The sequence below is a fragment of the Megalops cyprinoides genome, chromosome 18 (genome assembly GCF_013368585.1).
Source record: "Megalops cyprinoides isolate fMegCyp1 chromosome 18, fMegCyp1.pri, whole genome shotgun sequence".
In the NCBI taxonomy this organism is placed as follows: domain Eukaryota; kingdom Metazoa; phylum Chordata; class Actinopteri; order Elopiformes; family Megalopidae; genus Megalops; species Megalops cyprinoides.
Window position 1 is genome coordinate 27,349,136 of NC_050600.1, and position 72,089 is coordinate 27,421,224.

The 72,089-nt window shown below is 44.6% G+C and overlaps 2 protein-coding genes across 2 annotated transcripts; one reads left to right on the forward strand and one right to left on the reverse strand.

The window, feature by feature from the left end:
- The first annotated feature begins 3,933 nt into the window (after positions 1 to 3,933).
- LOC118793043 (putative nuclease HARBI1) lies at positions 3,934 to 5,197 on the forward strand. Its single transcript, XM_036550990.1, has 4 exons — positions 3,934 to 4,360; positions 4,434 to 4,558; positions 4,653 to 4,741; positions 4,786 to 5,197. Exons 1-4 carry the CDS (start codon positions 3,934 to 3,936, stop codon positions 5,195 to 5,197), a joined length of 1,053 nt encoding a protein of 350 aa, XP_036406883.1.
- Positions 5,198 to 12,200: 7,003 nt separating this feature from the next.
- On the reverse strand, positions 12,201 to 59,812 carry zgc:154054 (uncharacterized protein LOC777616 homolog). The gene is made up of 14 exons (XM_036550991.1): positions 59,638 to 59,812; positions 58,134 to 58,268; positions 57,389 to 57,522; positions 37,451 to 37,497; positions 34,117 to 34,230; positions 32,299 to 32,374; positions 30,004 to 30,118; positions 26,060 to 26,190; positions 14,653 to 14,760; positions 14,147 to 14,340; positions 13,821 to 13,899; positions 13,217 to 13,292; positions 12,800 to 12,912; positions 12,201 to 12,218 (listed from the first exon to the last, which is right to left on the reverse strand). The coding sequence occupies exons 1-14, from the start codon at positions 59,810 to 59,812 to the stop codon at positions 12,201 to 12,203; spliced, it is 1,515 nt and encodes a 504-aa protein (XP_036406884.1).
- Positions 59,813 to 72,089: the final 12,277 nt, after the last annotated feature.

The following is a 72,089-nucleotide window of genomic DNA, read 5'->3' on the forward strand; positions in this document are numbered from 1 at the left end:
TGTTCACACTGCTTCAAATGTGGGCAGGAGGGCCACTTCTCTCGTGGATGCAGAGCCCAGAGCAGCCAGTCGGGAAATGGGCAGGGACTGCTGAGGCGGGACCCTCAGTAGTCTACCAGAAAGTGTCCCAACCCCAGCGGCAGTTATCCAGTGATGACAGGACAGACGTGAGTGGGAGGGAGCACAGCTCAAACGATCTGTTTACCCAGCTAACTCCAGTGACTGAAGAGATAGCAGCAGATGTTTCAGCGAGCATGAACTCTGTTCAGTACTTACCCCCTCAGCACAAGGCATGGCTACTTGACCTTGTAGGGAAAAGATGTATGGTCAGCTGTTACCTCGACAATTGTCCTGTAGCTGTATTGTGGGACACGGAGGCACAGTCCAGCATAGTAAATGACCCCTGGCGACGGAAGCACCTCCCTCACACAGTCATCCGACCCATTGGAGAGATCCTGGGAGAAGAATCTCTGACAGTTTTGGCTGCAAATGACACACCCATACCCTTCATTGGTTGGATCGAGGTGAGCTTCAGGTTAGACAACGACTCTCAGAGAACAACTGAGCTGCGTGTGCCAATGCTAGTGTCCAGTGTCCCAGCTGTTGCTGCCAATCCTATAATAGGTTACAACGTCATTGAAGCAGTCATAAACAGGTCTGAGGGCAGAACCAGAGAGTGGAGGAAGCGACTGGCATACAAAGTGAGCAAAGCCTTGGCCATAACAGTTGAAACTGCTCAGACAGTGATGAGGCTGGTGCAAAACACAGATCCTGACCAGGAGACTGGTGTAGTCAGAACAGGATGGAAGAGCGTGCCCTTACCAGCTAAGCAAGTCACTACAGTACACATCAGGGCACATGTTGCTTCACAGTTGAGGGGCCAAGACATGCTCTTCTCACCAGATGTGCTACAGGTCTCGTCCTTAATGAAGTGTTGGTGCGTATCCCCGAAAGGAAGGTGATGTATGTGCCCATCCCCATAACAAACACCACTGACCACAACATTTACCTGGAACGGAGCAGTGTTGTTGGCCACCTAGAGTCAGCGAAAGCTGTGTACTCAGCAGCTGTCCGGACTGTAGAGAACAAGCCAGCACCTGATGCAGTAGTGAGCAGTGAGCCAAAGCCCGGAGAGACACCACCACTCTGTAAGAATGACAGAAAGCCACAAGTGTGGGACCCACCTGTGAATCTAGATCACCTCACAGAGGTCCAACAGGGAGCCGTAAGGAAAGTCCTGAGAGAAGAGTACCAGGCCTTTGCATTTGTTGACAATGATGTGGGCTGCATCCCATCCCTCAAGATGCACATAACACTTCATGATAAAAGTCCAGTGCAAAAGACTTACATGTCGGTGCCAAAGCCTCTCCACAAGGAGGTGAAGGAGTACTTACAAGATCTGTTGAATAGGGGGTGGGTAACACCGTCTTGTTCACCATACTCCTCACCAGTTGTCTGCGTTCGTAAGAAGGATGGAAGCTTACACCTGTGCTGTGACTACCGAGAGCTGAATCGGAAGTCAGTCCCTGACCGCCACCCCATACCAAGAATACAGGACATGCTGGATGCAGTGGGAGGGAGCTCCTGGTTCTCCATGTTAGATCAAGGTAAGGCGTACCACCAGGGTTTTCACCTGCAGAATTCCAACGGAGCATGGAGCACTACCTAGCGGGCTTGAGGGACTTTATCTGCTTGCCATACTTAGATGACAACTTGGTACACAGTGGCAGCTTTGAGGACCACCTGGAACATGTCTGTGCAGTGCTCCAGCAGTACAAGGAACATGGAGTGAAGCTCACCCCAAAGAAATGTGAGCTGTTCAAGCGCCAGGTGAGGTTCCTTGGCAAGATGGTGTCCGGGGAAGGGTACACTGTGGACCCAGCAGAGATTGCTCCTGTGAAGGCCTTAAAAGACAGAACACCAGTAACAGTCGGTGACCTGCACCAGATGTTAGGATTCCTCTCATACTACTGGTCTTTCATCCCCAATTTCTCCCGAGTGGCTCATCCACTGTACGAGCTACTGACCCTCCCTCTCGGTGACACTACCACACCAAAAGTGAACACTAGAAGGTAAAAAAATACTGGAGAAGCAAAGGGGCACCTATCATCACGCAATCCCATACAGTGGACCACCTCACACCAAGAAATGTTCAATCAGCTCATTGACGCCCTCATGAAGCCACCAGTCCTGGGCTACCCCGACTTCACACAGCCATTTGTGTTAAACTGTGATGCATCCCAGGAAGGACTAGGGGCAGTGCTGTATCAGCCTCAAGAAGGTAAAATGAGAGTGATAGCATATGGCTCCCGCACCTTGAGTCAGTCAGAGAAGAATTACCATCTTCACTCTGGGAAGCTGGAGTTTTTAGCATTGAAATGGGCCATCTGTGAGCGCTTCCGCGACTACTTATACCACGCTCATTCCTTTGTAGTGCACACTGGTAACAACCCGTTGACGTACATGCTCACCACGGCAAAGCTCAATGCTACGGGACACAGATGGGTAGCGGAGTTAGCTGATTACAACTTCACCATATGCTATCGTCCTGGAAGGAACAATGCTGATGCTGATGGTCTCTCTAGGATGCCCCTGGACAAGGAGAGCTACATGCAGAACTGCACTGAAAAGGTGTGTCAGGAAGTCATAAGTGCATCTATGCAAGGTGTGATTGTGGAGAGGAAAAGCCCACGCCAAGGAGCAGGAGTTGTCCACATCGACGCCCTAAGTTTAGTCAAAGTCCGTGTCAGTGGTAACTCTGGCCAGCCCTTCACCCCAGTACAGATCTGTAAAGCTCAGGAGGAAGATGAGACCCTTGCCAGAGTCTTGTGGTACAAGCGACAGAACAAGAGACCAAACAGAACAGAGCTCAAAGCAGAGCACCCTGCAGTAGCTGCATTGTTGAAACAGTGGTTGAAAATTCACATTGACGAAGATGGTGTCTTGCGTCGCAGAACCTTCAGACGAGAGCAGCTGATCATCCCCAGAGCTTACCACTCCCTGGTCTTCAAAGAGCTGCACCAAGACATGGGGCACCTGGGGGTTGAAAGAATGCTCAGTCTCATTCGAGATCGGTTCTACTGGCCGCAAATGTACAAAGAGGTGATTGAACTAAATGTTATCACCTGTTCTGAAGCCGAAAACTCTGAGTTTGACAGCTCAGGATTAGTCAACCCAGAGTTCAGGTTTGAACTCAGAGTTTGTTAAACCTGCTTTCTGAAATACCCCCCTGTTCTCTTGTTTTTGTTGTTTATAGAGTTGTTTTCTCGGACATAACCGCCGTCCATAGCAATCGCGACAAGCAGCACGAATGCATTGGATCAGTCGTGTTTGGATGCCAATGCAGGCTTGCAAAGCCAGTTGTAAAAGAGACGATGTAGTCCGCCATTGTTGTTGTTGTGCTTGGCGCTAGTGGGAGCGGAAACGTATACAGTGACGCAATAATGTGGCAGTGTAACTGACTCCGAGTTTGGCTGAACTGGCTTTGTGAAACCGAAAAACCAGAGTTTCCTTCAACTCTGAGTCAACTAACTCTTGAGCTTTCACTAACCCCGCTTTCTGATACACTCCCCAGGGGTGTATTCCAGAAAGCGGGTTTTGTTGAAAACTCAGTGTTTTTTAACCCCAGAAAAGGGAAACTCTGGGTTTTCGATTCCAATAAAAGACAAAACTAAACCTCTGGGTAAGTTACCATAGTAACTCACTCTGTGAACATAACCTACTCTCTAGCAGGTTTTGTTGAAACAAACCCAGAGTTTCTGCGTATCTCCTCCCTCCTGCTGACCAGCTATTGGACATGAGCTGTGATGTCGTGGCCTTCCAGTTGCTGTTAAAACCAAGTTAATTTGTATTAGGCCATGTAGGAAGAAGAAGCTGGTTCGAGTTTCTGCAAAGTCCTCACAGACTTTTTCGTAGGCTACTTAATTTAAGAACATGGGCTGTCCTTTCATGAGAAATCCCATTGATATCGAGGCAGAGCTGATTCATGCAGCTTTACGTCAGGAGAGGGTTTTGCGACCCCGTGTAGACATACTGTCATTCCCAGATGAATACCTAATAGAAAGATATCGGTTTTCTTCACAGTCACTTACATACCTCAACAATATCCTATGGCCTTTCATCGGCAATATCACTCACCGTGAGCATGCGCTGAAATCAGAACAAATTTTGTGCATTGCTCTACGCTTTTTTGCCAGTGGAAGTTTCCTATACAACATCAGTGATGCAGAAAACATAGGCAAAGCAACAGTTTGCAGAGCCGTTAGGAAAGTGTGTCTTGCATTTAAACGTCTGCACAATTTTGTAGTTTTCCCCGGGCACAAACCTGTCAATGTCAGGTGCCTGACAGAGTTTGTCATCCATTCAATTAATATTAATTTTATCAACTGTATTACTCATTCTGCTGCAACCTCTGCATGGATTTAACTCATGACGCTATTTTGCAGGGTTTCCTAATGTAATTGGCTGCATTGATGGAACCCAGATTCCCATCACAGCTCCTTCAGTAATTGAAGGAGACTATGTGAATAGGAAGTCTTTTCATAGCATTAGTGTGCAGGTATATTGCATGTTGTGTTACAGTAGCATACTATATCAGGCTACATCACAGTACACTAACTCATAGGCCATCTCTCATTGTCTGCACTGTGAAGATCATATGTGATGCTGCACATTTGATAACAAATGTAGAAGCAAAATGGCCCGGATCTGTTCATGACTCCAGAATTTTCGGGAGTCCACTGTGAGCACCAGACTAGGAAATGGTAAAAAAGGCTTTGGATAAAGAATTTTGCTCTCTGTCTCTTCTGGCTCTCAAAATATGTTCACTGTCAATTCAGGAGAGTGTGTAGGCCACCTATCCTTATATCCTTGTCTACCTCTTCTGATGACCCCTTACCCAGACCCAGAACAAGGCCCACAACAACGCTTCAACATAACCCACAGCAGGACCAGAGCACGGGTTGAAATGACAATTGGCGTGCTCAAAGCAACGTTTCACTGCCTGCGTAAACTCAGAGTAACCCCTGAAAGAGCATGCAACATCATTGTGGCATGTGTTGTTCTTCACAATATTGCTACAATTAGAGGAGAGCAGCGCCCTCCCATACTAATTGAAAATGATGACCCCATCCCTCCGGCAGATGTCCTGGATGGCAGGGCTGTCCGGGACACCATTTGCAGAAATCATTTTGCATAAATCACCCCTGGTCAGAAATAAAGACAAGAAAATTAGCCATCATCTGTTCTTTATTTCCTAAAACAGAAATGGAACATTTATTACATATTGTTCCATCATTTTACACAATTTAACCATGACCATACACCCACCTCTAGTAGCTGAATTTCCAAATCTGTCTTTTTAATAAGCTTTAACAGATGTCTTTTCAATTTCTGTTTTTTCTATCCGCTTCAAAACGTGCACTTTATACAAGTCCTTTACAGGTAACTGCAGAGAAACAGGGATAGTATTAAGTTTACAGTTCCATTGTACTTGCATAACTGGAACCAGGAACATAATTAACATCTCACAGTGTTCATATGTGCTGTGCTCGTTGATGGCTGGTCCTGGCATGCTCTGATAAAAAGAATTTAATACAAATAGCTCTTTAAAATTCACTCACCTTCGTCACATCACTTCTATACATTTCAACCCATCAAATCCTCAGTTATGCAAAATAAATTAGGTTGATGTATACCTCTGTAGGCCTTGCAGAAGGCTCTACCGTGACAGCTCTGGCAGTGTCCACATCAAGATAACCACAACCAGCACCATGGTCATCATCACTACAGTCATCATCACCATGCTGTAGACAACAAGCTGTTAGCAGTACAATTGGGAGTACATTTAGCCAAATGTCTGGAATTCAGATTGCTTACAACTGCAGGGGCTTCTGTTGGGGTTCCTGGAGGCTCTTGAAGGTGGATGACACCATATACAACTATAAAGACAATAGTGAAAAAAGAAAAAAGCCATGGATGTATTTGTGCACCCATCACACCTACACATACTGCACACAGTCTTCTAACACATATACACTGACATTTTATGTAGCCACTTATGTCGTAGGGGGCACTGGGCTCAGAAGAGCTCCCTCCTGGGATGCCTTCGACCATTGGTCGCACCATGTTTTGGCTCAGAGCCAGTTGCTCGGCCTCAGTCAGAGGTGGTGGTGGTGGTCCTCCACCCGTTTTGCGGGCCTCCGCCGTCTTTCTGTTAGCTGGAAAGAAGCAAAATAAAAAAGTTACCTACTATCTCAAGGAACACTTAGGCCTATATGTTAAAACCGACACTTAGCTCTACATACATAGCCTAAATTTCACACTATATACACACACACGATTCAAACCAAAGTTATATGCCTTACCTGTTTGCATGATGTTTTTATATTTCATTTTTAGTTGTTGCCTTGTGCACTTCAAGCCAGTGGAACTGCAGCTATAGATATTTTCCGTAGACAGAAATAACTGCCCTACTGCAGTACTGTGAAACTGCAGTTTTCTGAGTATCAAAACTGCATTGAAACTGCAGTATTTGAAGGATTATTTGCAGTTAATATGCAGGAAATGCAATATATTTATTACATGAAAAAATGTTTTTCAGTCTCATAACTGCAGTTATTTTTGTAAGGGCCAGTTTGATTGATATACTGTGAAGACACTTTTGCAAGTTTCAAAAAGAAAAGTCATGCAGGTTGGTCTAGTTCATGCAAAGCCACTTGCTATTTTATAAGGGTCAAATAACCGAAATAGCATTTAACAACGGTATTCACCAGCCTATTCGAAGGGCCTAATTATTTAATAGGATCATACGCTATTAAGAGACGAGAAAAAGCTTAGCAATCTACACTATCAAAGTTACGTACGCATTGACTCGGGCAGCAATGGACTCCCATGCTGCCTGTCTTGCCTTTGCAGAAGCTGCTGTGTTACCTTTTTTTCTGAAAATGTGTTCGTAGTCGCCGTAAGCTTTTGGGAGTATCTCTAGTTCCAGTGGCATGAAATACGATGAACGCTTACGTTCGCCCGTTGCCATGGTGAATCAATGAATCGGAGCTCTATTGATGACGGTTTTTATAGTTGTCGGGCATGCGCGTAACTCGAGGTAGACCTGCTCACAGTTAATTGCACTAACCTAGAACAGCTGTATTGGAACCGTAAACTCAGAGTTTCCTATCTCGGGGTTTGTTAACCCATAGGTCAGGGTTTATCGAACCTCCTTTCTGGAATACACCCCAGTGCTTTAAAACAAAGTAACTGTTACCAAGGCTACGGTAGCTGGCTAGCTAGTTGTTGGTCAGCTAACATTACCCAAGCAAGCTTGCTTTGGTAATGTTAGCTGACCAACAGCTAGCTAGCTAGCTAGCCATCAATAACGTTGATGTGAGAAATTAGAAGCTATGCTTGCTTGGGTAATGTTAGCTGACCAACAGCTAGCTAGATAGCCATCAATAACATTGTTGCGAGAAATTAGTCGCTCGCTAAACAGCTTGTTGGCCACGATAATACCACCCCCAGCCCCTGACGTAAGCGGTTCTTGGTTCTCGACCAGCAAAGTGCTGGTGCCGCTCTCGAACCAGTTTTCCAGGCAGAGAGCCGGTTCTTTGGCTGTCGAAACGCGAAGGACTGGTTTGAGATTAGGCACCGACTCTGAACCGCCTTGGTGGAAAAGGTGCATGATGAGTGGGAGACAGGCGGAGCAGCACGTTCAGTCCGCACGGCGGCTGACATACACGTAAATGACCTGCGCATGTGCAAACAGTGTTGCCAATCCGTATTGTTTGCTCCTTCTTTGTTTAAATCTAAACAGTTTTGACAGTTATCACCGTCTTATCACCCACGGGGGTTTAGTTCATTCCCGTTTCTGAACGCTCTGAATTCAGATCATTTGTTTAGACAAGTCTGTACATTGTACTTCATTCAAACACATCATAATAAACTTTAAACTTTATTAAACTTATGTACACATAATACAAATATAAATACGAATACACACAGCCTTGGACATTACACACACATTCAAAAAAAAAAAAAAACATGTCACACTAAAATATACTCCCAAAAGTACAGAAAAGAATGGGAGTTAATCCCTGAATTCAAGGGATGGCTGAAGCCCTATGTGGGCAATGACACAAGGGCTTACTGTCTTTACTGCAAGACAGACTTCTGTGCCAAGTTGTCTGACATTAAGAAGCACGTGTCAACTCAGAAGCACACTGAAAAGTCCAAGCCATATAACCAAGCAAAGCAATCTACATTGCCATTTTCTACAAAAAACATTGACACATTGAAACAGGCAGAGGCAACAATGGCAATGGCGATTGCAGAGCATTGTTCCATTCTCTCGTGTGACCACATTAGTGAGGCATGCAAGGCTGCTTTTCTGGATTCTAGTACAGCCAGACATTTTCGGCTACACCGTACAAAGTGTACTTAAATGATCAATGGTGTGTTGGCACCGTATTTTCTTAAAAGATTGATGGCTGACATTAGTGACAGCAAATACAGCCTCCTTCTTGATGAAAGCACAGATGTAAGTGTCTCAAAGTACCTTGGGATCGTAATTCAGTATTTTAGTGATGACAAAGGAGATGTGGTGGCCACTTACCTAGGCCTTCTTGAGCTGGAGGGAGGGGATGCTAGATCAATAGCCAGGGCAGTTCTAGCCTTTCTTGGGAAGTGTGGCCTCAAGAGGGAGAACCTGGTTTGGCATTGGCACAGATAATGCATTTGTGATGACAGGAGTGTACAATGGTGTGCACAAAATTCTGAGGGAGGAGAGTGACTTAAAATGTCCTCATCCGCTGTGTGTGTCACTCACTACAGTTAGCTGTGAGCTCTGCCTCCAAAAACACATTTCCACGTAATGTGGAATTTCTTGTTAGAGAAATTCACCGCTTCAAGCGTAGAGAGGCATACAAGGCTGTCTATGAAACAATAAACTGTGGGGAGAAGCCTTTACTGATAACTAAGGTCTGTGCCATAGAGCCTGCCGTGTCCAGAAACCTGGATCAGTGGGAGGAGTTAAAATTGCATTTCAGTCTCACCATGGCAAATGAACACTGCTACATGGCAGATGTTCTACATTCCATGTACAGAGACCCACAGAATCTCCTGTACCTCATTTTTTTAAAATCTATAATTAGTGAGGTGCAGTCTGCTGTTAAGGCTTTTGAGGGGGAAGAGACAGATCCGCTCAAGCTGCTTGACTGTTTAATGTGGCTTATAAAGTCTGTCTGCAGCAGAGTCATTTGGCAAAAGTTGACGTGCTCAAAGAGCCAATAGAAGGACACATCTCTCCCAAGCCATACCTTGGCTATACATTTGAGTCCAAGGCAGCACAGCTGAACCTCCTTCCTGAGGAGGAGGATTGTGTGCGAAGGAGATGTGTGAGCTACACCATCTCCTTAGCAAATGAACTAAGAGCAAGGCTCCCAGATAATGTGGAGATATTGCAGCACATGTCTTTGTTCAATGTGGAGGAGACACTAAAGCACAACAAGAGCCTGGAAGACATGATAAAACTTACAAGCCTTCTAGGATATTGCCGGGACACAATTGACAAAATTATTAATCAGTGGAGGTCCATTCACCTTCAGAAATGGGAGGAAACAACAAACACCATGGTATTTTGGGCTGAGGTGAAGAAACACAGGGATGCAGCAGGCATAAACCCACATGAAGACTTGGCTTCTGCTGCAGTTTCTGTCCTCTCCGTGTAAAGCACAACGAAGAAATATATTAATAGTTTGCTGGCTGTCCCTCCAGTTTCAGTCATGCTAGCTAATTGGTTGCTAACCTGCATCACCCACTCTGCTTCGTCTTCAACTTCTTCGTTGTACTTTATACATTTGGTAAAACCAAACATGGTTAAGTCAGTTTGCTTTTGTTTTGACATTTTTTTTACTTCCTCTCTCTGTTATTAAGGCCTCTTAAGAAACTGTCGTGTTTACACAAGGCATGCGAATTTTGTGATAATCAATGCTACTATGTATTTTTCTGTGGTAGGCGACAGTCAGTGAATGTCTATTATTTCTGTGCTTAATAATTTTGATGCACAGCACTAATAGTGAAAATGAATGAAATGAAGTAAGAGGTGTGCACAACTTGACTTGTAACTTTTTTTATGCCGCACGGACGTTTCAGGCAGATCCTTTCTTCAGCCTGCTTTTCTGGCTGTCATGTCAACACATTGTTTCCTTTATATTCAGCACTAATAGTGATAGTAATTTTTCTATGCATTTGGTTGGATTTTCTTATCATTTGTGGTTTTGGTGTGTAGCATTTTTGGTCAATAGGCTGACAGTGAGACGTTTATGGCCTATTGCTGTGGGTAATTGTTGCCTCGTGTACAGTATTTGCTCTGACGCGATATCATCTCTCCATTTATGCATCTGGGTGAATTTAGTAATAATTCATGATACCTGTGTGTTATTATGGTGCGTGGCAGAGGTTCATCTATGATGTGGCAGTGCTCATGGCAATGTATACCTAGACTGTATTGTTGCCTGCGTAATTGTTGTGAGGTTACAGAGTATTGTGTACTGAGTGCCATACATAAGGTGCCCCCCCCCCCCCCCCCCCCCCCCCCCCCCCCCCCCCCCCCGGGAGCTGCAGGCTAATTTGAACACTGATTGGAATCATACAGGAATGACATTTATAACACAGATCAGCGGAAAAATCATAATATTTATTTTTTACTTTTCGAAACAGCTATTTTCATTGGAGTATGACAGGTGAGGCTCTGCCTCCTCTGACCGCACGTCCCTGGTTACTATGTCCCCCCTATTACCATACAATACTATACTACAGTGGCGTTGTTAGGTCCAATCATTTGGAGCTATAGCCCCGAATATTTTAAGCCTAGGCCTGAATATTTTCGGAGGTGTTTATAGCAAAACAACAGACAAGCTGTGTAACCAAGCGGAACTTGACTTGCAGCGTCCGAAGGTGTGATCATATTTATTTATTATGAAGTCAGATATAACCTCCCCAACCTACCAATGCCAATCTCCCATCAAAAAAAAGACAAGCCCCAGGCAAACTTGACTTAGCCTCTTATCTTTTCAATAGCTAGAAATGTCCCTGCTATACTATATTTCTATATCCAACAATGCTGTACTCATCTCTCTCAAAAGCTGTTGAATATATTACTCTACTGCACCATCCAACCCAGTCACACCAAGCCACCCAATACTAATTGGTCTTTATTTGAGACACCATCTCACATTATTAAGATGTATTTTTAATTATTCTTATGGGTATTCCTGCCACTTGTCATTTGAGCAGTCTATTTACTTTTTTACTTTCATTGTAAATCCTTTTCATTATTTACACTTGTAAGCTGCCAACTCTCAAAATCCCCCATTTAAATACTCTTAACACCATGGGACTCCCCACTTCGAAAATGAATAGTTCAGACTGATCTTCATACTCTTTTGTTACATTCTTATTTCTGAGCAACAGTGCCCTCCATATTTGGTCATGGCTCTGTGTGTCCTTCTGTGTGTTACCTCATTTTCTACCCTAGGGAAATAGGAAGCCATCCAGTGCCTCTGTATAATTCCAGAAACTTCCACGGAACTTCCAAAAAGCAAAATGTTGTTGTAGATTTGTTTTTGCTGGATTTTACTGAAAATAGTTAAATGTGTGAGTAAACTTGACCCTCATGGTTTTACAATACAACTCAATACTTCACTTATTACTTCAGAAAAATATAAACTTGCACTCTGGAGTGTTATTAAGATTAAAGCATTACAGTTAAATGTAAGAAAAGAAGATTAAATCCTTCATTTTACTGTTATGTCACATTTAATTTAATTAGACATAAATATAGAGGGCACTGTATGACCCACTGAGCCAAAGGTATTGCATCTAAAACCTGGTGTGATATGATCACAAACAAGCATGCATACACATTTTACACTCCAACTTAAATTTCCATTACCTTTACTCAACTACCTTAGTGCTTCAAGGTACAGTGTTTTACAGTTATCTTTTACAAAGTTACTTGTGTAAATGTATAAAACATAAGTAAACATTCATGTTGATCTACAAAATAAGATTTAAAAGGTCCAGGACGCGGTCCTTCATAGGCTTGAATACAGCAAGTGCCCAAGAGATGGCGTCCTCGTTCTAGCTCCTCCTTCTGGACTATCACTGCCAAGGTAGTTCTGGGAAGCCTCTTTTCTCTTGTTCCATCATCAAACCTTGATAAAAATCTGTCACAGAAACCACTAGTCAGTAAACAGCCTTCATTATATCACATCAGCATAGCACCAAGTGATGAGTGTGCTATCACAGAATAAGGCAGACTGGAATATAATTAATTTTCCATTTCATCTGGTTATTTAAGCAAGGGAATCCTTACTAAATCATCAAGACTGTCTGTGAGTTGTTGCAGCAGGTGTTTGATGCAGTATGATCTTACAGTGAAACTTCACATTGAAAGATGGCATTACAGTTCTGATACAGACAACAGCAAAAGCTATGTTTTACCCATTACTACAGCCAAATATTTACTGAAGCTATTTTAATCTGCTTCCATAGGTGCGGCACAACATTACTGTCTTCAGAACTTTACATTGGGAGGATTGCTGGATCATCTTTAATCAGGACTTTGTCACTATGCAGGAGAACTCTCGGGTGAAAAGCTGCACTGCTGACTCCGCCACCACCACACAGTCTCCAGAGATGCAGCAGACCTCCTCTGTGTCAGCAACACCCTCGTGTGGAAAGACCATGATGTTATCCTGCACAGCTCGTGTTCTGCAATGAAGAAGGCCAGTTTGCACACTCTCACCTCGCTCAGCAGCGCCCAGACATCGGAGTCGGCATTAACCACAAGCCGAATGGCCGAGATCTTCTGCAACTCCGGTTCTACAGCGCCCTCTGCCACCCCATTGGCAAAGGCACCTGATCCCCAGCAAGGGAGAGGGGCTCATTTAAACTTTTAAATTTATTTCTTTACACTAAACCCATAATATGAAACTCAACAGCCTATTCAGCCTATTGTGCCTGCTTAGCAGCCAATTCTGTATCGATAAATACGGCTCCAGCAGACCAACCACTGCTGCCCAAATGAAAAAGTCACAATCTGGAGCTGCCTTCTGTCAGGATATGCGCACAGGCTGTATGCGATGTGTGAGTCATATTCACTTATCTTAAGTCACAGACAGAAAATGTACAAACATAAATTTTGTCAATGCGATAAAAATACCTATTACGATAAAGCCATCCTTGGATTGCTTATATTTTGGGATCTTTCCACTTTCCATGCTGTCCAGGAATGAACTCTAGAAAACAGACATAAAAAATTAACTTTCACAACACAGCAAATGGGGTTTACTAGAACCCTAGGAGGACAGGGTTATTCCAGGTTTTATAATTAGCTGTTAGGTTATCAACACTTTCACACCTGCCATTGCAAGTAAAATGAAATTCAAATAACTATTTCAATAAGAAATGACTTAATATCGCTTCACTACAAATCTGATGCGATGTTCTCACTCCACGCATATCCTGTCTGACATCTAAATGATTCTGAGATCTGTACAATAAATATCACTTTAAAATACATTTTTGAGACATGTATAATATCTACCAATTTAAAATATAACTCTGAGATGTAGTTATGGTAGTTATGATAGCTATGAACTACCACTTTAAAAACACATTTCAGAGCCACTTGTCACAGCTGGGTTTGTGCTTTGCAACAGTAATTTTGTTGTAGACCAGACGCAGGTGTGTCATGTGGTGCCACTGTGATTTGGTGCTGTTTGGCATTCTGGGTAACACTTGAATGGTGAGTCCTTGCCACGCACGTTGGTGGGAAGTACTTCCACGGTGGTGTTGTAAAACTTGTCTCCATTCGTCTCAATGTTTCCACTCCTGAAGAGGTACCTAGCAACAGCAGGTGCACACTAGAACCTTATGGGCACTCAAAAACATTCTTCCAATATGCAACTGTTCTACAAATGTGGGGTACTTGAGCAAGAAGTGCAGAGCAAGGGACATTTCAGCATTTTTAGCTCGGCAGCACCACCCATGGGAAGATATAGCAATGGCAGCTGTGTAATCAGTGGAGTGTGTGGCATGAGAGAGTGTTAAGTGAAGTTAATGAAACATTAGGGCCAGGTCACTCACTCACCCCTTCACTGTCTGTTCCTGAAGGAAGCTGATCTGGATGAAGTCCCCAGCTGACGGCGTCAGTGCCCAGAAGAAGTCCTCTCCCTGATAGGCCCGCATGAGTGTGTGGCTCTGATAGGCCGACAGGCTGCTGGTGAGAACTGCTGGGGGGTTGGAGTGTCCCTTGTAGAGGGTCTGGGTCCCAAAGTCCTTGTCCTGGAAAACAAAGGCCAGCCCCAGGAAAATTCAATAACTGTCAGCCCTCCTCACTGACAGTAGTTAAGCATGTGAGCATGTGCCTTTGTGTGCTTGTGAATGTTTGCATCAAAGAAAGACTATGTGTCCGCATCAGTGAATTTGAATGTTTGTGTGTCTCATGTTTACCCAACAGAAAATGTTACAGATTTAATCAAGCAATAGAAAAATGTTCCAAACTGAATGACCAACAATTCAAACATTTGTTATGCTTTTTCTCGTATTCCTTAAAATCTTCATTGTAGATGAGAGAAGGGAAAGGACTGAACTCACTTTCAGATTCTGTATTTTTCCCCGCAGTGAAGAATGGAGCCCCACGTGCTGAAAGAGTGAGGGTTTGTAGCGCCGCTTCAGATTGTCTTTCTGTCTGCTGCAGTGTTTCTGTGTAGGGAAATTAGACTGTGTTCATCATCATCATTCTCACATCAGCTACTCCCCCTGTAGATGCTTCATTTTGGAAGAGAGCAGTGAATAAATGCAATATGTATTGTAGTATGACCCACTGTACAGTGGTAGTACTTTTAACCTACCCCCAACTCTTCTCACACATCTAAAATGACATGTCAGTTTAAAGTGGTAGTAGAAATCAATAAAGATATTATGCTAATTATTAATGCAGTACACTTATACTATATAAAACATTATGCGGAAATAATGCATTACAATGAAAAGTCAGAGATTTGTGTATTTTCTTATTCTAAATTTTTTTGATCTTTTCTTATATTCTGTACATTTTATGTTTATGGAAAATTTGGCATCTCATCACCAGTCTGCACTACATCTTAGTTGACTCTGCACATGTCGAGGCAAATCCTGATGCCACCATCTTTCATGTGCCCCACAGTTAGTGATGAGACCCGTGGGAGAATCCCATCTACCTTCTCAATGGTGAGCCTACCCCAAATCCTCTGACTGCTTCAATCTGGCCTGGCCTGCTTCCCCACAGTAAGCGGCACTCTGCGATTGGAGTGGACTGTGCAATTGGAGTTACACTGTCATCCACATGAAGCTCTAGCCAATAGTCTTTCAGGTCCAAGCATGGCCTATATTTCTTACGCAATGCAGCTTTACACGTTACATTACATTACATTGTTGTTATTTAGCAGACACTCTTATCCAGAGTGACTTACATAGTTTATAATTTTTACATTATCCATCTATACAGCTGGATATTTACTGAGACAATTCTAGGATACCTGCCCTGCCCAAGGGTACAACAGCAGTGCCCCTGCAGATCATCAAACCCCCAACCTTTTGGCTAAGAGCCCAGCTCCTTTCCACTATACTACACTGCTGCCTGTGCATGAATTATCTGCTTCAACTGCACTCACGTGTGTTCCAAAGACCATGTGCAAGATCCATAGCTCAATGCTAATTTTTGTCAATGAGTGATTGAGACCTACTAATAGAGGTAGTGAAAAGGCTCCACACTGCTGCCGGTCTCTCTGAGTCATAAGTGTACAGCCCCTTGGTTGTACGTGTTTGTTGTGTAGCAGGTGGGACTTTAGGACCCAAAGTAGAAGCTTTGCGTGGTGCGTACGGTTGCCTTGATAACCCAGTGCGAGAATCTAGTACAGGATGACAGTTTGCCAAGTATCGTTTGGTGGCTGACAAATTGTTGCGCGGTAGGTTTAAAAACTTTAGTTTCAATACTGATGCTAGTCGCTTGTTGGTAAATGGAATAGATGTTTTAGTATAACGCTAAAATCAGAAGTTTTCTTTTTATAGGTTGCTAACACAAGGCCAGGAAAGCGTTTTTATCTACTGGGAGGCATTGACCAAAATACAAAAGTAAGTGGGAACATTTTGGCATGTATTTCAAGTCTACATATAATTCCGCTTACACTGAAACATCCACAAACAACATTGATTTTAGCTGTATATGTAAGCTGGTCTTATCTCTTAGATATCATTGGTGGAATCCGTCTGGGTCTGGATACTGATCTGTTTCAGCAACAGTAATTGCTAAACAATCTAGTATACACCTGCAGCAAGTGCCTGGGACCTGTGTAGCGCTAGGTCTTCCACCTATGATAGTGGATATGTCAGGGCTCAGGCAGGGACTCAAGCGCAGACAGCGGAATGGGGTGCACAAAGCGATGTTTAATAAAGCCAAAACGGGGAATCCAGAAAACGTAGTCAAAACAGGCGAAGTCGGAAAACCAGAGAAACACGGCTAACAATACCAAAAATCGGATCCAAAAACGTAGTCAAGAAAACGGGCAAGACTTCAGATAAACAGCAAGCAGGCAGGCAGGCAGAACAGGAACAAACGGCTTGTAGCGACACAGACGAACTGAGACGAACTCGCGATGAGACAAGAAACAAACAAGGAATATATAGGGCAAGGCAGATGACAAGATGGGGTTCAGGTGTGCAGGTAGGCGGGTGGAGCCAGTCAGATGACCAGGTGGGCGGAGACAGGGCGGAGAGCAGGGCAGGGCTGGAACACAGGGAAAAACAAAAGCACATGGACAGGGTAAACAACAAAAACAAAAACAAACCCGGCTAGGGAGCCGCAGTCCTGACAGTATCCCCCCCCCCCCCCCCCCTACGGACGCCACCAGGCGTCCCAGCAGGCAGTCCAGGATGACGCCGACGGAAGTCCGCGATGAGGGAAGGGTCGAGGATGTCACGGGCCGGGACCCAGCACCGTTCCTCTGGGCCGTAACCCTCCCAGTCCACCAGGTATTGCAGTCCGCGGTCCCGACGCCGAACTCCCAGCAGGCGACGTACCGTGTACGCCTCGGATCCATCGATCAGGCGGGGAGGTGGAGGAGCCCGCGGAGCCGGGCAAAGAGGGCTGCGGACGACAGGCTTGACCCTGGAGACGTGGAAGGTTGGGTGGATGCGGCGGAGAGAGAGCGGCAGTTTGAGCCGGACTGCGGCGGGGCTGATGATCTTGGCGATGGGGAAGGGACCGATAAAACGCGGAGCCAGCTTGCGAGACTCCACTCGGAGAGGAAGGTCTTGTGTGGAAAGCCATACCCACTGCCCCTGGACGTAGCGGGGAGCCTTGGACCGATGCCGATCAGCTGCCCGCTTGATTCGGGCAGTAGCACGCAGAAGCGCGGTCCGGGCGCGCTTCCAGGTCCGCCGACATCGGCTAACGAATGCCTCCGCTGAAGACACGCCAACCTCTTCCTCCTGAGCCGGGAACAGGGGGGGCTGATAGCCAAGGCAGCACTGGAAAGGGGACATGCCGGTGGAAGAAGATGGCAGGGAGTTGATGGAGTATTCCACCCAGGACAGCAGCCGACTCCAGGAGCTGGGGTCTTGCGAGGCCAGGCAACGCAACACCGTCTCCAATTGCTGGTTAGCCCGCTCGGTCTGGCCGTTGGTCTGTGGGTGGAAGCCTGAGGACAGACTCACAGATGCCCCTAACAGTTTACAGAACGCCCTCCAAAAGTGCGAAGTGAACTGGGACCCCCGGTCTGACACCACATCACTTGGCAGCCCGTGCAGCCTGAACACATGGGTGATCATGAGCTCGGCAGTCTCTTTGGCTGTGGGCAGCTTTGGCAATGCTACGAAGTGCACGGACTTAGAGAATCGATCAACAACCGTGAGTATGACGGTGTTACCGTCTGATGGGGGCAGACCAGTGACGAAGTCCAAGGCGATGTGGGACCAGGGTCTCTTGGGCACCGGCAGCGGACGCAGAAATCCTGCAGGAGGGTGATTGGAGGGCTTGTTCTGGGCACTGACCGAGCAGGCGGAGACAAAGCTGCGTACATCCTCCTCCATAGTCGGCCACCAGAAGCGTTGCGCGATAAGGGCAGCGGTGCGTCTGACCCCTGGGTGACAGGCCAGCCTGGAGGAGTGTCCCCACTGCAGAACCTGCGAACGAACAGACTCGGGAACAAACAGGCGGTTATCAGGACATGCACTGGGACCGGCCTCACCCCGCTGGGCTGAGCGCACCAGGGACTCGATTTCCCATGTTGCCGCGGCTAGCAAGCAACGAGCAGGCAATATGGTGCTGGGTTCAGGTGGCTCCTCAGGTGAAGAGGACTGGCGAGAGAGAGCATCAGGCTTGCCGTTCTTAGAACCTGGGCGGTAGGAAAGGACGAAGTCAAACCTGGCAAAGAACAGAGACCAGCGAGCCTGACGGGGGTTAAGACGCTTAGCAGTACGGAGATACTCCAGGTTCTTATGATCCGTCCACACCAGAAACGGGGTACTAGCGCCCTCCAGCCAGTGCCTCCACTCCTCCAACGCCAGCTTGACCGCCAGCAGCTCTCGATCGCCGATGTCATAGTTGCGCTCGGACGCGGAGAGCCGATGGGAAAAGAAGGCGCAGGGATGAAGCTTGTTATCCTGCGCCGACACCTGAGAGAGTACAGCCCCCACTCCCAACTCAGAGGCGTCCACCTCCACCACGAATTGTCGGGCAGGATCAGGCTGGATGAGCACAGGCGCAGTGGTGAAACGCTTCTTGAGCTCCTGGAATGCTTCAGCAACATCCGGAGTCCAGGAGAAGCGTCTGGCGGGTGAAGTCAGGGAGGTGAGAGGAGCGGCGACGGAGCTGTAATTGCGAATGAACCGCCGATAAAAATTTGCAAACCCCAGGAACTTCTGGAGCTCACGACGGGAGGTCGGCGGTGGCCACTCCTCAACTGCCTGAACCTTGCGATGGTCCATCAGGACCCCTTCCTCAGAGACGACACACCCCAAGAAAGAAACAGAGTTCCGGTGAAACTCACACTTCTCGGCCTTAACGAACAGGTGGTTCTCCAATAGTCTCTGCAGGACTTGGCGGACATGGCGTGAGTGTTCGGCAGGCGACCGGGAGAGGATTAGAATGTCGTCCAAGTAAACAAACATGAACCGCCCAAGCATGTCCCGAAGAACATCGTTAACCAGGGCCTGAAAGACAGATGGGGCATTAGTTAGACCGAAGGGCATGACCAGATATTCGTAGTGCCCCGTCGGAGTGTTGAATGCGGTCTTCCATTCATCCCCCTCTCTGATGCGGACCAGGTGGTAGGCATTGCGGAGGTCGAGCTTCGTGAAAATCCTCGCTCCCTGCAGGGAATCGAATGCAACGGACATCAGAGGAAGGGGGTAACAGTTCTTCACCGTGATGCTGTTTAGCCCTCGATAGTCAATGCAGGGCCGGAGCGAGCCGTCCTTCTTTCCCACGAAGAAGAAACCCGCTCCCGCTGGAGAGGACGAAGGGCGAATAATGCCGGCAGCCAGGGACTCCCGGATATACTTATTCATGGCCTCCGTCTCCGGTGGCGACAGGGAATACAGGCGGCCCCGGGGTGGAGTGGTGCTGGGCAAGAGATCGATGGTGCAGTCATAGGGTCTGTGAGGAGGCAAGGAGGTGGCGCGGGATTTGCTAAACACCCCCTTCAGATCCAGGTACTCGGGGGGCACCCCAGACAGGTCGGGGAACTCCTCTGCAGTGAAGGGAACAGAAGAAACAGGAACTGGGGCATCTTTGAGGCAGTGAGATGCGCAGAAGGAGCTCCACTCCAGCACCTTATTCTCAACCCAGTTTATCCAGGGGTTGTGCTTGCAGAGCCAGGGGTGTCCCAGTACCAGCGGTGCTTGCGGCGTATCAATGATATGAAGTACGATGTCCTCACGGTGGTTGCCGGACAGCAGTAGACTCAGCGGGGAAGTGATGTGGGTGATCCTGCCAAGGGGCCTCCCGGTGATGGCAACGGCTTCAAGGGGAGTCTGGAGCGGGACCTGAGGCAACCCGAGCTGCTGGACAAGGTCAGCATCAATGAAGTTGCCGTCTGCTCCGGAGTCGATAAGAACTGCTACCACCTGAGGTTGACCGTTCACAAGGAGAGAGGCAGACAACAGTGGGCGAGTAACCGGGGAGTCAGACAGAGGGGTTACGCTCACCTGTATCTCCCCGACTACGGGTGAGCGCTGGCTCTTAATCAGGCAGTTGGTGACGAAGTGCCCGGGGTTGCCATAGTACAGGCAGGATCGGGTCCGGATCCGTCTCTGGCGCTCAGCTGGAGACAGGTGCGTGCGGTCGATCGAAATCGGTTCTGTTGACAGACCTTGGGCAGCAGGGACTGAGGGTGTTGCTGCTGAGGGCGCAGGGGTTGTCCGGAACTCCTCCGCTGATCTCCGGGACTCTGCTCGCTCCCTTCGACGTGCGGACAGGCGGTGGTCTACACGGATGGCGAGGTCAACTAAGGCATCGAAATCAGCAGGCAGCTCCCGGGTGACAAGCTCGTCGTTGATCTCCTCAGACAATCCATGGAGGAACGTGTTGTACAGAGCTTCCTGATTCCAGCTACAGGTCGCAGCGAGGGTCCGAAAGTCTATGGCGTAATCGGAGACCGAGTCCCCTCTCTGACAGATCTGTAACATCTCCCGAGCAGCCTCACGACCGTGTTTGGAACGGTCGAACACCCGCCTCATCTCCACACAGAAGGTGGCGTAGGAGGAACACACAGGTGAGCGAGCATCCCAAATTGCCGTTCCCCACTCCCTGGCACGTCCGGTCAACAGGGTGATAATGTAGGCGATCCTTGCCCGATCAGTGGGGAAGGTCGACGGCTGGAGCTCGAACACCAACGAACACTGGGACAAAAAGGAGCGGCAGGTTCCAGGCTCACCGGCATACGGCTCAGGAGGCGGCAGACGGGGCTCCCGTCCAGGCAGGAGGGCAAGAGGCTGTGGAGGAGGTGCAGGGGAATCTGCTGGGGCGTCTTGTGCGAGCTGGAGCTGCTGCAGTTGAGCGGAGAGGTTGTGCAGGCTAACCGCAAAGCTCTCCAGGGTCTTGCCAACCGACTCGAGCTGGTTCTGATGTCGGCCGAGGAGAGCTCCCTGTCGGTCCAGCACCGATCGCAGCTGGTCACTGTCCGCTGAGTCCATACTGGCGAGTTCGTACTGTCAGGGCTCAGGCAGGGACTCAAGCGCAGACAGCGGAATGGGGTGCACAAAGCGATGTTTAATAAAGCCAAAACGGGGAATCCAGAAAACGTAGTCAAAACAGGCGAAGTCGGAAAACCAGAGAAACACGGCTAACAATACCAAAAATCGGATCCAAAAACGTAGTCAAGAAAACGGGCAAGACTTCAGATAAACAGCAAGCAGGCAGGCAGGCAGGCAGAACAGGAACAAACGGCTTGTAGCGACACAGACGAACTGAGACGAACTCGCGATGAGACAAGAAACAAACAAGGAATATATAGGGCAAGGCAGATGACAAGATGGGGTTCAGGTGTGCAGGTAGGCGGGTGGAGCCAGTCAGATGACCAGGTGGGCGGAGACAGGGTGGAGAGCAGGGCAGGGCTGGAACACAGGGAAAAACAAAAGCACATGGACAGGGTAAACAACAAAAACAAAAACAAACCCGGCTAGGGAGCCGCAGTCCTGACAGGATAGCAGAGGGCGACAAGGTAGGAACACTGCTAATAGCGGAGCAAACGTAAGTGAAGCTGAATAGCTGTTGGGTGAATAAAAACTAAAAGCTATTTTTCTTCTTTTTAAGGAATCTGCGGATAGTAGCGCAGCCACTGTTTTTCCCTGGGGTTTTAGATATGTCTTGTGTAATTCCATGTGTGCCACATGCTAAGTGTCATTTTAACTGCAGCTGCTGTTAGAAGTGAGGGGTAGCTTCTCTCTCTCTCTCTCTCTTTTTAAGTATAAGACAGGGGTTGGCAAACCGTGGCTCCAGAGCCGCATGCGGCTCTTTCATCCCTCTGCAGTGGCTCCCTGTAGCTTTGAAAAAAATGAAGGGAATAAATAATGGCTATTTTATTTTATTGTATTTTATTTTATTTTTTCATTGGAATACCTCTTATTTTCCAGACAGAAGTGATTTGTTACATTAAAATAAAAAGTGTTTTAATATTTTGTCGATCAAAATATGCATCATATCCTACATGCGTCACAGGTCACTGCATGCCAGGTGAATAATTTAGATTTTTCGACCCCCGGTAAGCTACCTATGGATAAAACCAAAAACAGAAAAGTCTTGGAAGAAAATAGAATGTTTATTGCTTCGTGGACAGATTCATTTGCCTTCACTGCTGATGATTGCTGGCTTACCTGTATGCTTGATATGTGGCGAGAAATTAGCAAACAACAAAAAATCGAATGTAGAAAGACATTTCCAGAACAAACACACAGCATTTGCTGGAAAGTACAAAGCTGGAGATGAACAAAAAGAGCAATTTCGCAACTGCAGAAGAAAGCTGAGCAGAGCAAACATACTTTCAAGAAGTGCATCAAGTCTACAAACTCAACTACTGTTGCTAGTTTTGTGCCTGCTCAGGACATAGTCAGGCGTGGAAAGCCGTTCACAGACGGAGAATATATCAAAGAATCATTCATTAAAATATCAGAGCATCTATTCTCGGACTTCAAAAACAAATGTGAAATTGTTCAGAAAATTAGAGATATGCCTCTCTCTGCAAAAACTGTCAAGGACAGAATCATAAAGATGGCAGCAAACATCACTAGTCAACAAATTAAGGACATTAATTCGGCTCCAGCGTACTCAATCGCCTGTGATGTGTCAAAAGATGTAAACGATATTGAGTAAATAGCGCTGTTATGCAAATATGTGAACTCTGCTGGGCCACAGGAAGAAATCATTGAGCTGATACTGCTAAAAGGCCAAACACAGGGGGAGGACATTTGTGAGGCTGTGGTGAATTGCTTAAAAGCCAAAGAAATAAACACTACCCACATGGTGTCAGTGGCTACTGATGGGGCATCGAGTATGACAGGAGGACAGAAGGGGTTTGTGACTTTACTTCAGAAGTCACTGGAACGAAAGCTGCTGATGTTTCACTGTATTCTGCATCAAGAAGCACTGTGCGCTCAAACATTTCCTCCAGAATGCACAGAGGTGATGAACCTTGTCATTCAGATAGTGAACAAAATAATGGCAAAAGGGTTAAACCACAGACAGTTCTGTTCATTATTAGAAGAAGTCGAAAGCAAATATTCATTCTCCTGCTGCATAACAAAGTCCGGTGGCTATCCAGGGGAGAGGTGCTGAAACGGTTTGCTGCATGTCTGGAACACATGTAAACTTTTCTGGAAAGTAAAGGACTCACCTATCCCAAACTGGAACAGCCAGATTGGCTGGAAAAGCTGCACTTCATGGTAGATATGACTGCCCACCTTAACACGCTGAACAAAGGTCTTCAGGGAAAAGGAAACACAGCCCCGCAGATGCTGGAGGAGGTTTTGGCATTTGAGCACAAGATGACAGTGTTTGACAGTGATGTACATAGAGGTACACTATCTCACTTCCCCTCTTTGAGAGATTTCAGAGAAGCACACAGTCAGATAAATTATGACTATTTACACCGTGCAATCATTGCAATGCAAACTGCATTTGGGGAAAGATTCTGTGAGTTCAGAGAGGAAAAGAACACATTATCCTTCCCTGTCACTCCCTTGAACATCGATCCATCCCTGTTGAACATGGCTGCATTTACGGGCGTAAGTCAACCTGATCTTGAAATTGAACTGGCCAACATAGCTGATAAACACATATGGGTGTCTAAGTTCAAAAGCCTGACAGCTGATCTTGAAGATGTTGCCCATCGGAAGGCCATTCTTGCTCAGAATCACAAATGGAGTGATAGTGAAAACCTCCCAAAACCCGACAAACTTGTGTTTGAAACATGGAATGCCATTCCCGACACTTATATGAACATGAAAAAGTATGCATTTGGAGTCCTGTCGATCTTTGGATCCACATACTCATGTGAGCAGCTTTTTTCCAGCATGAACTACATAAAAAGCAAACATTGTTCGCACCTCATGGATGACAGCTTGCAATCCTGGGTGAAGATCAAAGTCACGTCTTACAGCCCTGATATAGATAAGCTCTGCAGTGATTTTCAGGAACAGAAATCACATTAAACAGGTGAGAAAGCTATTATTTAATATGCTATTATTTTGCAAATATATATTTCTATATTGGACCCTGAACTGATGTAGTTGTGTTTTATGTTCAGGCTCAACGGTTGATTGCCGTACGTGACTGAGAAAAGAAAAAAGAGGACGACGGCACACTGAAATGAATATCAGTCATAATTAAACATAAACTGGCCGATTTTTATGTTCTAATACACTGCTGCCATATGTTTTATCATTTTTAAAGCGGGCTGCTCTTTATTTTAGGGTATTTATTTTCCACAAATAAGGGAAGGACTCAAACAGCCCTGCATTATGTATTTTGTTTGAAAGTAACCCTACACGTGTCAGTGTTTTCCTTTGACACAAACAGCAATAAAATGTCAATCCTTTTCTTTTTGTAGTTCTATAATTTCATAAATGCAACAAACTATAGTTCTTTTATATATAGCATAACTGGATATAAAACTTTATATGCCGTGTTATCTTCATTTTAGGGGTCAAATAGGTTTTGTGGCTCCACGTGAATTTTATTTGGTGGGAAAGGGGCCAAAATGGCTCTTTTGATGTTGAAGGTTGCAGACCCCTGGTATAGGAACTCCACTGAGTGCATAAAGTAATACCTGTGCAACTGCTTATTGGGCAATGTGCAATCACGGTATCGGTCTGGTGACCTTCAGGGCAGTGTGCAATCATTCCTTTAGTGTTTTATCTGTATACCGGGATCTGTGCAATTATGATATCGGTTTGGTGATCTTCAGGGCAGTGTGCAATTACCCCTTTATTTGTTTATCTGTATGTTGAGATATGTGCAATTATAGTACCTGTTCTATGCTTCTCTGGGCAGTGGTTGTTTAAAGGAGGGAAGGACAAAGTATTAACACTGGCCTCGTTGCTAAGTTGCTAAGAGAGTTTGAGAGACCTCTAATTAGGATTGCTGTGAGTTGAACATATTGAAAATGTGAGTAACTGGCTGAGTGTGGTCCAGTTGCAAGTGTGGGCTTGGTGACACATGGGTTTTCTCTAAAACATGCAATGTCTTGTTATACCTTGGAGTGATAGGTATTATTTAATGGTATCGCTGACCTCCCACAGCATTTAGAGAGCCAGTGTTACACTTAGACCTCCCTCTGTGGTAACAAATCCTGTATTGCATTGAGTTTTGTCTGGTCTCTTAGTTTCCCTGGTAAAGAAATATTGGGTTAGTTGTGGTAAAACTGCCTTGTAATGACCTGCAAGTGCACTGTAACCCAGTGTTTTATTGGCATGGTTGTGATTTATATTTAGCTAGATTTTTTTCTATATACACACACACCTGTTGAACCCGTGCCTAGCGGGAAGTTTCTTTCATAATACATGCTTATAGGGTCTCCCACCCTAATTATTGGGAGTGGCGTAGTCTGATTAACTAGCAATACGAGGGTGAGGCTCGTGAGGAACACCTCATGGAGGCCACAGTTGTATGCTGCATCTGTTTTGTGAAGAATAAAACAGTGCAGCTGCAATAATTATTAATAAAAAAATAATAATAGCTATTGTCAGTCAGCATGTTAACAGGCTGCTCTATAACAGTATCACCATCTCAGCATCGCTTGTTGCACTGCTAAGTGTGAACACACAACCATTGTCAGCAGCAACTGTTGTGGTATCACGTGTCAAGGGAGTGTCTGTGACTTCCTTTACCTTTTTCATCTGTCTCACAAACAGCAGTGAAGTGCTCCCCTTTTCCACACGAACCTCAATGTTGCCCCTTCCTGCTGTGCACTATCACACCCCGCTGCCCCTACGGCACCTGACCCCTCAAACACAGGAACAAACGTACTGCATCTTTCTCTGGATGGCAGACTTTCACCCACAGGATATGGTCCAAGAGCCAGTCAATTGGCTTGTCTTTGTAAAACATCAGGAAGAACTCCACAAGCATTGGCAGATCTGACATCCGGAACATTTTACCTGTAAAGACAGAAAAGCCTATACCAACACTCTCAGATTGAGACAATGCTCTTATATTGAGGTAGCACTCTTAGATTGAGACAATGTTCTTACATTGATATAGTGCTCTTAGATTGAGACATTGCTCTTATATTGCGGTAGTACTCTTAGATTGACACATCATTCTTATATTGAGGTAGTGCTCTTACATTTTAACCCTAGATGCAGTCCATAAACTGCTAGCAGAGGAGGCAGAATACACTTATAATATGCATTAATCATCTTTTTATTCTTAGAACAATTACATTCCATGCTGATTTAAATAAAGAGCACCCATTTGCCCATTTGGGTATGTCGTCTTCACATGTAATCATTATAGTTTGACTGAAAAAAATGTTAAAAACTGTTATGTAATGACCCCACATGTCTTTGTCAAAATGAATGATTGAATGATTGACTTAATATGAAATGCATAAAGATCATGCTGCCATATTGTGCCCAAATAAATAAAAGTCATGAGCTGCTGATGGAAGATCCTTCCTAATACCATGGGCTCGCTAATCATGAAAAACAGGTTGAAGACCATTGTCAGATTAAAGTTGTGTTCATCTCACTTGATACAGCAGAGCAGGTCAGACGGGGTAATGTGAGACCTGTCTGCCAGGACTGCAGCAGAGTGCAGAGTCTTGTGAGAAAGCACTACCACCCATCCGTGTGTGCAACAGTTCTGAGTTATCTTCAGATGCCACATATATATTGTTCTGTGTCTAATGCTTCTTAAATTGAAGACCCAAAGAGTTCTTTTGTGGCAATCGTTGATACAGTGATCTGGGTTTCAGAAGGCTGCCCATTATTTAAATAGAGAGAACCATTGGTTTGTTTCCAGGTGTCTCGTTTCAGAAAGTCGCCGTTACTTAAATAAAGAGAACCATTGGTTTGTTTCCAGGTGTTAAGTTACTTTTTCCCTGTTATCTGAGAGCTCTTGTCACTAGGGGTGTTCTCCTCAAAATATTCCATTGCCAAACCCTGAAAGACACTAACACGCCATACTGATGGTGTCACTGCCATTCAATCTAACCACAATATGCTTTGCAATTAACTTCCAGTCATACATTTTAGCAAGTCTCAGCAATTCTTACTGATTGTTTTGTAGATAATTTCAGCAGCTATTTACCTCGTACACCATGCCTACAAAGCAGACACCAATGACAATGAGTGCATTTTCCCCTTTCCAGCCTTTCCCCCACCTTGCCAAGAGTTGTGTGTTTGTGACTGACAGGACACTAGCAAATCAAGGACTATGCATAAAACATTAGGATAGTATTATTAGGGATTATGACACTGTATGAGTAAAGAAACAAGATACACTTGCAGTTAGATTGAAGAAGGCTTGAGGCCTCAGACATAATGCAAGTTAATCATCTGAAGCCATTGCATCAATATGGCTAAGGCGCCTATATAAAGAGTGCTAATAGCTGGAGCAGTAATCCAACACAGTGCACTCCGCACTATTTAGTCATTTATGGTTGGCGTGACCATTGTAGAATATAGAGTAGGTAGGCAGCTAACCTTGCTAATGTGGCACATATTGGTCTACGTACTAATTGGTTGTTTAACTGAAATTAACCAGACTACCCCGAAATCAAAGAAACTAACTGGCTTCTCGAAAAATCAGTTACCATTGTTTCAGAAATTTTACCGTTAGCCATTCTCGGAAAGCTGTACTGTCAAGCAAGCTCCTATGCCTATTTCAACTTAGTTAGCAAAATCTGAGTAACAGGGCTATAGCTGGCTAAAGTTTGAAAAAACATAAACAAAACACTTATCAAATATGAACAATAATACCACCCTAAGTAAAGATTCTGATTCTGATTGTTTTTCCTCTTCTTCTTGTTATTATTATTAGCTGTCAGTTACAAATGTTACAACCAAAACTCACCTTAACTTGCAAGATTTATTTGCCCCCAAGTGTAAAATAGCACAATGGTCACCACTTGCTTTCTGTCCTTAAGAAGCGATCTATGATGAGCCCTGCCTACCAGTCCCCAAGCTCAGTCAAAAAAGCAGCCACCAAATAGTGCTCTCCATTAGGGAGAACATTCTCCTCTGGTCATCTTTTCAAATGCCTTTAAATCATTAGAGTCTCGTAAGAGAGCACCACTGAAATACAATGGACAAGGGAAAACATTCTCCCTGTCAACAGAAGGCACTGTCTAGTTGTTGTTTTATTACTGATCAAAGATCCGTATAATTGTTCAATTTATTTTTCATACTCACATTTGCATTATTTTACTGATAGGAAATTACCGATTATAATGCAAGCCTTAAAGCAACAACATTTTCTGAGCCTGAAATGTCGTTTTTTTTTTTGGGGGGGGGGGGGGGGGCAGAGTAACAAAATAGGACACACGTATATATATTAATACAATTTTGTATCACTGTGCTCAAATTAAAAGTGCTTCATTTTTCTCTTAAATGCTATTAAAAATGAAAAGTGCAACTTTAATTGTTGGTTGAGTACCAAGATGCTGTGTTACAACTTTGTCCAAATCATCATCTGTTCATCATCCATTATCCATCCATCCATCATCCATTATCTGTCCATGTTACGGTTTTTGGACTCGTCAACTTTCAGTGAAAACATCTGTTTTGACAGCTTGCGCGAAACATTGCCTAATGTGACAGGCAATGCCGTGAGTGGATAGGTAGCTGGATTGTGTATCTGACAAGCTTAGTTTGGAAAGGCCAGTTCTGTCCTGTGACGTTTTGCACAGGTCAAATAGCGCTGGCGCAATCCTGAAAGACAGGTCATGTTCCGTTATAAATGCAGACTTGGATGGATGAAACGACAGCAGCGACCAGTGACCACAGCTCTTGGCAACGTTGACATATAATGAATAGCCCAAACAGCTGCTTTGTGTGAGGAATCTGTATCATGCCGAGACAATAACTTTTGCCGCTTGTCCCATACTGTATTTTTTCGAACACACGGTGCAAAGCAGGTCCCGTACTCATTTAATTTGTGACAACAAAAGCCGAACATTTGTCCCCCATTACCGATTTCATCTAACCAAGCCTATCGCCATTTTTTCACCTCGAGTTCTATTGTGCTTGTGTCTGCGCCAACCTTCACAAGTTTCACTTCCGTGATCATTCCATTTCAATGCATGCTATCCTGTTGTGCAGTAATCAACTGATATAGTCCCCATAAATACTTCCTGGCACTGTTTCACAGAAAGTTGAAACTAGTTGCCGATTGGATAATAACAGTGCTCTCGTGCCAGTACGTCGCCTAAACAGGCTACCATCGATTAAAACTCATCCGAAAAAACACGTCAGTGATTGTTTTTAATAAAACTGCGTTCCCGTCTCCAGCCCTCATGTCAGAGGTCGTATACGTTAGTTATAATTCATTGCCTGATCTAAAATCTGCACGCCAGATTTCCAGCGTGGGGCCGGAGATCTTTAACCCATGTGTAATGTCAGTTAATTCCATGTATTGACCTTTCTTCTTCATCCTTCACCCATCTTCCTCTGACCAGCCTCCCCTACAGTGAAATTATAATGCATAGAATTTAGCTGTAAAATGCAAAATGGTCAAAGTTATGATTGCTGTTTAAATCTACAACCCAAACATAATATATCACAGGGCGCACAAGCGTTAAGCAGCTTTTAATATGGAAGTCATACAGAGTGGTGTTAGTGCAGCATTCTGTACCTAAGACAAACAGGAATACAATTAATCTTTAGCCATCTGAATTTCTGCATGGCCAAGTATGGCAGACATATCATCACAATACTTGTGATTAAAAGAGTCACAGAACTGGCACTTACCAATAAATCCAAGCTGAGAAAACTCTAAAATCAACCATTCCTCTGAGGACTGCTGACTTACAAATGTCTTCATGGTTTGTGAATAGCCAGGTTTCGCCACAATGTCATCTTCCAACTGAAAATAAAAAGGGAAAACATTTGTGTGTATTTGTTTGACATTTATAAGAAAGTAAAATAATAGTCTTTGCAATCCTCCAATACAAACACATGCCTACCTTTTACTATTTTCCACACTGCAAGTCCCAAAATGCACCAGGAGGCACATCCTCCTGACTCTAGCTGTGTAACTCACAGGCACACACACGAGTCCCATGGAGTCAAGAGAGGAGTGACAAGGGGACCCTTGCTGACCTATCCACCCCTATCCTTTGCAGAATGAAGTCAATATGTTCTGGCATGTCCAGTTGAACCCAGGCCATAGGGCTGAGCCTGCACTTGCAACATGCACTTTTACAAATGACATGCCAACTAATCAGAAAATAGGAACATTGGTACAACTTCATACAAATTTCTGACTATGACCATCAAACAGATATTTGTCTGTTGACAGAAAAAAGGCTGAGCATTCCACAAATAATGGAAAACTTAATCCAACAAGTCATTTGTAGATCTGTGTTACTACTCTCAATCAATACATGAACACTGTGATTGGAGTGGGCCTACATATCTCTGATCTGTCCCTGTGTATCATTCTACTCTGTGTACGCACAAACACATTTCAGTGACAAGCTGTTCATCAAGCAAAAAGTCCTTGTCAACTATACATTTAAATTTAATTCTTCTGTACTCTGAATACCATGTTATTTCCTTTTGTGTTTATAGCTTTGGGGATGACTTGTAACTCACCTGATTATGTAGTACAATGTAAGTTTGTGTTATTTTCTGTAATTTCCTTCTAACAAGCTGTAATTTCCTGCCTGCCCACAGAGCGGTGGCAAGGAATTAACTGATAGAGTGTTGGCCCACACTGTGGTGAGGCAAACTCATTTCACTTAGCTAGCTAACCTTGTTTTAACCTGATTTTTAAAATTGAGACACTTATGTCTCCAGCTGTCATATCATTAAAAAGTATAATAAAAATGACAGCTGAACTTGACCACAAAACAAATTCAGACAATTGTTCTCTGATCAGTGAATTACAGTCAGGCAAACCATCATATAACAAATTAATTCATCATATACTCAATCAGCATACAAATGACAAATGGAACTTGGCAATTACAGCCAGAAATGAATGTACATGTTTCTAGCTTTTCAATCCAACTATAACTGATGACACTATTGTGAGGCTGGCACAACCCTAGTTTCTCCTGTCTGAGCCACTCAGGTGCCCTCCATGTGTGTAATAGCTGACATGGATTGGGATATAAAAATTGTGCAGAAGAAATAGAAATAGAGGACTGGTATACATAGCAAACAGTATTGATTACAAATAAAAAGGAGGTTATACTGATTTTACACAATGCCTTTCTCACACATGCAGAGTACTGTGTCCACATCTGGGCAAGAAGCTATAAGAAGGACATGGAAGCTCTACAAAAAGTACAGAAAATGTCAACAAGACAGGTTCCAGGCATCAAACATGCAAGTTAAGAAGAGAGACTAAAGGCACTTAACCTCTATATTGTCTTTAAAATGGTGATTATAAATAGTTGTCATGGCCAATTTTGAAATAAAAATTGAGAGATGAGGGTAATAATGTATCAGAGATGGGAATATTAGGGAGGCACAGATGGGGGTATTATGGTGGCAGAGTTGAGGGCATTAGGGAGGCACAGATGGGGGTATTAGGGTGGCAGAGGTGATGGCATTAGGGTGGGCACACAAACCTCTCCTGAATGTCACTGTGAGAGCATCTGTCACTGTAACAGGCCAGTGGAGCTGGGAGCGGAGACTCTGCCATGATTCTGTGACGCGCTTAGAATAAGTGATGCGGCCTGAGGGACAGGTCCTCAGAGGGGGAATAGGATTACATCCCACTTTCCCATTACACATTATCACCCTCATCCACTCCCTGAAAAACCAGAACAGCTGCTGCCCCAGGGACCTGCTCCTGAGGCCTGCTTTTCAGAACTCACAAAGCAGGCCCAGGCTCTGCATGCACTGCCAGCACCGCAGGCCCACAGACCCTCTGAAGGGATGCACTAGTGCCAATAGGAAAGCAGCCTCAGAAGACATTAGCTTCTTCTCAGATGGCTGACCTCCCAGATCCATGCTATCGCTTTGCTCATTCTGACCAATCACATGGACGCACAGGCCCGTATGGTGCGAAGAGTAGCAGGTGCCTGTCCTTACCTGCACATAATAGGAGCCTTTCTGCTGAGAGTAGAGCATCAGAAAACTGTAGTCCAAATTCTGTTTTGTTCGCCACCTGGATGGAACAATAATGGTTTAGTTGATTCCTGCTGAATTACAGATATTCAAACCATTACCAGCCACTGTTCATCAGCATGCTGTTTCTTTAAGACAACTTAATTATATGAAATGTCATGTAAGGCATGTGTGGAGAAGCTAACTCATGCTTCTCCACTGTCCCTTCGTTCATAAAATAAATGCAGGGAAATCGCTACGCATAGCGAGTGTACTCAGGCATATGATGGGCGCCTCACTAGCTGCTAGCCGGTTTCCTACAGCACAGTAGTTCATTACCGTAGAATGCGTTTCCGAATGATTTGTGGGTTTGGTTTCCTGTACATGATAACTGACCCTTCCAGTTATCGTTATCATATTTATTTACAGTACTTGTTACGTTTTGTTTAATTCGTTTTGCAGTTTACTTAGTTACAACGTACATTGGTTGTTTGTGTTCTCTCTCTCTCTCTCTCTCTCGTGCGTGGAGGAAGCCAGCTGCTCAGGGAAGGAGGTGGTCAGAGGAAGTGCCCTGACTACATCCTTTTTCTGAGATTTCTCCGTAGATCTCGCGCAAACTTCAAGGAAGGTCCATCGTGGTGGGGGGTAATCTAATAATAACGGTAATATTGCCATTTTTGTTTTGTTAAACTGTTATTGGAATTTAATTTATTAAGTTTCCAAAGATAGGTTCACTAAGACTCCCCTCTTCAGTGGGAGGGCTCTGGTTTATGTATAGCCAGCATACAGAACAAAAGAGGGGTTAGCTGCTGGGTGCAGCTTGTTAATTTGCATTAATTTGGGCTTAGGTTAGTAATAACTTGGTTTTTTGTTTGTTTGTTCTTCTATTGGAATTTTGTTTTCTTTTCTGTACTCCTTGTATAAGGAATACTGGTAGCTGCCATTTTTTCTAAAATAAAAACAAAAATCTTTCCCTGGGAATCCTGGGACCTGCCTGATTACTGCTGAGCCTTGTATAGCCACTTAGTGCCATCCTGGAGACTCCTGTTGCAGCCTAGATCTCACAGCATGTTTCCTCTATATAATAGGAAAATCCATATGTTTCCTTTAAAAAAATCTACAAAATGTCTTACATGAAACCCAACAGTGTTATAGAAGGCCAATATGCCCACTAAAACTACTTTGTTTGGATAGGTCACATTTGTCTTCTTATTTCAAACATTTCTCAAAATGCATCACTGTAAACCAGAACACATTCAACCAACAGCTCAGAACTAAATGAACACTGTGTATGACTAAGCAGTCTGAGATATATTCTCATTGGTCTACTTGGTAGTCAGCTGTAATTGATACGCAATGAATGCTTGAATATCCTCAGCACATTTCAGCTCTTGAAGCCACTGTAGTTTGTTTAGTGGTTCAGGTGGTAAGACACAAGGTCATGAGAGAGACATGCTGAATTTCAAATGATTCCAGGTGCAGTATGAAACCAGTAAATGTTGCATGTAAGTAGAAGTACATTTTTTTTAGCCAAAACTGAGCTGCAGAGGCCAAAGATGTGTTTGCACCAGGCTAAAATTGATTACTGATTGCTAAACATGCTCAAAAATCACAACCTTACCTTCTCACACATTGTGAGTGGGGTTATGTGTGGTAATCATTAAACAGATCAGTGTAATCACTAAACAACCATCACAGTTAAGAAAGGAGCCAGCTCTATCTAAAGATGGTGTAGCATTTGTGAAAATGTGAGGCATTTCCAGACATATACTTCCTGAAACCAGCTGCCCCCACTGTACCCACATTACTCTCTCCTTGGTGTCCCCAAACGTCTCTTTCAGGCGGCTAAAGTTGGGGTAGAAATATGGGGAAGGGGAGATGACCTCCAGAAGCCCAGATTGCAGCTCACTGGGGAAACTAGAGGAATGAAACTCAATCAGTCACAAATGTAAACCAGCACTATTTTTCAGCTTATTCCCAGGCTTAGAGGTCTACTGTTCATAAGGGAAATGTAATAAGATAATGCAAGTCCTGGTACATGTCCTGTGATTAGAAGATGCAAGTCACTCTGGATAAGACCATCTGCCAGATCAATAAACAAATGTAATGAAGGAATGTAAATGTAATGGATGAATGCAAGTTTAAGAGGTACATTGTCACTATGATATGCATGCCATACTTAGCAAGAAAAGGAGCAATACTTACACTTTAAGCATGGGAGCCATAGTTAGGAACAGGAACAATGCTAACACCTGTAGCATGGAAGCCACAGTCATGAACTAGAGCAGTGCTAACAGTAGCATGGGAACCATACTTAGGAATAGCAACAATGCAAATACTTAAGACATAAGAGTAATAGTTAGGAAGAGAAAGAATGCTAACACTTAAGCCATGGCAGTCATAGTTAGAACGTTAGCAAATGCCATGAATTTCCAGCATTCCAAATGTTTGCTGAGTCACAAATTTCAGTGCAAATTGACAGGCCACTGTATAGTAGCCACAATGTAGCACCAATGATGTACAGGGGTGCAACAGTGAACCAACTAGCTGGACACTATTGGACAGCATAGGCTGATGCCACATGTATGTGGGTGCAGTCAATATCCAAAAGCAGGACTGGGCAAAAGACACACTTGGTACTTGGTATTTACTTGTCTATCACTGCCGGTTTTAGTACACCTTTTATTGTTTAGTTTTCTCCCTCCTTCATTTAACAACAGGACAATCTAGAACTGTGTAGGCAAAGCAGTCACATTAAGTGTTATTGCACCTGTCACTACAAGTGCAGATACCAAACATGAACACACACATATGCTCAGACACAGTAACATACAAGATACACTATATGGACAAAAGTATTCGGACGCCAGACCATTACACCAACAGGGACTGTAATGACATTGTATTCAAATACATATACTTTAATATGGAGTTGGTCCCCCTTTTGCAGCTATAACAGCTTCCACTCTTCTTGGAAGGCTTTCCACAAGATTTTGGAGTGTTTCTGTGGGAATTTGTGCCCATTCATTCTGTAGAGCATTTATGAGGTCAGGCAATGATGTTGGAAGAGAAGGCCTGGCTCACAATCTCCGTTACAGTTCATCCCAAAGGTGCTCAACAGGGTTGAGGTCAGGGCTCTGTGTGGGCCAGTCAAGTTCTTCCACACCGAACTCATCAAACCATGTCTTTATAGTCCTTGCTTTGTGCACTGGGGCACAGTCATGTTGGAATAGAAAAGGGCCTTCCCCAAACTGTTATCACAAAGTTGGAAGCATAGCATTGTCCAGAATGTCTTGGTATGCTGAAGCATTAAGATTGCCCTTCACTGGAGATAAGGGGCCTAGCCCAAACCCTGAAAAACAGCCCCATACCATTATCCCTCCTCCACCAAACTTCACAGTTGGCACAATGCAGTCAGGCAGGTAATGTTCTCCCGGCATCCGCCAAACCCAGACTCGCCCATCTGACTGCCAAACAGAGAAGCGTGATTCGTCACTCCACAGAACACGTTTCCACTGCTCCACAGTCCAGTGTTGGTGTGCTTTACACCACTCCATCCGACGCTTGGCATTGGACTTGGTGATGTGAGGCTTCCATGCAGCTGCTCGGCCATGGAAACCCATTCCATGAAGGTCCCGCCACACAGTTTTTGCGCTTACATTAATGCCAGTGGAAGTTCGGAACTCTTCAGTTATGGAATCAGCAGAGCGTTGGCGACTTTTACACACCATGCGCCTTAGCAGTCGTTGACCCCGCTCTGTGATTTTACGTGGTCTTCTGCTTTGTGGCTGAGTTGCTGTTGTTCCTAAACGCTTCCACTTTCTAATAATATCACTTACAGTTGACCGTGGAATATCCAGCAGGGATGAAATTTCATGAACCGTCTTATTTCAAAGGTGGCATCCTCTCACAGTACCACCCTTAAAGTCACTGAGCTCTTCAGAACAACCCATTTTGTATCACAAATGTTTGCAAATAGAGACTGCATGGCTAGGTGCTTGATTTTATACACCTGTGGCAACGGGTCTGATTGAAACACCTAAATTCAATAATTAACATGTGTGGCCAAATACTTTCGTCCATATAGTGTATGTTACAATGATCAAGTCACCAAGAAATCAAATAAAAACTTACAAAAACGAGTGAACTATTCTATGCATCCCAGGGTGCAGACAGCTTTCCGCATCTCCCACTGCCCCCCAGTGCCCTAGGAATGGGTCTGACCTTCCTGACCCAATATGTTTACATTTTTATATTTTTGTCATTTAGCAGACGCTCTTAACCAGAGCAACTTCCAGAGTTCTAATACAAAGTATACCATATTAATGTTGTGCCTGCCAGCCTGTATTTTAGTGTTTGATGAGTGAAGATATGCTGGAATAAACATTGCCGTTCATACAGTAGGCAGAACAGGGTACATAATGTTACATGCAACACAATATCTCATTATCATATGTGTTTTATGGTGTTGGGACTGATTGCATTTAGATTAGGTATTTAAGATCCAGTTTAAAAACCACCAATACTGTCCCTTGATGTTACCTGTACTGTTCATTAAGTGCTTCATTACCATATACCTTTCCCATGTTACTCACAGTTGCACCCCCTGTAATAACAGGGGCATACACTGCAATTCCTGCCAAGTCTTCTAAATGAAAATACAAAAATGCCAGCTGCCCCTGAATATTCCCATTCTCTCATCCCTCTCCTACACTGTGTGAAATTCAAGTACAAACAGGAAGCAGTTGGTTTCCATTTTACAGTTGCCATGCTTGCAGACTGTGCTGTAATCCTACAAACACAAACACAGTTGCACTAGATGGCATTCAAATCAGGCCCTGAGAGCTGTACCAATGGACCACTGAGATTTCTCATTCCAAACGTAACCCATCAATTCTCTTCCATTAAACAAAGTTTGTCTGCCAAACACATATTAACATTCTGTTTTCTATTCTATTAAAACAATACAGAATACAATGATCCTCATTAAATGTGTGCTGGAGATCACAGTCATCAAACATCTTGTAATTGCAATGGCAAAGAAGCATGGCTGGTGTCATATATCTACATCATTACAAGCTGCAAATGTCTGACATGGCTCCTACTTCAATGAGTAAATGAGGGAGAGGACACTCACTTTTTTTTGATATCTTCTATTACAGCGTCTACATAGGCGGGATCTGCCTGGGAGAAAAAAGAATAGATGAGAATAAACTTTTGAAAAATGAGAAGTACAAAGAAAATGAAATAGCAGGTATTCTCAGAATGATGGAAGAATACCCGGCCAGGAGGACAATGGGGTGTGTTCTTGGTGTGCTATTCATCGCTTCATTAAATAATGAATGTAAAGTCAAATTGTAATATGATAATCCATGGTATCACCTTTAACACGGTAATCATGATGGCTCATCAGGCGGCAATATCTAATATGATGCTGTACTGGTTGGATGAGTAGACACTCACCTCTATGAAGAGTATGGAATTGGAACACCAAACCAGTGTAATCCAGGCAGTGCTAAGGCACACATAAATGTTCTAAAAATCATCTTTAGCTAGATTAGGTACCTAAGATTTTAATTTAAGAACTAACCAAACAACCATTTTTCTTATTTAACAGTGTGTTTTAATCTGCCCCGTTGTGGGAATAAAAACATAAATGTCCTGCAATTAAGCCTGTAGATTCCTTACAGTTAAGCGGTTTTATAATTTGGTTTTGACAGATAGGGTTATTTGGTTGGCTAGCTAGCGACATCACTGCTGTGGCACAGGATCTCCAGCTCCTGGAACATAACCACAACAGCAACAACTGCAGAAGGTCACATTTCAACATACAGGAACTCTCAGCTACACAGCAAGCAACCATCCAGCACTGTAACACTGGAACAAACAATAGTCAATGAAAAATAAACTTTACATTTTTGTGAACATTGTATATCACTTAGCTTAACATTGCCTGGAGGACAGAATGTGAACCAGCCTTCATCACTGTTAGACTTTGCTGTAATTTCTACAGTTACTTACTGCAAAATGCCCTGTAAAATACCTTTTTTTACGGTTCACTACTGTAATATGCATTGTATTATGGGTATTTTTTAATGACGTTTCATGTGATTTACAGTGACTTACTGTATATTGGAAATTTGCGGTATTCTGCTGTTTACACAACAGCAGTGGTGCTACTGTAAGTTGAAGAACACAGACTTCTAGCAGTGAAGGTAATTTGAAAATGTGTTACTAAAATTTGAAAATCAGCTGACATAGCAACACTTTTTAAAGTGTGTCGGTATTTGACGTTTTTCAGCAGCGTAAATAATTGAGAATCCTAGAGAGAAACAGGGAAGGGATAACTTAGCGAGGGTGTGAGAGCATGACAGTCAGATTTGAACTCCGATATGTACGCATCGCAACTGGGAGGAGTTTGCCCTGAAGGCGTTCTGCCAGAAAGTCATAACCATGTGGCACCAACGGACACACCGTGCACATCACCGGACGCACCTCAAACAGAGCTGGTGCCGTGTAAGGTAGCCTAACACCAATCCTGCCTAATGCTATGACATTCCAATCTTTGCTGACAAGCCTCCCCCCCCCCCCAGGAAGAATAGCATCTATATTTAAAAAAAAAAAACTTTCTAAGTGTTGTCGGGTGACAGGGCAAGCGTCTTTAATAATGTGGTGGATGGAAAAGGCAAAAGAATCTTGGTGGTATTTTTGTTGAAAAATGACGTGTGAAAAATGGCTGGCTAATGTTAACCATACTTAGCTTGAGTTTTGGCGGTGAAATCAGTGACTCGACCTAAGATAAAGATTGTGTAACTTTGAGTTTCTCAACTGGGGCGTTGTGAACGAGGTAGCTGTAAACGGGGCGTTCAGGCATAAATGGCAGGGTGCTTGCGCAGGTCTTGAAAGTTTTGAAAAGTCTGGAATTTTGTGTGAAAGTCTTGAAAAAATCTGGAAAAAAGGTTAGCTCATAGAAGAATTTCACAGTCTGCACAAATGCACAAAAACATTTTAAAATACGTAATATATGAAGAGAGGCAAATAAAAAGTTGATATGATTTCACTAGCTGGTCACATAAATGTGCTGGAGTGATATCCAATCAAAGCTCGTGTTACCTTGTCAACTTGAGTAGGCCAGCCACGTTATTCGTTGAACGGGCGACCGCATTGGACTTCTCACATGTGTGAAGCAGACAACGCACACCGTGAGAGGACGTCAAGGTAAAATTTGTTTTGTAATGTTTTTTGTTGTTGTTTCTCATGACAATCTGATGCAATGGCTACAACCTGTATAATGTACCGTGAAGATCGCAGTTGTAACGTTAACTACAGCATATGGCTAACGTCACAGCAAGCTGAGTTAGATTATCAACTGCTAGGACTCTGTCTGTTTAGCAAATTAACAATAGCAGAAAAAATTAACTTGAATCAGATTAACTTTATCAGTGTCATGTCATGTAAATATGCAATAAGGCCATGGCTGCACGCCCATGATGATGATGTGTAATTAGAGCAGTTTGTACATAGACACGTCTATGCATGGTAACGTAAGCTTCCACGTAGATATATGAATTAGTAAACTTTAATCCATCTGTTCTTATGCCGTAAGAACTATCTTGCCTGCAGTTAGTGTTTCACACTGGGGAAACTTTTCCTTTAACAATGAAACTCACAATGTTGGTCTGGACCGCAGCCTGCTGTTACTAAGTTGACACACGTAGCTAGCCCACTGCTGTCAGCAGAAATGGGTCGTTGCGTGTTTTCGAACTTATGGCTGCAACACCCGAAGTTTAAAAATTGGATTGCACCGGACCCTAAGTCCAACACAAAAGTGTCAGGAACGGGGATTGGGACACAAACGCGGACCACCGGGTAAACGGAACCAAGCGTTTAATAATAATCAGCGGGCAGTTCGTCGTACAGGGGCAGGCAGGGTTCAAAAACACGGGGAAGCAGTCCGGGGGCAGATCCAGGATCGGAAGTCGGGGCGGGCAGAGTCGGTAACCAGGTGGGCGAAAAGTGTCGGACGGGACCAAGTTTCACAGGCGAAGGACGAAGTTGGGAGACAGGCAGGATTCGGCAAACAGCAATCAGATCTCAGGGAAAGTAAAGCGGGGACGAGACAGGAAGAAACTCACTGAAACGAACAAGCAATCAGACAGGGACACGCAGGGGAGATATAGGGCAGAGGTAATGAGGCGATGGGATGCAGGTGAGCAGACAGGCAGCGGGGCGGGGCTGAAACACAGGGGAAACATAGGTAAGGGGAAAAAAAAACGAAAACACCACGACTAAGGGGGTGGAGCCCTGACAGTACCCCCCCCCCCCCCCCCCTACGGACGCCACCAGGTCGCGGGTGGAGAGCCACACTCGCTGACCCTGGCGATAGAGGGGTGCCTTGGAGCGGTGGCGGTCAGCAAACCGCTTAGCCCGAGCCGAGGAGCGGAGCAGTGCGGTGCGAGCGCATCTCCAGGTGCGACGGCAGCGCTGCACAAACGGCGTTGCCAAGGGGACCCCCACCTCCTCCTCCTGGGCCGGGAATAGGGGAGGTTGATAGCCCACACAGCACTGGAAGGGCGACAGCCCCGTGGAAGCAGAGGGAAGGGAGTTGACGGCGTATTCGACCCAGGGGAGGTGCTGGCTCCACGCCGACGGCTCCCGAGATGTCAGGCACCGTAGCACCGTCTCCAGCTGCTGGTTGGCCCGCTCGGTCTGGCCGTTGGACTGGGGGTGAAAACCAGAGGACAGACTGACGGTGGCCCCCAGTAACCTGCAAAACGCCCTCCAAAAGTTAGATGTGAATTGGGGCCCTCGGTCGGACACCACATCGGAGGGTAGACCGTGCAGCCGGAATACCTGGCTAATGAGTAGCTGAGCGGTCTCCCTGGCGGAGGGCAGTTTGGGTAAGGGGATGAAGTGCACGGCTTTGGAAAACCAATCCACGATGGTGAGGATGGAGGTGTTACTGTCAGATGGTGGCAGGCCAGTAACGAAGTCCAGAGCGATGTGGGACCAGGGCCGTCTGGGAACAGCCAGGGGTTGCAGCAGACCGGCGGGGGGTCGGGTGGAGGTCTTGCTCTGGGCGCAGACCGAGCAGGCGGCGGTGAAGTTCCGGATATCCTCCGTCATAGTGGGGCACCAAAACCGCTGGCCAATGAACGCCGCTGTGCGCCGGGCTCCAGGGTGGCCAGCGAGCCTGGATGAATGCCCCCACTGCAGGACCTGAGAATGGACAGACTGGGGAACAAAGAGGCGGTTAGGGGGACAAGAGCTGGGACCCGGTTCGTTCTGGAGGGCGGTGCGGACGGCGGCCTCGACGTCCCACAGCGCCGCTGCGACAACGCATCGGGCTGGCAGGACTGTGCTGGGTTCCTGGGAGTCCTCGGCCGGGGCGTGCTGGCGTGAGAGGGCGTCGGGTTTACCGTTCTTAGAGCCTGGTCGGTATGACAGGGTGAAGTCAAAGCGAGAGAAAAAAGAGACCAGCGGGCTTGTCGGGGATTGAGGCGTTTAGCTGATCGGACGTACTCGAGATTCTTGTGATCAGTCCACACCAAGAACGGAGCACTCGCCCCCTCCAGCAGTTTGATGGCCAGTAGTTCCCGGTCGCCGATGTCATAGTTACGCTCGGTGGGCGTAAGGCGGTGAGAGAAGTAGGCGCAGGGGTGGAGCTTGTTGTCGGCGGACGAGCGCTGAGACAGGACCGCCCCCACTCCCACGTCCGAAGCATCCACCTCCACCACGTACTGAGGAGCGGGATCGGGCTGGGTAAGGACAGGCGCCGAGGTGAACCGAGCCTTCAGGTCGCGGAACGCCTCCTCGGCAGCCGGAGCCGAGGTGAACGCTCTGTTGACCGATGTCAGGGCGGTGAGGGGAGCCGCTACCGTGCCGTAGTTGCGAATGAAGCGACGGTAGAAATTCGCGAAACCTAGGAATCGCTGCAGTTCCCTGTGGGAGGTGGGGCGAGGCCACTCCTCGACTGCGCGAACCTTCTGCCGGTCCATGCGGATACTACCTGCCGTGATCACGAAGCCCAGGAAGGAAGTAGTGCGCTGATGGAAGGCACACTTCTCCGCTTTCGCGTACAGGTGGTTCTCAAGCAGACGCTGCAGGACGCGGCGGACATGCTGTACATGCTCAGGCAGGGAGCGAGAGAAGATCAGGATGTCGTCGAGGTAAACGAATACGAACTGGTTGAGCATGTCTCGGAGGACGTCGTTCACCAGGGACTGGAATACAGCCGGGGAATTCGTCAGACCGAATGGCATGACCAGATATTCATAATGCCCAGAGGGGGTGTTGAACGCCGTTTTCCACTCGTCCCCCTCGCGGATCCTGACCAGGTGGTAAGCATTACGGAGATCGAGTCTCGTGAAGATGGTAGCGCCCTGTAGCGACTCGAAGGCGGATGACAGAAGAGGCAGGGGGTAGCGGTTCTTGATGGTGATGGCGTTGAGGGCCCGGTAATCTATGCAGGGACGGAGGGAGCCGTCCTTCTTCTCTACGAAGAAGAATCCGGCCCCCGCAGGAGAGGAGGAGGGGCGAATGAGACCGGCCGCGAGAGACTCCCGGATGTATTTATTCATGGCCTCGGTCTCCGGTGGCGATAAAGAAAACAGTCGCCCCCGAGGGGGGGACGAGCCGGGCAGCAGATCGATGGCGCAATCATACGGGCGGTGAGGAGGCAACGAGGTGGCGCGGGACTTGCTGAACACCAGTTTCAGGTCCATGTATTCGGGCGGCAGTGCCAACAGGTCCGGGAAGTCCTCGGGAGCAGAAGCGATCGGTGACACAGGGGTAGCGGCATCCCGAAGGCAGTGGGAGTGGCAAAAGGGGCTCCAGCCCAGGATTCGGTTGCCCTCCCAATCAATGTGGGGGTTGTGCCGAGCTAACCAGGGGTGACCCAAGACCACGGCGGCTTGCGGGGAACGGATGACGTTGAGGACGATCTCCTCGCGGTGGTTGCCCGAGACGAGGAAGTTCACCGGGGGAGTGGCGTGGGTCACGCGAACCAGGGGGGCCCCGGTGATCGCGTGGGCTTCCAACGGCGAGTGCAGGGGGACGCGGGGCAGGCGCAGCCGGGCTGCCAGGTCGGCGTCGATAAAGCTGCCATCTGCCCCGGAGTCAATCAGGACGGAGACAGCGTGGCTCTGACCTCCGACGAGCAGGGTGGCAGAAAACAGAGGACGGGTCTGGGGAGAATGACGCAGTGGGGTTACACTCACCTGCAATCCCCCCGCTGCGGGTGACCGCTGGCCCTTGGCCGGGCAGTTCGCCACAAAATGGCCAGACTGCCCGCAGTATAGGCAGGACTGGGTGCTGAGTCTCCGTTGGCGTTCCGCGGGAGACAGGCGGGTGCGGTCGACCTGCATCGGCTCAGAGGTTCCCGGGGATGGTGGTGCAGGGCTCCTGGCCACCATCGGGAGGGGTTGCTCACGGACAGGGCCGGGCAGGCTGCTGGACGCTCTCTCCCTGCGTCTTTGCGAAAGGCGCTGGTCCACGCGGATGGCCAGGTCCACCAAGGCCTCGAAGCTGGCAGGCAGCTCTCGAGTGGCCAGCTCGTCCTTGATGGGCTCCGCGAGACCGTGGAGGAAGGTGTCGAATTGGGCCTCCGCGTTCCACCCGCTGGTGGCGGCCAGGGTGCGGAAGTCTATCGCGTAATCCGACACCGACCGATGCCCCTGGCGAATCTGCAGCATCTCTCTCGCTGCCTCGCGGCCCTGCCTGGAACGGTCAAACACCCTTCTCATCTCATCGGCGAATTCGGCATATGAGTGGCAGAAGGGAGCGCCGGCGTCCCAGACAGCAGTACCCCACTCCCTCGCACGGCCTGCCAGCAAGGTGATGACGTAGGCGATCCTCGCCCGGTCTGTGGGGAACGTGGAGGGTTGCAGCTCGAATATCAGGGAACACTGTGAGAGAAACGAGCGGCAGGTTCCCAGGTCCCCCGCGTATGACTCGGGGGGTGGCAGCCGAGGCTCCCGGCTGGGGGGCGCTGGCGGAACCGGTGGGTAGGCAGCCGCTGGCGGAACCGGTGGGTAGGCAGCCGCTGGCGGAAAGGGTCGGCTCTCCTGGCTGAGCTGCAATTGTTGCAGCCACGCAGAGACATCGGCGAGGCTGGTGGCGAAACCCTCCAGGGACCGGCCGATGGAATCCAGCTGGTTCTGGTGTCCCCCCAGCAGAGCACCCTGGAGTTCCAGGGCCGTCCTCAGCTGTGGTAGGTCCGCTGGGTCCATGATGGCTTGTTCGTTCTGTCAGGAACGGGGATTGGGACACAAACGCGGACCACCGGGTAAACGGAACCAAGCGTTTAATAATAATCAGCGGGCAGTTCGTCGTACAGGGGCAGGCAGGGTTCAAAAACACGGAGAAGCAGTCCGGGGGCAGATCCAGGATCGGAAGTCGGGGCGGGCAGAGTCGGTAACCAGGCGGGCGAAAAGTGTCGGACGGGACCAAGTTGGCAGGCGAAGGACGAAGTCGGGAGACAGGCAGGATTCGGCAAACAGCAATCAGATCTCAGGGAAACTAAAGCGGGGACGAGACAGGAAGAAACTCACTGAAACGAACAAGCAATCAGACAGGGACACGCAGGGGAGATATAGGGCAGAGGTGACGAGGCGATGGGATGCAGGTGAGCAGACAGGCAGCGGGGCGGGGCTGAAACACAGGGGAAACATAGGTAAGGGGAAAAAAAAAACGAAAACACCGCGACTAAGGGGGCGGAGCCCTGACACAAAAGCATATTGCAAATTTTGTGCAAAAAACATTGACATTGCCAGCATGGGAGAGGCAGCATTGGTGAGCCATCTCCCTCCTACACTCTCTGGTGTAACATTACGTCTGACTAGCTGAACATGCTGTCTGACTGGAATGTTAGCTGCAGCTAGCTTTATGGTAACACACATAGCATCTAAGGATGCTGAGTACTTCCAAGCCCTCAAGGAGCAGCATTAAAAGCGGACGCTTACCAGTCTGTTTGCTCGGAAGGTAAACCAAGCGGAGAGCGGGTTAGTGGCTTCCTATAATATCGCTCTACTTAAAAGTCCGGCTTGCCATTTACCGTGGGGGAGAGGCCGGTTGTCCCGGCCATAAAAGAGGCCATCTCCACTGTCATGGAGCGAGACCCATCACCAGTCCTAAAGGCCATCCCGCTTAGCAATGACAGTGTGGCACAGAGAATCAAAGAGATGGCACTAGGTACGGAGGAACAGTTGTTTGCCACACTGCATGAATGTCCATTCAGTATCCAGCTGGATGAAACTAGACAAAAACGTTCTCTTAATGGCCTTTGTCCGTTATGTGTTGGTAAGAGATGTTGCTGAGGACTTTTTGTTTGCAAAGTATATCTCCACAGACACACAAGGGGAGACGATCTTCAGCGCCCTCAGTGAGTACCTGCAGGAGAAGTCTATTCCGATGGCCAACATCCTCGCCTGTGCCACAGATGGAGCTCCCGCTATGGCTGGCAGGTACCGTGGCTTCTCCACTTTGCTGAAGAAGCGTGCACCCCAAGTGTTGGCAGTGCACTGCGTGTTGCACCGGCATTAACTTAGTGGCCAAAAACATCAGTGCTTCACTCCACAGTCACTCAGTGTAGCAATCAGAGCCATAAATAAAATCAAGGCCCATGTACTGAATGATCGACTCTTCAGACAGCTGTGTGGAGAAAATGATGAGGCGTTTCAGCACCTATTGCTCCACACCAAGGTGCGCAGACTCTCCAAAGGCAACTGTCTGGCGAGGCTCTGTGAGTTGTTCACAACAGTCCTCGAGTTTCTTGAGGGTGCCAACGCAGCTATAAGGGAAATGTTGTGGTCCTGTGGTAAAATGAATGAGGTGACGCTCAAGCTCCAGGGAGATGGAGTGACACTGGTCCATTCAAAAGCCACCATCCGCAGTTTCATCGCGAAGCTGGAGCTGTAGAAACAGAATTTGAGCAGGCATCAACTCAACCATTTCCTTCAGCTGACCAAGGTTGGTATTATTAGTATAATAATAATAATTATTATTATTATTATTATTAAGCCTATTGCAGACGAGTCCTGGGGTCCTAAACATTTATCTCAATGAAATAATGTTTCTGTACTTACATTCAGATGTTGGATGAGCTGACTGATGACCACCTGCTGCGTTACAAGGATCACTTGGGGGCAGTCAAGGTGACGTGGAGATCCGTTTCAGAGACCTCGACCAGTTAGATGTCCCCGACTGGGTAATGGAGCCGTTTAAGCGAATGCGTCCAACAGCGAGGCCACAATCCAATAAAGTCTTATTGACCTCCAAAATGATGAGGAGGCCAAGGCAACTTTTCACACCTCTGGCTGGCGTGCGATGTGGGGCACTCATGGTCAGCGTTTCCCGCTGTTGTGGGAGAAGACACGACTTCTGCTCCTTGCTTTCCCCATATCATACCTGGTTGAGCAGGGATTCAGCCAAGCTCTGCACATGCAGACCAAATACCGCAACCGTCTCGATTTGGTTAGCTCCAGTGCGCTCAGGCTCAAGCTGACGTCTGTCTCCTGCGGTAGAAAGCTGCCAGCGAGCCACCAAGCCCAGGGCTCACACTAAAAGCCTCCACTTTCTTCTTAATTCAGTTCAGTTAAGTTCTCAATTCAGTTTTTCTAATTCAGTTAATTTCAGCCTACTTTTGTTGTTTGTTAGGTTCAGTGAACTGGTCTTCGGTCTTCAATAAAATGACCGTTGGAAATTTTGATGTAATATAAGTTAAAGAGAGCGCGAGGGACCGCTGCTTTTTCATTGGCCAGGCAATTAGTTTCTGTTGTTCACATGTTTGATTCGTATTATTGGAAAAAAGCTTTTGTGTGTTGTGTTTGCCCAAGTAGTTTCTTATGTTATTCCCGTTTTTTGTTTGTGATCTTGAAAACAACGTTTTGCGTGTTGTCCTTTGTTTGAATTTTCAAATACATATCTTTACAATATTTTTTCAATCAATTCCCAAGTGTTGTTGTTGTTATTGTTTTTTCCCCAAAAGACAATATTTCCCAACTCATATTCAAAACATCAACCATTCGAGGCCTTTTCAAAACCTGAATACATCACTCCAAGGTGACGAGTGTTTTCAACATTTTGACATTATTTTTGACCAAAAACAGTTCTCCATGAATGAGTGTAATAATATGAGTCTGTCTGTGTGTGTGTGGTGGTGGTGGTGGTGGGGGGGTGGGGTTTGGGGGGCAGCAAGAGGATCATGATGAGGTCAGGGGGCGTTTGTTCAAAAAAGGTTGAGAACCACTGGTGTAACTCAATAAAGCGTATGGCGTTAGGAGCTGAATTTATAGCTACCATGGTTTAGGGGGGAAAAAGAAAAGGAAAATTCATTCATTAATTTTCCTAGCCTCTTATCCTAAAATTATTTTAAAAATTCAAATATTAAAGAAACGTCACGTCATTATAATCAGCCATGTGATTTGATTATGTCCGGCGTGATCATCGACCATTTAGAGATATTATTAACCACCTAAAGAAGCGATTTTAGGCCAGTTTATACTGGCTTTTTGTGTCTTATAATCCCATGTAGGATGGGCCACTGTGTGACATGACACAGTAATAAAAAAACATTCATTCATTGTATGCACTTGAAAATTAATATTGATTTTCATTATTTTATATGTAGAACAACAGCCAGTGACCAGAAAATCAGTGAACTGAGAGAGACTGGAGGAATACACCCAAGAAATGGTGGAAGCTGGATCTGAAGCCCTGACCCCACAGCCCACAAGGAGCACATGGTCCCTCATCACTTGCTGAGCCACCAAGCAATGACAATTTCAACTTTCTAAAAATCTAAAAACTGAGCATATGCAAGTATGTACAGGTGTAAGTTTTGCAGCCTGTGTACTTCAGAATTAAGAATATTCTGTAGTCATGTGAAAAACATCAGCACACAGCAAACCATAGGTTTGCATGTGGAAATGAACAATGTCCTGCTTCCTTTACAAATTTTGCAGCATTTAGATCCCACATGCACAGGAACCACAGACATTGTAAGCCACAGATTAAAAAACAAGCTCAATTCAGGGGTACCCTTGCTTGCAAAGTTGAAGGATGTTCCTTTGTGGCTGATAATTTCTCAGCTTTGTGTGCTCACTTGAGAATTCACATTAGAGATGGAAAGAAAGTTTGCTGCCCCTACAATGACTGCTGCAAATATTTCAGAGTCAGACCATCCTTTGTTGCACATATTTCAAGGAAACATAAACAGGTAGCCACTGCTCAGGTGTCAAGTCCCTCTGAAATGATCAGTGGTACTCAGTCTACTGAGCGGGATCTTTGTCCTCCAATGCCAGATGTTCATGGAGAGGAGGAATTTGTTGAGCAAGAATTATTTTTACATAATTTGGCACTGTTTTACCTGAAAATGCATGCTAAATTGCAGTCGCCAGGTAGCACCATACAGTGCATTATTGAGGGATTTCAGCATGTTCATACCTCTAGTATGGCAGGCTTCTTTGACAAGTTGAAAGGGAAGCTTTTAGAGCTGAACATTCCACAAACTGAGATAGCTAAGATAATTCATAGTCTCAGTGAAGAGGATCTCTTTACGCTATACAATGAAGGACCATTGAGATCAGATAAAACAAGAAAAACGTTCTACAAGCAGTATTTTGATTACGTTGAGCCAATACAGATTTATTTGGGAACTGATACTGCTGGCAAGGACCACTTTTGTCAGTATGTGCCTATCAAGGAGACATTGCGAACCCGCCTCAGACAATCCAGTGTTGAAGTGCAGTGTAACCAAGCAAGATGTCACAACTGACATGGTTTTTGAGGATGTAATGGATGGAAAAATGGAAGAAAATTCTCTCTTAAAAAGCACTCCCTCATTGTCCCTCATTGTGCGTTTGAAGTTACAAATCCACTTGGCTCAGGAAAAAAAAAACACAAGATCTTAGCAGTGTGCATGAGTCTTGGTGAGATACAGCCACACAATCTTTCCCTAGTAGATCCCATGTAGTTGGTCCTACTGTGCAGGGAGAATGACTTCAAGATTTTTGGACTTGAGAAGGTGTTTTGAAGTATTATCGCAGACCTTAAAGATTTGGAAGATGCAGGGATTGATACAGATGATGGCATTAGAAAAGCATCTTTAATTTCCATTTGTGGAGATAATCTTGGCTCCCACTGTATTGGTGGTTTCAGCGAAAACTTCAGTTGCAGTATACATTTTTGCAGATGCTGCTTGATTAACAGAAGTGATTTTCAGAAGACCCCTCTAAAGTTAGGGCCAAAAAGAGCAGTTGAAGACCACAAAGAGAATGTGAAACAGTTTCCACCACTGGCTAAGATGTCGCACAGGGAAAGTAGCTTGACTCGCCTTTCAATTCACTGAAACATTTTTATGTTTGTACTGGGCTCCCTCCATGTTTGGGCCACGATCTATTTGAAGGAGTCGTTTCCTATGACTTGGCATTGTATATTGATCATCTAGTGAAACAAGAAAACCATTTCACATATGCTCAACTAAATAGTTCCTTCACTCCTTCAACAACACTCTTGACCACCACGAGCAACTGCATCAACCAGCTGTCTTCCTTCATGCCGCTCAAAGACTTGGAAGTGCTCCAACTCATCACAGACCACCATGCCACAACCTGCCCTCTGGAACCCATCCCCTCTACCCTGCTCCAATCCATAGCTGGTGAGATCGCCCCATTTCTTTCCTCATTTATCAATTCCTCACTAATCTCTGGTACTGTCCCCACAGACTTCAAGAAAGCTCTGGTCACACCACTCCTCAAGAAACCATCCACCGACCCATCCGATGTTACAAACTACCAACCAGTATCTCTCCTCTCATTTATAAATCTAAAACCCTGGAATGTGCAGTACTTAACCAACTATCCCCTTTTCTTCTCAGGAACAACCTCTTGGACCCCCATCAGTCAGGTTTCAGAGCTGGACACTCTACAGAAACCGCACTCCTGGCCGTGACAGAGGCTCTCCACACTGCTAGAGCCTCCGGCTTGTCATCTGTCCTCATCCGCCTCGACCTCTCCGCTGCTTTCGACACAGTCAACCACCAGACACTAATATCAAAGCTGTCTGAGATGGGCATCTCTGGAACCGCCCTCTCCTGGTTCACGTCCTACCTGACTGGTAGATCCTCCCAGATGCAGAGGTGAAGCCTTTCCACCTCTGCACCCACCCCCCTCACTATAGGAGTTCCACAGGGTTCAGTACTGGGACCCCTACTCTTCTCAATTTATATCAACTCTCTTGGCTCAGTTATCAAATCACATAGCTTCTCCTATCACTGCTATGCTGACGACATCCAACTCTTTTTCTCTTTCCCTCCCTCTACCTCCCAGGTCAACGAAAGAATCTCTGCATGCCTGGCTGACATCTCCAAATGGATGACATCCCACCATCTGAAGCTGAACCTCAGTAAAACGGAACTGCTCTTCATCCCAGCCGGCCCCCCTGCATGACCTCTCCATCCCCGTTGATGGCACCACAATACCATCCTCTCAATCAGCAAAGAGCTTGGGCGTCATCCTCGACAGTAACCTGGACTTCAAGGGGTACACTGCTCGCACGTCACGGGCCTGCCGACTCCTCCTCCACAACATCAGGAGGATTCGTCCGTTCCTGACAACATACGCGACGCAGCTCCTTATCCAGGCCACAGTTCTCCCTCGACTGGACTACTGCAACGCTCTCCTTGCAGGCCTCCCAGCCTGCACCACCTAGCCTCTCCAGCTCATCCAGAATGCAGCTGCCCGACTGATCTTCAACCTCCCCAAATTTTCCCATGTTACTTCCCTGCTGAAATCCCTCCACTGGCTTCCTGTCGCTGCCAGGGTCAGATTCAAGACCCTGACCCTCGCCTTCTCTGCAATCAACAGGACAGCCCCTGCCTACCTCCAAGAACTCATCCCGCCCTACACACCAGCCCAGCCCCTGCGCTCAGCAGCAACTGGACGCCTCGCTCCTTGCATGGTCAAGGCAGGAGGTGCTCGTTCTGCCAGACATCGGCGTTTCACCTACATCGCTCCCCAGCGGTGGAACGAACTCCCTGTCTCGCTACGGACAGCTTCTTCACCCCATTCCTTCAGACGGGGCCTGAAGACGCACCTCTTCAGACTCTACCTGGACTGACCCAGCACACAATTGCTGCCCCCCCCCAATCAGTGCTGTCGTAAATTGCTGTGCTTTTTAAATTGTGCTTTTTAAATTGTGCTTTTTAAATTGTGCTTTTTAAATTGTTTCTTGTTGCCGCCTTTACCCTGACTCTCATTGCGCCGTTTGAAATTGTTGAAGTTTGCCGTTTGAAAGTGTATCGTATTAGTTGCCCTATAGGCTGTAATTGTACAAATCTAATAGTACTGTGCCCTCAAACAGACCTTGCTCTCAGCTGAGAACTGTCTCATTGTGGAACTGTACACATACTGTCGCTATACTTGCTGTATGCACTTTTGTAAGTCGCTTTGGATAAAAGCGTCTGCTAAATGAATAAATGTAAATGTAAGTGATGGTCTCAACAAACCTTATGAGGTTAAGGCTGATGGCAAAAGGCTTTGTGGCTCTGCAGCACAGAACTGGTATCTGTTGCGACTGTTGCCATTGTTAGTTGGCAGTAGGATAAAGAGTCCAGTGGATAGTCAACTTTGCCAGCTGTGCCTACAACTAAAGGAGATCGTTGAACTCATTTGTGCTCCCAAAATCCACCACAATCAGGTTGCTTACCTGAAGACAATCACTGAAGAATATGTGCATTTAAGACACAGCCTCTTCCCTAACCATTCACTGAAGCCGAAACATCACTATTTACCTACAGCGATCTCATTCTGCACTTTGGCCCTCTTATTTGTTTGTGGACCCTCAGATTTGAGAGTAAGCATTCATATTTTAAGGAATGTGCCAGAAAACTCCTATCTATGCAAAACACTAGCAGAAAGGCACCAGTTACTTCAAGCTTACCTTTGCAGTGGCTCAGTGTTTCCCTCTACAGTTCAAGCTGTTGGTTGAAGCCAGTGAATATGATGAGCTACTTTATTGTGTTCTTATTCAAGAAGCTGTAAGGGCAGCTAGCTTTGCAAAAGAAACAATGTCTGAGGTATCAGCAGTGGTCTACAAAGGGACAAAGTACAGTAGAGGGCTTGTTGTTGTCATGAACGATAATGAACATGGCTTGGTTTTTGGAAAAATCTCAGTGATTCTCATCAGTCATACACAAGTGCACTTTGTTGTTGACATGCTTCAGTCATGCGTCAGTGCTTTTGATTGATCTTGGACTTCATTGCCTAGGAAATTCTGAAGACAGATTCATGTGTATTCAGGCTGACAGTTTGTGTGATTACTACCCTCTGCCAGCATATCAAACTTCAGGCCTGAAAGTTGTCTCCCTGCATCACGCAATATGCTCTTTTTAAACCATTACAGACATGGATGCTGAAAACCTACAGTTCAAGACATTACCTGAACTGGAAGATGAGACACTGAGGACACTTGTTGCGCACCTGAGAGACGTTATTGGTGTCAGAAAGAGAGAAGACCTTGTGTTTGTTGGAACTGATGACATTAATCCTTTTCTAACTCCGATACAGAGCCAAAAACTCATTCAAGCCTTCAAAAACGGTGAGAGCATATTATACATCTTATTCACAGCTGAAGGCCTTCTTAAAGAAGCCTGTTAATTAATTTTGAAATTCATAAGAGACTACTTTGAAAGTCTGTGTTTGGAATGAAAAAACTTTTAGACATCATTTTCAGGGGTATCCCAAACACTGTGTTCTTTCTCAGATATAACTCTTGTAAGATTATAGTACTTCTAACTTCTGACCAGACGTGGTTCAGAATCAGAGAACTGTTAACCTGATGGCCTTATTATCATAGTTACAAAGGAAGCTCCACACCTCTTGGCACCACGTTACAGTTGGAGCCAAGAGCAATTGATTAAGGCAGGCAACAGCCATCAAGTCTAGCATACAACCGGGAGTGGGCAATTGGCAACCATCACCACAGAAAGGGGCGTTCAGCATCAAAGGATCCCGATTTGCATTGGGAACATAGGTTGATGTTGCAACAGTGTAAACCTATTGTTTGTGCCATTTGTTTCATGGTATAAAAGGGCTATCACGGTAACAGTTCTCTGAGTTAAAGCTTCGCAGGCAGAGATGCTGCCGGATTCCATCACCAAATAAAGCTTTTTCTCCAAGCGCGCTTTTGGTCCGGTTCGTTTACTTTTAAAATTAGAAGAAAATCCAACACTCTGACTCTGCAATTTATTAATGTGTGAATAATCCATCTGTACATGTCAAATTCTTTCACAGTCTTTATGGAAGCAGATGGGCAAGTGGCTTCAAGTCCTTCAGTCCATGGAACCTAGTGTGTCACCGCCTGTGCTTCTCCTGCCAGAAGGATTTTCACTCGATCCCACTCAAATTTCCCTCCTTCCTTCACAACCCTCACCATGTCAACCACCTTCCTCAAACCAAAACAAGTCCTCCTGGATCAGCAACTTTGAAGTTCCATGGGACAAGATGCCAGCCCCGACTGTTACAGGTCATGGAAAGAGGTAACTTGGCTCACCCAGAAGACAAAAGAACAATGATAAGAGCTGTTGTTGAAGCAATCCAAGTACACTGCCCAAACCCCAACAAAACTGCCTGTGCAGAGGTTGCTAGAGTGATTGTATCCAAGTACCCTGGTACCTTTTCTGATAAGACTGGGGAAGGTGAGCAGCTGGGATGTGGTTATTATTCACTGCTCAAACAGTTTAAAACCAGAGTTGAACACGTAAATAGAGATAATGTCAGTCATCGAATCTGACAGCCTAGGAAAAGGTCCAGTGATGACAGCAGTGGTGATGATGCTGCCATCAAGAGAGGCAGGACAGAAGTGGAAGATGTACTAAATGGCAACCAACTGTTCTTCCAGAGGGAGAAACATCAGAATCATTGGAGGGCAAGAGAAAGACCATGGTAACTATCTTCAAGTCAGCAGGACCTACAGCTGTTGAGACAACGGATGTAGATGAGTATATGGGATTAACAGCAGGAACAGCGCCCTCTGCTGTGCAAAGACGGTCCTACAGGAGGGTGTAAGGTCCAACCTTCCCAGACTTGACCAAGGAGGATGAAACCGAGTACACCATGCTCAGGATGGCCCTGCTCGATCCTGAAGAAACCGAGCAGTACAAGTACCACATCCTCCTGGATCACCTGAAGGTCAACCAGGCCCCGCGGCTTGCACTCGCCTTCTCCAAGGCCCCTGACCCCTTCACGAGGGCAGTGAAAGCACTGGATGACTGATACGGGCAACCACGCCAGCTGCTATGCTGGGAGATCAAGGCTATCATGGCCTTACCTCCAGTTTGACCAGGGGATGGGCAGGCTTTTGACGACTTTGCCCTCCGCATCCACGCCCTGGGGGGACTTCTTCAGACTCTGGCAGGGGCAGGGCCAAGCTGAGTTAGTTAGGTGTTACTGCCAATACTGCTGTATTTCGTGCTTTTGCACAAGTTGTTAGCCTGTCTGTCCATCAACAATTTAGATGAGATAAACCCATGACCACTTCTCACACATTTTCCCTCTGTTTCTCTACAGATCAGCTGTCAGCAACGTACCAGTGCCAACGTGCCAGTACGGAGGCCAGCCTGGGATGGACTTTAAGCTCTGTGCCTTTAGGCTAACACATAAGCTAAACCAACTGTGGTGTATTTTGTTATATTCCTTATCTTGTTCTCTTTCTGTTCTGGAGACATTCATTCATTCTCAGGGTGGACGCAGAAGTTTATATCTTTTTACAGTTTGTCCAATTCTGATGAAATTTGTAGGGGTGATGCAGCTTCTTAACAGACCTGCCAACCTTGGGAAAATATTCACCACAATCGTGTAACAGATGATTCGCACCATTTTGCCCAACATAGTTTTGGATTTAATTGAGCCTATTAGTCGGGGACTTTATCAGTTGTTGGCGTGACTGTTAATTTGTGTACTTTAAACAGGCATTTTGTACCTGCCTATTTTGGACAAAGAAATGCGTGGTTAGTACGCAAAATGTGTACAAGTTGACAGGTCTGGCATTAAGAAAGGGTGCCCAACAGGACTGTTAAAGCACAAAGGGACTGATGTAACTTTAAGATTTTATGAGTGGTTGATGTTTGATAAGACCAAGTTACAAAACAACTGGGGCAATTTCTGATTGGGGGGACTTGTTTTTCTGGTGGCATCATTTCCCACAGAGAATGTGATCCTAAGAGGTTATGAACCTATATGAAGTAATGACTTCTTGCTTTTATGGTGTTCAGTCGACTTACTGTTAAATTATTCTTATAGATACTGTTATCTAATTATGATTTCATCTGTTGTCGGAAGTATTTTTATGCACTGTTGCATCACATTGTTCAAAAAGCCATTAATAATGGATGTAATTAATAATAACAGAAAGAATAAAAAATTATTACTGTTTTACATGGACTAATGTCACTTATTTGAAATTTATTTAATTCAATAGCATTCATGTAAAATATTCAAAATAAAGATTTTGTACTGCCAAATAGTGCCAAATAGTGTAAAATACTGTGAAACACAATTACAGTAAAACCATTATGCAGCAAGACAATTACAGTATCATTCAGCAAATTATAATTACAGTAGTTACTGCAAGGTTATTATACTGTAAAACTAAGTTGCAGTAAGGGTATTATACTGTAAAAAAAAGTTACAGTAAGAGTATTATACCGTACAATGAAACTACAGTAAGGGCATCATACTGTAAAACAAATGTACAGTTAAACTACTATAAAGGGGTAGTTACAGTAACTCACTGGCAATAGTGTTGCCAGTGAGTTACCGCAAAAATACAATAAAAAGTCTAACAGTGTACCAAACTGATGCTACAAGTCTACCAATCAGGTCGATGTAGCTTTCACGAGTGCCCCTGATTTGAAATACACCTATATTCCAACTGCCACCGGATTAACTTTGGGATACACACCACTATAGTTGACATATTTCTATAATAATGGTAAACTGCAGCTGTTAAACAGTGGTTGGGAAGAGAATTCTCAATGACCCCATTTTCCAACATTTCCCAACCACTGAGGTCCTGTCCCAGGCAGCTAAATGACCCATTGCAAAATTATTACAATTAAATTCCTGTCTGAATATGTTGTTTTGGACTCAGCTTGATGGCTGTGTAGTTTGATTTCAATTCAACACATTCCTCTAGATGACAATCTTTGAGGAAACAGTATGTTTAATTGAGGGTGCAAATACAGCATAATACCAATTTGATTTTTGATGTCCCCTGTAAGTGCTTCCAGATACAGAACAAAGCAAACTGGCTCCATATGAACCTCCTTGGCATGGGTTAAGGAATTGGAGGTCAGGAAAAATGTAACAGGAGGTCAGAAAAAAAACATAATAGACTGCCATCCCTGTATCAACAGACATAACAAGTAGGGCACTGTTCAAGTGAAGAATTCAAAATTTTGATCCTGTCCTTATTTATCGTCATACTTTTTAACTAATTTTCTCCTTGGAGTGGAGTGTCTTTTGTGGGAAGACAGTCTATGAGGGAATAGAACATTACATTATTGTCGTTTTGCAGACACTCTTATCCAGAGTGACTTATATAGTTACATGTTATCCATTTGTACAGCTGGATATTTACTAAGGAAATTCTGGGTTAAGTACCTGCTGCTGTACCCAAGGATACAGCAGCAGTGACCCAGTGGGGAATTGAACCAGCAACCTACGACAATTACTCCTTACCACTGTGCCACACTGCTGCCCTCAGTTTAGTTTACATGCAGAGCTAAACAGTTTATATCCACCATCAGTGCTCAAGTGGCAAAGTGAGTGTGGCAGTGCTTCAGTTGGATTTTTGTGGCACAGGTAATTGCGCTTCTGTCACATGCTCTGTTCCCCACAGCAGCCTCGTTCACAGGTGTACAGAGAACAGCAGAAGTGTCAGGCAGGGATTAGATAGCAGGAGGTCAAGGGAAAGACAGAGACAGAAAGAACAGATTACATTTAGACGGGAGGAAAAGAGTTTATATATTTTTTGCAGTTTTTATAAAGAAGATTTCTCTGAAGGCAGCACCACCCACCTCAGCAACCAGGATGATGACAAGGATGTCGTCACGCTCATCTGAGGGCAGGTCATAGAACAGAGAGCCCAGCGTGCTGATCAGGTAACTCTGCTTCTCCCGTCTGACTGTGGGAATGCCAAGCACTAGAGACACTGTCTCTCTCACACACACGCGCACACACACACACACACACACACACACAGTGAGAGGAGCTTTTTATCACAAAGAGTAATAAAACCCACCAGTATTTAGTTCCTCAGATGGGGATGCTGGTGAGTAATCACATTGTCAACCATAACGCTCCCACATAACAAACCCACAGTTACTGAATACGTATTGCCCGTGGGCAGGAAGACTGAACACCCACATTTAGACTCAGGTTTCATAAACCAAAATCTATCTGGCTTCAGGTTCATGTAGTGCAGCGTGAGTGGAGCGCAGCCATGACTTGATGGCTGACTTGACCTGGTCGTCTCCTGCTTATTATCTCTGCTTTCACAGAATGCATGTGATACCACATACCTGAAATGGCCTGACTGCTTGAAGCATAGAGTTCCATGCTAGGAGACACACCTTAGAGATTACATCTCACGTGCTGTTACATTCATTACTTGAATATCCACAGATTTTTCACCACCCTGTAAACATTTATGATTACCTGTGACTGAAAGCAGAATCTGTGCTACACTGTACTGTAGAGCAGAGGGGACATGCTGAAAGGCTGTGCTACATTGTGCTCATAGAGGAGGTGAGTCATGCTGACCTCCTGTTCGGCCCTGTCCCAAAAGCACATGGGGGGTGAGGCTGTCTGGATGTTCCCGCAGGTGAGGCAGGTAGGAGAACGCACTGGGCCAGCAGAGTGGAGACATGGCACCAACACGCGTCTGTCTGGACCCATCTGCATACAAGCATAGATCAGAGTATGGGTGAGAGATTTAAAACACTCGATTAACAGATCATATCACAGACAACTAAAAATAATCAGTAGGCCATTTTAGAATTGTCATTTGAAACTTGTATGAGAAATGTCAAACAAGGATGAACAGTTAACACTGTAGTATACCTACATATATTAAAAAGTCATAGAGGTTATTCATTAACCATTTGTTTTGGCCAAGGCAAGAATAAACTGAAAATGAACTTCAGCAATACTAGTTCTAACATTATTTTCATTTATTTGGCTGAAAACCAGAATTAGCAAAGTTTTAGCAAATTAGCATGGGTTTGTTCACAGTAATACAACATAGCTGCATAAACATTAGCTCAATTACCAGAAACTCCTCAATTTCTTGCTACTCATAAGAAGCCAGAATGTATGTATAGATGTCCCACTGTGGATTGAGCGTCCTTGTGGTAGTTAGACCTGGGGTGACTGCTGATGTCAGGGTGGGGAATATTGGTGTCAGCATGGTATCACCTCTCCAGCCAGCCTCGGTGTGAGTTACAAGGCCTCAGGCCACCAATCTGAGCCTGTCTCTCACACAGTAAGCTACAGAATCATCAGGATCCTTGCCTTTCACGTCAGCGTTTCACCACAGCTCAGACACCTCACTCAATAACAAGTGTGTCATTTCCAGTGTCCACTGCTGGCAAATGTTTCAAAAATACATGATTGTAACTAAAGCATATGTACTCTGTCAACTATTCCAACAGTGCAATGGTCCTGATTCTTTTTTTAATGGAGGGAAACAAGACTTTTGAAGGTACTTTCATTTGGACCTGCATCGTGTTGCATCAAGGAACACTAGCAGCTAGCTTGTTAAACTAGATCACAACTGTAATAGTTGTGAAGCAGAACCTTCCCCTTTTCCCCCCAAAACTGTTTCTTTGTTCAGTTGTCACTGTGTATTGCTATCTTTCCATTTTAAACTATCAATAACTTTAAACTTATCAATAACTAAACTCATCGATCAGTTTCATCTGAACAGGTTAATTGTTAATTTGTATGTGATTCTCAGTAGATGTGGTTTAGTTGTAGAAGGCCAGCCAAAAATATGCAAGAAGGCATGCTCATAGAACTAACTTTAAACAAACAAAACAAATCCAATCAATGACCTCAGAAATGGGGGTGAGGTTTTACAATACACTTCACCTGTGGAGCTGGTGGGGTTTCACTGTCAAGCTTTCCCGTGGAGCTGGTGCGGTTTTACTGTGAAGCTTTTCTGTGGAGCTAGTGGGGTTTCACAGTAGTGCCCACCTGTGGAGCTGGTAGAGGTTCACTGTGAAGCTTTCCTGTGAAGCTGGTGGAGTTTCCTCGTGATGCTTACCTGTGGAGTTGGTGGAGGAGTTCCTTAGCTCCCAGGTGAGCTGTGTGAGTCGCTGTGAGAGCCAGCTCAGCTCCCTGGATACCTGAGCCCCTCTCTCCTCAACAGCCAGCAGCCTCTGATGCAGGGAGAGCAGCTGGGGCTGGGCATGTTTCTCTGGGGTGTCTGGGAAGGCCATGTGGAGGAACCATAGGGTAACTGGCCTTGTAAGTGAACATTGGACAACCAATATCGTGCCCTGGAGCATCAATGCGCTAAATAATAATGTGAAAAATGTCTGAAAAATGTTCTACAAGTTATGCAAGTTCTCCTGAATAAGGGCCAGTGCTGATCAATATCATGGGTCTGTCCTTTCAAACTCCACATCTCTTGCTAATATTGCTGGCATTTCTAAGGACACTGACCTATGCTTTTGCAAGGTTCTGCCCCGCAATTGTGCCTGATTTTCCCAGGTTATGCCACTAGGCCTTAGGATTAGCAGATTCCAGTCAAAGGCTATCTTTACACATAAATATTCATTACAAACACAATGAGGACCCCAACCCAACACTGTGACCCATAGACAGTGTCTCCTGTCTAGCCTAATTCACTATTAAACAAAGCTAATCTTCTTGTCTCAAATGGACATAAATGGACATAAACTCAACCCACTGTGTAGATGATATCTCTGGTGATATGTGTTTTAAGATATACGTTTTTATATTTAGAGTTACTAAAAAATTAGTTACCGAAGAAAAACGTTTGTGTAACTTTTTGGGTCATTTTGTTGGATGCCCTTTGTGCTTGACTTCTGGAGTCACTCTAGAAGCATCTGTTTGATTGTCTACAGTGTAAATGTAACATTAAATTTACATTGCATGAGTACATTTAACTTTATGTTGTATGATGTGTGATATGATGTACCTGTCAGGGGTGTACCATTCTAACACAATACCAATACCCCAGGCCTCCCTCCAGCAGCCTCTCTGAATGGACTCTCATACATAGACTGCCTTATCTTTGTATCTTCATACAATGAGGCTGCCACTTCAGTGCAGATGCACTGGCTGAGAGGGGGAAACCTAAACTACTGACCAATTAGACTAGCAGTTAAAATGTGTGTGCTAAACTAATCAAACCAACTAACCAACAGCCAGTAGCTATGATGTGATCAGTATATGATATAATGTGAATCCTTGCTATACCAAGCAACACACTGTTAAAATGCTACACAGTGTGATGCAAAAAATAACATGTTAGAAAAATGATACTCATTGATTTTTCTGCTCATCAGTGAAATGGAAGAAAACAGATGCGTCTGATGGTAAAATGCTGTATTTCGCAGCAGCAAGGGTTTTTCTTAATGTCAGCTTCACCTTCTTCCACTGATGAGCACCAGAGCTCTCCCTCATTTCCTCTGATCATGCAACATGATCATGCAACATGATTGTAATTCAAATCTGCTTCTGGCCAAACTCAAGGTGCGGATTACCTTCAGAGGAGGCTTCTTCCTTGCAACCCAGCCATGAATGCCTCATTCATGAAGGTGATGTTGAATGGCACTTTATGACACTTTCTATCCTTAAGAGGCCAGTTTTTTGTTTGTTTGTTTTCCAGACATCTCTGACTGTTGCTATTAGTTATTTTTTACTCCTGAACCACTTATCTGAGAGCCTGTAGTGGCAAGACTGACCTGCATCCATCTTCTTTGCGGTGGGGTTGCAACTATACTAGAAGCTTTAAATTTTTTAATTAATAATGCACACCATGGTGGAAAGAGGGAGATTCAGCTTTTTGTGAATCATAATCATCTCCCAACTTGTGGAGCTCAAGGGTCATTTGCTTCCTCTTTCTGGAGCTCTCTGACCCTAAACATGATGACATATGCTATTAATGAATCTCTCCTGTATCTTTCAGACTTACACATGTGGGGCTGGAACGACGCGTTGACATAATCAATTATATAAATACGTCAATTTGCGTGGAATGCGTTGATGTGTTGATTCCTGATCAATTTTCTGTGTGGAATAAAAGTGGGTCTACACAGGTTTTCAGCATCAACGCAGCTGTTTTATTATCTCTGAGTCTGAACACAGTGTAGAATGCCTGCCTAATAACATTTGAACACATTAAAATAAATTACAATGCTCCTTTTCTTAAAAGGATATAACTTGGAAAACAAATATAAAACTGACGGATAAAATAAACAATTCTAACTAGCTACCTAACTAAAACTGTGAGGCAAGTTGGCAACGACCACCAACACTGCAGCAATGCCTATGGTTTGTGCTGTTTATGGCTCATCCAACTGATCAAATCAGGGAAAAAAAACAAGGGCTACTTTCCAGTCCCAAAAATAGTGGTTCACAAAGGGGAGAAGTTTAAAAAACTCACAGAGAAACGACAGCAAACATGGATCAAAAATCTCCATCTTAAGTCTGGTGGAGCAGAGTCCAACAATCCTCGAGGCCCCTATCACATACTATCTACATACAAAATAGACAACTCCATGCCGAAATTCGATTGCTACAATGAGCCTGCCACGTTAGAACTGCGATGGACAAGGTGGCTAATGGCATTTGAACTGTACACAGATGGAAAAGGCTTGATTCTGTCTGATGACGTGGAAGCTTAGGTGAGACAAAGAGGACAGGCTTTACTTCTACATCACGCAGGTACTGATGTACAGGGTGTTTTTTCAACTCTGCCCAACACCGGAGGACCAGCGGATTATGATGTGGCAGTCACAGCACTGAATGACTACTTTGTACCGCAAGTGAATACTGCGTTCGCACGCCAAGTTTTCAACCAGACAACACAGACACTGGAGGAAATGGTGCAGCAGTTTGTAACTAGATGCTTGCTGACATTGATAATCAAATAACAGATTAAGCAGATGCACATCCGATTATGTACAGAGAAAGTTGTTGGAGGAGCCAAGGCTGATGTTGGCACGCGCTGTGGAGATAGCGGCACAGTGTGAGAGAGTGGAGACGCAGATGGTGGCAATGAAGGTGAGTGACAACGGCAGTGCTGAAGGGAAGAGAGGCAGTGAACCACGTTTACAGGAAAGAGGGAAAATTCCAGAGAAAGAGACCAAAATCTTGGGAGATAGAAAAGAGAAATCTGATAAAGTGTGCTTCAGATGTGGACATGGAAATAACTTTGCCAAAGATCCAGACTGCCTAGCAAGAGGACAAGCGTGTAGAAAATGCAATGGAAAAGACCACTTTGCTAAGATGTGCAAGTCAAAAAGTAACGGCAGACAGACATGAACATGACAAGAGATGATTCAACATATGAAATGTGTTGAATCAGGGGGTCAAGACAGAGACATGCATTTGTGACTGAAGATGATATTGATGAGAGTGTAGCACCTGTGGCACAACCCCTGAGACGTGTGCCGTTCCACTTAAGGTAGGCAATGGAGAAAAAAAAAATCAGCTACTAGAAATGGACATTATAGAAAGAGTGGAGGGACCCACACCATGGGTGAACCCTATTGTAGTTGCCCCAAAAACAGCAGAGGATGACATCAGGATGTTCCTCGATATGACAGCAAATGCGGCCATTATCAGAGGAAGATATCCAATTCCCACAGTGGACGAGCTCTTACAAGGGATGAACGGATCAGTCACTTTCAGCAAACTTTTTTTCTTTCTCTTCCTTTCTTTTTGATATCTTTTGCAATGTAATGTATTTTTAACTTGATTATTATGATTCTTTACTTTTCAGACCCCAGGAAGAATAGCGGGGCTGTACAGCTTGGCTAATGGGGATCCTATAAACAATAAACAATAAACTGGACTTCAAGTGGGGCTACCACCAACTAGAGCTCACGCCAGAATCGAGAGGTATCACTACGTTTGCGGTACACACTGGTACGTTCAGATACAAGAGACTCATATTTGATGTTTCTTCAGCTAGTGAGCAATACCAGCACAAGATTGCAATGGCATTGGCTGGCATCGAGGGGGTATAGAATATCTATAATCGAGGCTATAATCGTTGAAGCCCCAGACCAGGAGACCCACGATCAATGATTCCATGCAGTTCTGAAGAGACTGGAGAGCTGTGGGCTGACCCTAAATGCAGAGAAGTGTCAATTCAGTATGGACAAGCTAATATTCATGGGCATGCTACTCTCACAGAAAGACATCGGTCCCACCGCTGAAAGAGTGAGAGCTGTAGCTGAGGTGTGAGAGCCTGAGAATGCATCAGAAGTACGCAGCTTTGTTGGCTTAGCTGGCTACAGTAGAGGATTCATACCTCAGTTTGCCAGTATATCAGAGCCTCTGAGGAGACTGACTAAGAAAGACACATAATTCCACTTCGGGCCCGAACAGAAACAAGCATTTCGAGTGCTTAAGGAAAAACTAGTTGAGACTGGCACTCTGGCATATTCCGACAAAGATGCCCCCACCAAAGTCATAGCAGACGCAGGCGTCAATAGAGAGGAATATGCTTAATGTAAGATAACATCCATACTCATAGGATTTCGATTTTTTGACAGGTGAAAGTGTTTATGACAAGACATGTCTGAGAGAAATTTGGTGATCGTTGATCGCTGTTTTGGAACATTAAGCCACGTGAAGCCTTTTCACGTTAAGAGCTTTAGAATATCCCTGAAGTGGCGCTGAACGTTGCATCTTTTGCTGACTGAAACGCTGGTACTGCAGATGAGGCACACACACACTTGTCCTTCACATTCGTGGAAAAAAAACTTGCGTCCCCATTCTTCATGGAAATAGCATGTTTTTTGGCCTGGCCACTTTCTTTGTTCATCATAAATCTGGCTATTTTATACTCCTTGCTTTAGCTCAGTAGCTACCTCAGTAGCAGGCCTACAGGGTAACTGATGTGACAATGTGTTGCCGAACTTATTTGATTGACAACTGATATCATTTTGTGTTGGAGGGGGGTGGGACATCTGTGTATTTGATTGGATTGAAATGGGAAGAGGTTTCCAGGGTGTATTTATTTGTTGTCGGATTTTTTTGTACATAATCTTTGAACCTTTTGACGAGCTACTCAAAAACAGGTAGCGAGCTAGCGACATGTTGAAGACCCCAGCACTACGGAGTCCAGCACAGAGACTCACACTGAGGGGATCATACCCAAACCTTTCACACCTAAGTATGAGAGACCCCACAGGCTAATCAAACTGCCACAGAGACAGATTTTAGCCAGACTTTATCATTAAGTAAACCAACACTAAATGGAAACAGCCTTCCAAGGCTAAGGATGGACACTTGAAATGTTGACTTGTTTGTTCTAAAATGAGGGCTGTTCAGAAATCTAGCAATGGAAAAAATGTTTAAGAGCAACATCCAAGTATGGGAATGTTTTTGATAAAGTTTTCTAAGTTTTGTATAAAACAGAGTTTTGGAGTTTATACTGCGTTCATTTGCCTCGGAAGTCGGAGCTGGGAATGACATCAATGATGTTGATCGCGTTCCAGTACAAGTCAGAAAACCAAGATGGACGCCTCCAGGAAAACCTTTGTTGTGCTTGCTCTTTCAGAATACAGACAACTACAGAACAAATATGAGGTCCACCTCAAAAACATCATAGAAGACGTTATATCCACTAACGACTGAATGGCCTAGCACACTTAATGCTAGCTAGTTAACTAACATTAATTAATTAATTAACTAGCTAGCTACTTGCACAGTCAGCTGAAAAGCACAAATACCACCTTACAAACACAAGTCTAGCTAGCTAGCTACAATACAAACAAAACAATAAACGTAACTAGCTAGCTACTATCATTCCGCTGACAAATACAAATATCCCTTTGCAAACAAACACAAAGCTAGCTACAATAAAAAACAATGAACGTAGAAAGTTAGGTAGCTTTCTATGCTTTTGGTTTTCACACATTTTGCTCAACTGTCATATTACTAATAGCTAGTTAGCTATCAAACTAATACAACCTTATCACGTCTTTTCTGACCAATTACTTAATTTTACCACAGCCACTGAAAGCAACCTGTTGTGACAACTTAAGTACTGTAGCTACCTAGCTACCCTGACCTGCTATTGTTAGCAATACCAGTTGATAACAACGCATTACGTGGTATTTTGCACATACAGACACCGTAGCAACATGTCCACAGATAGAAGTTAGACAGTACTGTGTGTACCACTGATTTAATGAGACACAAATAAAACAGAAATGCTACTAAACAGTATAATACTACAGCTTTCACTACTGTTGATGCCCAGAGCAGCCATCTTGGATTTTGAAGTCAGAGTTGGTGAGGTTCCTCCAATTTTCCAAGTCGGAATTCTGACTTCAGGGGGCGTTCCAGTTGAAATTTCTGACTGGGAACTCGGAAATTCCGACTTCCGAGTTCAAATGGAATGCACCATTAATCCCAAGTAAGGGGGGGTATGTCACATAGTGATGATGTAATTAGCAGGGGAACAGTGCTGTGCATGAGAGTTGTGAGGGCACAGATGTATAGATAGTAGTGTTCAATAAAATTGGTCGTTGAAGTTTCTATTCCGGACTGGAGGATTCAATTCGTGTCATATCTCGTTAATATCAAACAGCCCCCCCGCGCAGCTAACCCTGAGTGGGGCCTTTTCCTGCCGCACAGAGCAGGCAAATTTTATCATCTTTCATGGCGAGCATACTTATCATTTCAAACACACAACGAAATTTAACAGACCACTTTATAACACTGGACACATTATGGAGTTAATTGTATTGAGTATGAATGTTGGAGCTTTTAACATAACAAGCTATAAAGTCCCAGTAAACAATTTACGTTGGCCCATTGTCATTTTTCAACGTTGGGCAACTGTTGTTTTTGCTCATCGGTTCGACGTTGGCCCAACTATGATGGCCCAACTGTTTATCTGCACGGATGGCCCATCGTCAGCAGCCAACTATAATCCATGAGATATTCTGTTCAGAGCAGTATTTGTTTCTAAAACATTACACTAACACCGGTGGTCCAAAGTTGCCAGCCAACCATTACTGATTAGCCTATACCATTTGGTTTCAATGTCTTTTTGTCTACAGCAAAAACACATTTATTAGTAGACACGGTACTAGTAGGCTACTGGTCTTCTGAAATCAGCAGAAACAATTATGTGCCCTTTATATCCAACATATCACATTTGCAGAAATATGCTGCGCTACACAGAAAAGAAATTTCCATTCAGAATTTAAGGTTGGAGAAGTGTTTATCTGTATGACTTTTAATGTTTTTTTTTAAATAAAACATGCACAGGATTTTAAAATGGAATAAATAGCTAAAATCAAACTTAAAAGGAAATGTATTTGGAACAATTTAACTGGCTAAACCATGACAAAATACATACACAAAAACACAAATGAACATTTTGAAAAACTATTCAGAATACAATTGCATTTAAAATACAGTAGGCCACTTTTAGAAACTTAATTAAAACTTTCGTTCCTCGCCTTCCTCCCTACTTCATGGTCTTTAGCATACCGCAGCCAATTTTTTGCTGATGTACAGGTATCGGCATCTGTGGCATTTTTGACATTTGCCTGCACAGCTCCTTAAAGGCAAAAACAAAATCATTACTCAATAACGTTTCAACTAAGCTATGTTTTGCCAGATCTGGGCCATATGAAACTAACCTAGGTTTACCTTAAGCACACTTTGACAGCTATAGCAGCGGCTGTTTGGTGAAGCAGTAGGCAGCTCACCTTATCTTGTATTGTGTATCTTATTGATAGCGCTATGGCGTGGGCTATCTAGATACTACAGCCACTGTCATAAAAATTACAGAGGCCAGATGGAATATTTTCTCTGAATATCTGTGACACAGATTTGTTGTGTCCATAATTACAGAACAAAATTCTGCCTCATGGATCTCTTTCACTGTTTCGTCTTGAACTTTTTGTGCCATAATAGAGACCATTTCATTTAGAATTTTTGGGCTTAAGTATTTCGTTTTATATTTACTATTAATTAACCTCTGTAATACAGGGTCATATCGGCCAAGAAGTTCTATAATGGACAAAAAAGTTTCCGTTGTTTATTTCTTCTAGTTTCTCATGATCCGCACGGAAAGCGGAGTTGCAGGATGCAAATGTCAAAGGTAACGTCCAGCAAAGATTTTTTAAAAAAATATTTGTTCCGTTTTACGCCAATATTGGCTCTGAAAATACAGACAATATCATGATATGCACCCTATGTCATTGTAATTTTTAAAAAATAATAAAAAAAAAAATATTTTTTTTATTCTTATCATAATAGTTGTTGACAGGCGGGGACGGGGCCCATTTGGACTGCGGGACTGAAGGCAAGTTGGTAACATTAAGATTATGTCTGTAAACCCCTCACACAGTCACACTACAGGATCATTTGGGCAGTTAATCGGTTCAGACCAGCCTCAATTTGCGAACGCCCCACAATAACTTTTTTTTCCAGAATCTCTTATAAAACGAGTGGATTCCATGGCCATTTTAGCTGCTGAACACGAATCCACCAAGGTCTTGGACCTAAAATACATTCTTGAATTGGTTCAGTGGACTTTTTCAAAATGGCGGCAAAAAGTTGACTTTTTTCGGGAAATTTCTTTACAAATTTACCACTGTTCCTTGTAATACATCTTTTTATAGGTTTTTCAGGTTGCTGAATTCAAAAATGAAGGAATTAGAACAATTCAAGCATGTATATTGCCTGAAATGTGTAAAAAGTGGGTAATTTCACTATTATTACAGTGTGAACATGCTACAGAAAAGCAGGATTTGCAAAAAATTATCACATTGTCAGTGCATTAATAGATTGTCAATACCAATTGCGATATTGTCCTCTGGTTTCAAACCATTTCTTATGGAAGTTTGAAGTTCCTCCATACTGAGTTTCTCCATGTTGAACTTTCCCTCTGCTGTTTTGACACGTCTCATCTGTCGAATGTCTGGGGCAATCGTTAGTCTTCTTCTCACTCAGTTTAGACAAATCATCCAAATTGTTTGGTGTCATGGGACCACCATGGCATTTACAACTCTCCAGAACAGTCAATGTTTTGTTAGCTTTCTTCTTGTGTAGTGCCAATTTCTTTGCAAAACGTACTGTGGCAAGAAAGTCCGCCTCTAGCAAAACACCGCAGATTGTCTGTAGTTTGTGTGCTATTACGAAAGCTATAGCATGAGATTGTTTAATTAACAAGGACGGCAATTTGAATAATTAAGTGGCAAGTAATCCCAAAGCTTTCTCTTAAATGTTTCACATTATGGCTTTCATGTGTTACAATATTCAAATTACAAAACAGAGCTAAATTTAGTTAAATCGACTTAAATTACTGAGGATAAACTTTTAGGTTAGGTTGAATGCAATAAACAATAACGTTTAGAACACAAACCTCATAAAAGCTGTGATGTGTCATGAGCATTTAATATAATTTAAATCGATAAATGCCATCCTTGTTAATTAAACAATCTCACGTTGTAGCTTTCGCAAGCACACAAACTACAGGCAATCTGCACTGTTTCGCGAGCATAACCATTTATCCTAATTACGCCACTGGTGTCAATTATTCTGTGAATTATTTGTTTTATTGTTAATCAAGGGGGATAAGGGGGAACAGGTTGAAAGTAATGCTAGATTTACAGGTAGTGTTCTGGCTTCCCCTGTTTCCAGCTCACCCACCACCACTGTGACTACAGCATGTGACTGAGGCCAAGTCCACACGTACAAGGGTATTTTTTAAAACGGGGGTTTTCCTCCTTCGTTCTTAAAAAAATCCCATCTACACAAGCACTCTTTTTAAAAAAATCTTCATTTTCATGTGGATGGACAGAGTAGCTTTTCATAATTATTCATACCCATGATCTCAAAGGAAGAAAAATATTATATAAAAACAGAAATGACATTTGATGCTTTTTCGTCTTAAATAGAAAATGTCTTACTTTAATCTCATTACCATTGCACCGAGACAATGGGAGTGTTGGATGTAGCAGTCACTTCCATAGCGCATTCTGACGCCTCTGTTCCTCAATATAGTGGGAGAGTAACTATACATAGGGTCATTGTTCCTATGTTCCCTAGCTCTATATAGCACATAATGGGAACCTAGTGGGGGTCATTCCTATATTCCCAGGGTACTATGTTCCCCAGCTCTATATTGACTTCATATGACATGGATAATGCTTCAAAGGGCCCAAATGGAGGTTCAGGTTAGGGCTAGCTTTAGCATTAGCTTTAGCTTTTTGGTTAGCATTATCATTAATGTCAGATTCAGCCTTGAAATTTGGGTGAGAGTCAGAGTTCGGGTTAGGGTTAGGGGTTAGGGTTAGGTTTAGGGTTTGGGTTGTGTTAGCATTAGCATTAGGGTTAGCATTAGCATGTGGGTAAATTTTAGCATTAGATTTCACATTATGTTGGGAGTTAGCATTAGCTTTAGGGTTGTGTTAGCATAAGGGTTAGCATTAGCATTTTGGTTACTATTAACACTAACATTAGATGCAAGGATAGCATTAGCTGGTGTGTTAACAGAATATTGAACTGGGGAACATAGGACCCTGGGAACATAGATACGCCCCCCTGTACATCTATGTGTAAAACAGGGTTTCTGCTAGGATTTTTTCTTGCTGGTCCGGTGTCTGGAAAGAATTTATTTTACCAGACAAATTTGAAACTTACCGGTCACGTTTCAATAACAGTGTATATTACAAACGTAATTATAATGTACACCTAGGTTGACGAAAGAATGACAACAACCTCAAATCAGTTTGACTATTTAATGAACAGTAACAATTGAGCAAAACGTCAACATTAGCTGCTAAAATGTAGGCTATTACGAAACATCTGTAACATCTGAAGCCTGTTTTAAAAAAAAGGCTAGGCCTACATGGCATCAAATGTAGCCTATAGGCTGCCAGGTAACATTTTATTTTCTCCTTTTTTTCATTGCAGCAAAGTTCTCTGCTGCTGACTTGAAATCAAACATGTCCAATATGTCTTTGCAGCTTGCAATGCGCATAAGCCATGTCACTCTCTCCTCCTACAGATGACTTTGCAGTGCCGTCTTAATTCGATTCTGTAGAGAGAAGCCCCTCTCTGCTGGCATGCTTGACACGGGCAGAACAACTCATACATAAGCATTTTTTGCTGTCAAAACACAAATGTCCTGTTTAGGGATAGCCTTCATTATAGCTATGTTTTGTATGAGCATTATTACTGGACATTTTGACCAGCAAGTTTTTAATTTAATGGTTTTTTTATAAATTTTGCCAGGCAAAAACCAGTAATTACAGGATAATGGAAACCCTGGTGTAAACATGTAAAAAGGTTAAAACCAGCGCTATCTTGGCTACGTCCACCATTGCACAAAATCTCCTCATGTAAACAAAGGAGATAACGGCGCACACTCTGACGTCAAACAAAGGAGATAGCGGCACACACTCTGACGTTACAAGCCAAAAACTCTGTTTCCACTGTCTACACATCAACACTGAAAATGGAGTTTCTGAAAATCTTCACCCTGGAAGGAGTTTTGCAACAGGTCCGTTTTCAGTAATCTAAAACGCAGTTTGCGCGTGGACAGAACGCACAGAAAAAGCTGCGTTTTAAAAAATACCGGTGTACGTGTGGACTAGGCCTGACTCTGGAAGACTCAAAACGCCCCCACTGTGTACTGAATGACCTGATGTACTGTTGACAAGTCAGTACAACGAATCCTTCATTTGAAAGATTCTCTGACTATGCTGACGATGTGGGACAATGCAAAAGATTCAGTGACTACGAAGACTCGAAACACCCCCACTGTGTACTGTGTACTGAATGACTTGATGTACTGTTCTCAGTTCAACGGTTCCTTCAGACTTGAAAGATTCACTGACTATGCTGACTATGAGACCCGAAATGCCCCGAAATGTTCTCAGTACAATGGTTCCAATACGACTCCAAAGAGTACAGCATGAAACGCCCTCTACTGACCTGAATCACTGTTGAATAGTTCAGTAAACTACAGTGGTTTTGTGGATTATTTTAATTATGATGCTTAGACTACATAATATTTTGTAGCGTTGACAGTTAGCCACTGCTGTTAAGGAAGTGTGTGTTCCCATGATTCTTTTTGTTTTTGTCGTTAGCTTTTCTTTATGATTAATTTTCTGTTACTTTGTTACACAGTTATGTTAGGTCGTGTGTATGTGTGGGAGACCCCATGTGTTTATTCGGTGCGTTTAATGATCTACTGTATGTGTGACAGATAGCGGGGGCAGTGACATGCCTTCACTGTCACATTACAATTTGAGCGGTGACTACAAGTATATTAAAATGTTTGGGCTTGGTTAGTTTAAAACTTGTAAAACTATTTTTTTTGCTTTGAATATAAGCATGGCTCTTTTTTTCTCAGTGCATTTTTTAGTTTTAGCAAATGACATGTTATTATTATATGCGTAAAAATGTGGGCTTACCTTCATAAAGACGAAGTATACTTTGCGGTTGCACGTTTGTTTCAATAGCATGGTGCAGTTTCATGTA

Coding starts and splice junctions, on each gene's coding strand:
- LOC118793043 (XM_036550990.1), top strand. CDS start 3,934: ATGGGCTGTCCTTTCATGAGAAATCCCATTGATATCGAGGCAGAGCTG. Junction 4,361..4,433: donor CCTGACAGAGTTTGTCATCC/ATTCAATTAATA, acceptor TTAACTCATGAC/GCTATTTTGCAGGGTTTCCT. Junction 4,742..4,785: donor AGAATTTTCGGGAGTCCACT/GTGAGCACCAGA, acceptor CTTTGGATAAAG/AATTTTGCTCTCTGTCTCTT.
- zgc:154054 (XM_036550991.1), bottom strand. CDS start 59,812: ATGGCCTTCCCAGACACCCCAGAGAAACATGCCCAGCCCCAGCTGCTC. Junction 34,231..37,450: donor ATAGAAGATATCAAAAAAAA/GTGAGTGTCCTC, acceptor TCATTCCTCTAG/TTTCCCCAGTGAGCTGCAAT. Junction 26,191..30,003: donor TTCTCAGCTTGGATTTATTG/GTAAGTGCCAGT, acceptor CTGTCTTTACAG/GTAAAATGTTCCGGATGTCA.